Below are 60,948 nucleotides of genomic sequence, written 5' to 3'. Positions count from 1 at the left end.
GCACTTTACTTTAATGCTGCAGCTTTTAAAGGTCAAGCTAATTATGCCATGGATTGGTGGGGAGCCTATGAAATCACCCCAGGGATCAGTGGAGTCTAATTTTAAGATTCAAATGGCTATAGTTAATAAAAAGTACAATAGGACATTTTTTAGAATAAAGCAATCCACATAATAATTGTCCTTAAGTACAGTACTTTAATGAATGGACTATCACCATTAATTTTAACTGCTAATTTTAATTTGGCAGGGAGAGGGTGAGATGGGGCACGAGGGCTTGAATCTATCCCAGTTCTCACAGGGTGAGGACACCCTGGACAGGCTAATTTGTATTTTAGAACAAAAGAAATATGCAAATCCACTATGATTTTGTTTTTGTTTTTTTTGTTTTTTTTTGTTTGTTTTGTCTTCAAGTGGAAGGTGAAAACGACATCTGGAGTTTTGAGGTGTGGGGCAGTTGCTAAAGACCAAAAGAGAGTTTAAATAGAGGGTTGCATTGTTAAAATGTCTACTGTGTGCCCTTGGACTTGATTAAACCATGCGTTAAAAGCAATCAGCAAAATTTAAAACCAATTCCAAGTGGTCTCCGTGTGGAAATGACTAAATTTAAAAGTCATGATTCGGTCTGCAAATTGGGAACTGAAGTGGGATATGCAGGGAAAATAGAAATGAATGTCAACAAAACAAGTTACATTAGTGTGGCCCACATTATGAAATTAATAAATTAGCAATAGATTTTTTTCCCAAATACAAATTTCATTGTAAATTTAAACCATTCAGCTGCTGGTTCACATGCATATTTGATTTGTTGATATCCAGAGACTGTGTTTAACATGGAAGGTTGTAAACAAACACATGAATCATGTGAATTACAACACACATGGCTACCATTACACATTACACTGCTTTTATTTTAATGCACGTGCTTCCTTTATTATTAATAACTTATGAGCCGGTGTTAAAAATAAAAATGCTCAACTTTTCATTTTCACTTTCTTTCACTTTCGATTGTTTGTTTGTTTGTTTTTACTTTGTTCATGATACAATGAAAAACAAACAGCTGTCCAGTCACAGTCTGGGGGCGCAATGATGGAAAGAGCTTTCCACTGCTGACATGAAGTGTTGGCAGTCATGACAGACAGCTTTTCACATTGATACATCATCTGTGAGCCAGTCAGCTGGAAGACATTTAGTCACATTTGTGATTGACTGCCTGCAGTCAATCAGGGATGGATTGTGCTCCAGGAAACTTACCAAAAAAAAAAAAAAGCCCTTGAGAGGGTCTCACAAACAATTTTATCATTTATCTTTGACACAGACTTAGCACAGAAACTACAATCACAGCAAGATGGGAGCAAATAAATAATATAAAGGACAGCGAATAAGATCGAACCTTGATGAGCTCCACCTGGTAACATGTGCTGAGATTCTATTGTGGGTTAGACTGTTGCAGCACTAACAAAATGTCATTGCTGATCAGATTCTTTTTAGATGGTACTGCAGGTGGATCCGTCAGTTTTGACAAGATCCCCAACACCATCTTGACAAAGCGTCCACCATGTTTTGCAGATGGCTGTAGACACTCACTGCTGCACCTGTCTGATCTCCTCCATACATAATGAAAATGATTTGAATCAAAAATTTCAAATTTGAATTCATCACTCCATAAGAGTTGTTGCCACTGATTGTTCTTGTGGGATTTGACATACCTCAGACTTTTCTCCCCATTCTTCTTCCTTCATTCTCTCCACTGAGACCATTTCTGATGAGGCTTCAGCAAACAGTAGATGGATCAGCTGAAGGGCCAGCTGCATCTCTCAGCTGCGGTGTCAGGTCTGAATTATTTCCTATGACTTTCAGATGTAGATAGTTTTTCAAGCCTGCCACTGCTTTTTTTGTCCTCCACTTGTCGAGTTTACTCAAATTTTTTTCAAGGACACGCACAAGTTTTCAGCTAACAGCTCTTTGGGAATCAGTTTGTTTGTACAAAAATATTATTTTATGCCTGTCAAACTGTATTATCTTTGGTATTTTCCATAGATTCAGCTAAATAAATTGGAACAAATTATATTCTTTTGCAACAGGCTGCAAGTAACAAAGTGCCTAAAGATACAATTTAAAATTGGTTCTTTGCTAAGTTGTCTTTTACTATGTGTAGACAATAAATCACTTTTTCATTCCTTGTGTGACTTTTTTATGATTGAATGATTCAAAGGTCAGTGTTTGAAGTGGTTTTAAAAAAATCTCTCTGGACTGGACTGAAAACAAGTGAAAAAGCAGAAAATTTCCAAAGAAAAACTTTAAACTTTAAACCTGGAGAACCATTGTTCAAGATCACTATAAATATTACAAGAAGATCTGGCTCTAAAATATTAAGAAATGAAGGGTGACTCAAAACTTGCCATATAGCCAGGGTAATTCTAAATCAAAGTTTCCATCGACAAAGGAAAGGACTGCATATTTTTGCTACACCTGTGGGGAAGAAAATAAAATATTCCATTTCACACTCTCTATAAGAATGTATGAGCTTTCTGGATTTTGTTGGGTGCTATTCAATTTGTGAAATTTGTGCGATTATCACTTCTTACCTGTATGCAGTGCCACCCAAAGATGTTGGAATGACTCAGAGAAGTCGTGCTGGAGCTTAGGTTGATTATGATTTTTTTTTTCTTGTTTTTATGCTTCTAATGAGCTGTTTCATCTCAAGAGGCTTATCCAGCTATTGAAGTGAATAAACCTAGGGTAATATCTGTTTGGAATTCAAAATGAGTTTAAGTTTCTTTCACAGTTGTGTAATGTACCTCTGGTTGGGGGATCTAGGTCACAAAATCCAGCAGAATAAGAGTGAAGTAATCGTTCCTGCTTCTGTTACTCCACTTCACATTAAAAGTCACAACAGAAAAACAGCCAAATGGTGTGATAAGGCATGCATGCCCTGCTTTGCAGTGACATTCAGTGAATGTCACTGATTCATTTTAAAGATAATATACCAAATCAAACATCTGGAGCTACACATTGTGGTGACCTCTTGTGAATAAGGGAGCAGCCAAAAGTAGCTTCTTCTTATTATTATTATTATTATAGTACAAAGGGATCATTTCGTGGGTAATGGGTGAATTATCAGATTCCAAACTGAACGCTGATAAGAAAAAATGTAAAAGAAAAAAAAAAACGAAATCTGTTTAAGTTCCTGAAAAATATCCCAATCAAGATTATTGGTTTCTGTCAGGGGGGTCAATCTTATAGTAACAAATGTGAAAATGTCATTTTTGTTTAAAGCAGTTTGGTCCTTAAAGTGCGTCAGGATTCCTTTGGCAGTAGCAGAGGACATTAAGTCCTCTAATGACAGTCTGGCCTGGCTTGGCTCACATATTGCTGTGAGGAGGTAGTAGCTACAGCAGATCCTGTTAGTTTCAATTTGCTTACTGCTGCTGAGCCAGCAGACTGAACTGAATGATAAGGGACCAGATTCAAGCCTAATCCTTCTATCATGCTCCTTCCCTATCTCTCCCCCCCTCAAACGGACCACTACCAGTTGATCTCCCATCACCACTGGCTGTGGGAGGAAGCCAATAAATGTTCCCTTTGAGTGTGATGTAATATACATTTTATTGTCTCTCACACTGACTTGGTTCTTATTTCCAACTAAAAGCAAACAGGAAAAAAAAATGAGCTTAACACCTTGAACGCCCCACCCCCCCCTCCCCATTCTGCTTCTGGTTTTTCCTCTTTGCACAGGATTTAGAAAAGGTAGTCATCCTTTTGTGTATTTGAAATAATGTGTCAATGCAGAGATGGCAGTCTATAAGTAGCAAAATCCAGACCCCTTTGTGCCTGTCTGGGATATGCTCTCATCGTCTTGGTTTGAAGAAATATTGCACACAAAGATCCAGCTGTATATTTAAGGGTATTGTAAGTAAGTAAGTAAGTAAAAATTTATTTGTATAGCACATTTCAGCGGCAAGGCACTTCAAAGTGCTTTACATCATAAGAACATCAAACAAATGTGCAGTAAAATCATTAAACGCATTAAAAACATGTATGGTTTATTTTGGCACTCATGATTTTTTTTTTATACATATTCACCTCCTACTTTGTTATGTATACCTAACCAACTGCTTATTAATGCCAATATCTAATCAGCCAGTCACATGGCAGTAACTCAGTGCATGTACTCATGGTCACGATAACCTGCTAAAGTTCAGCTTTCGAACGTGGCATGGTTATTGGTGCAGGGGCTGGTTTGAGTACTTCAAAAACTGTGGGATTTTCCCACACAATCATCTCTAACCAGAGAATGGTCTGAAAAAGAGACTCTGCAACTCAGGTGAGGGGCAGTTTCTCTGGGTGAAACCCCCTTGTTGATGCCAGAGGTCAGAGGTCAGAGAAGAATGGCCAGATTACGTTGAAGCTCATGGGAAGGCAACACTAACTCAATTAACCTGTCGTTAGAACTAGCGTGAGTATCTCTGAACACATCGTTGAACCTTGAAGCAGATGTGCTACAGCAACAGAAGGCCACACCTGTCAGCTAAGAACAGGAGAGTGAGGCTACAGTTCACACACACCAAAACTGGACAACAGAAGACTGGAAAAACATTTCCATTTCCCAAAGTCACATGATCTCGGTCCCATAGAGCACCTTTGTGATGTGGTGGAAGAGGAGATTCAGATCATGGATGTCCAGCCGACAAATTTGTGTAAATGCAGCAACTATGTAACATTACCATAGCAATATGGACCAACATCTCTGGGGAATGTTTCCAGCACCTTGTTGAAACTATTCCATGAAGAATTGAGGCAGTTCTGAAGTCAAAAGGAGGTCCAACCTGGTGCTAGCAGGGTGTACCTAATAAAGCGCCTGGTGAGTGTATTTTGGTGCATCCACTTACAATAAACAGACACAACTGATAGGCTGTACTCTAATATAGCAGTATATTTTTGTACCTTCATACCATGCCACTGTCAAGTAAGGGAAACATTTTATGGGAGTGATTCACCTTGAATAAAAACAAGTCAAGCTCAGAGCTGAACCACTTCTGATAACATGTTGTTTTTCTTTCTCCTCTGAAAAAAGTTTTTTCCTCCTGTTTAGTGTGCTTCATTTGACTGCTGTCAGAAGTGTTTCGTGTGCATCAGCATTTGAATTTCAACTAAAAGGAAGCACCTCTGTCTGAACCAGAAACTCTGCAGGAAGCTCCACAGAGGAAGGCAAATGAACCAGAAACAGACCTGCACGTGTGGGTCTCAGTGGATGCATATGTTTGTGTTTTGCAGAGGAGTGGGTAACAACAAGCTGATGTATATCAGAAGAGCCATTTCTACGTATGTTATTTCTGTTTATGCAATATGTTTATATGATATGAAGTGCCCTAAATTTACCTAAGAAAGCGAGGCAGGGAGAGACAGCACGTGTAGTTTATTTGTTAAGGTGAAGGCAAAAGCATGTTTTTTATGCACTGGTCAGTTTTGAGCTTTTAGAGTATTTTTATTCCACTATCAATTACACAGTGGAATGAAAATGTTTTACTACACTATTAGACATTTATGCAAATTAGTGCATATTTAGTGAGAACCTAATTTCCATATTAAAACATGAAATTAAAAAAGATCTTGTAATACAAAAAGTTCCTTAATGCAAATAATTAATTGGTGATATCTCTTACATATGTTTTCATTTGTTTCTAGTTTCTTATTAAAAGAATTATACAATACACACATTTTAATCTCCCCCATCACCTCCACCTGCATCTGGTTTGATTCGTGTCCATATTCTATTCCAGTTTTTACAGATTTTCTCAAAGCCTTTCAGAGATTTTTTAGAACAATATTACATTCCTAAAAACAAAGCCCCAAAAAAGGATTTCTTTCTGGCTGTGTTTGACAGAATGACAGTATTTTCTGATTTATGAAGGGATAAAAAGAAATGTCCAAATTCCCCTCTCTTAAAAAAAAAAACAAAAAAAACAACAAAAACAAAAAACTTTGACTCTGATGTCCAGAAAAAATGTAAACATGATCAGATTTTTATTCTGGAAAAGTTTTAAGCTAAAAAAAATTTCTGAAAACTTGTTATTAAACATTTTATTGTAATGAATCTATTAGCTAAACTGTCTAACCTGTAGTGTCTCCCCTTTAGAACAACAGACCACTGTTACCAATAAAACTGTGAGATCAGCATTAAAGTCGCCCACCTACAGTGATATTATGGAGGTCGTCTCATGTTACCAACAAATGCAAATGTGAAGATGTTTTGCAGTCAGTTGTCAAATCTTGGATTTCTGAACTACGGTGCAGCATAAGAACAGCGCCGCATTGCCATGAGAAGGAAAGGTAATGCCAGCCATTAATATGGATTCTTTGGTAATAGGTTACCATAAATTTAAGCAAGTTCTACATCAGTGACATTAACAGAAATCACTGGAGAATGCACAGCTAAAAGAAACAGGAAAAGAACATTTACACCAACTAAAAATGTTATTTAACTTGAAAGAAGTTTGGCAAAAATATTGGAGGATTTGTGTTTTGTCAGACTAATAATAGGATGACTGTTTTTGTATGTCTCTCTGTACTCTACCTTTGTTTTTTTCTGATTAACTCCTGAATCCAAATAGCACAGTTTGGAAGAATACTGTGAAAATCATTATTTATATTTATATGTAGATTTTTATTGACTTCTATTTAAGAAATGCAATCAGTTGGAGCAAAAAATAGATGCATTTACCTTGGTGATATTTCTTTCTATTGCAGACTCTAAAGGATAACTGAACACATGAGTCATTCCATTAGCACAAAGTTAATTGACACAGAGGAAGTTAAGAAAAGCATTTCCATAATAGGTAATATTTATAAAGGCCATCATTTACATTATGGTAATACATGCATTATGTGAAAATGTTTCTGGCAATAACAGATAGATTAAAAATAAATAATAATAGCACCAGGTTTCACACTCACCTATATTTGTGTTATGTATTTGAATTATGAGAAGTAGCTGCATGTGTGCACTGTAGTTTGCTTTCAGAGGAGAAAAGCAGTACAAAACTACCTTCCCTTAGGCAGCCATTAAAAAAAAAAAATTAGATATTAACATTAAGACTCGGCTTAATATTAGAGGTAGGTTTTATGTTAAGTGTTTTTGTTAGACAAGAAAGCCTACAGTAAATTAATAGAAGTCGGTGTAATAACCTCTGAAGTAATGGAAAAACAGCCATACGTATGTATACGGGATAATGGTGTTAGAAGTGTGAGCTCTGAGAAGGGGCCTGGGGGGATCGGGCCATCTCATAAGGGATTCTGAGGCAGATGGTTGTCTGCCTGGTTGTGGTGGGCAGCAAATCCTCCTGCCCTTGTCTCTGACCTGGTGTCATCCTTTCCAGTATGAAGGGGAGCTGAAGGCCAGTGATTTGTCACACTGGAGTCTGCCCTTGAAAGGGGAACACAGTGGGGCTTTTTTGAACCGGGTTGTAAGGACACTTACTGAGCTGTAGTGTAAAATCTGGATTTTTCTCTCTTATGACCCTCATTAAGTGTTCTTAAGAGACATTACCCTCTGCGAGTTTGAGATCATCTGCCTCAGCTATTCTTATCAGCTATCTCAATTAATTCTTTGAACTCCAGATTTTACATCTTTATTGCATCACAAATTCAAGGCTTTGTTTTGTGGATACTGCTTAAGGTAAGAATTAGTGAGCTCGCTTCTCACACATTCATGCATTCTTTTATGAAGCAGTATTTCCCACCGTCGTCTAAGAGAAATGCTTCACTTATGACACACTACAGCAGTAAATGATGATGTCATGGCTTATGTGTGAAAAAAAAAAAATATATCAGGGCCAAATAAAATATTTATGCAGCATTCAGAACAAACCCCATCATGTATTCACCTGTGCCACTTCCCTTTAATGTGAAGCAGAGTGAAAGGCACAGAAGCTCTAAGCCTCTGTCTCTAGAGATGCCTGGAGACAAATGCTGGCAATATCAAAACCGCAGGGAGGGAGGTGACAATGATGTCTGCTTAATTGTAAAGGAGTGCAAACTGCAGGCAGGCAAACAGTGTTGGAGACTGGCTGGAGGTGAATTCTGGCTTAAGGTTGTCCTTTGTGAGGTTTCTATACTGACACCTAATGGCTAGTGATGTAAAATATTCAAATGACTGTAGATGTGGAACATAAATTTTTATCATAACTGCAGCATGGACTCCTTGAGTAAATCCACTTTGACAAGGTTTTGACCTAGCTATCTTTTTTCACTTTTTTTCCTGTAATAAGAAAATTCATAGACAATGAATAGTAGTATTTCCCAGTTCCTAGTTGTCATTATAAATTGTAAAACCAGGAACTTATCAAAATCTATGTGTTTACATTCTTTAGCCAGTCTTAATACGTTTAGCATATTAAAGTTACATTTAAAAGGTAGATTACAAATGTGATTATTGTTATAGATGACTGTTTATATGATATGTATTTGTGTATTTTGAATATTTCAATACTTCCATTGCACGGGCATATTTCTACTTTGGTTCAAACATATATAAAAAAATAAAATAAAATTTTATTTATATAGAACCAAATCAAGCAAACAGTTGCCTCAAGGCGCTTTACAGAGAAAACCCAACCATCAAAACGACCCCCTATGAGCAGCACTTGGCTACAGTGGGAAGGAAAAACTCCCTTTTAACAGGAAGAAACCTCCAGCAGAACCAGGCTCAGGGAGGGGCAGTCATCTGCTGAGACTGGTTGGGGCTGATGGGAGAGAGACAGGACAAAAGACATGCTGTGGGACAGAGACAGAGATTAATAATAAATGGTAAATGGACCAGTTCTTATATAGCGCTTTTCTACTCTATCTGAGCACTCAAAGTGCTGATACAACATGTTTACATTCACCCATTCACACAAACACATCCATGTTGAACTAAGCTAAGTGCTTTTATTGTCTAACATCCACACTCCAACACTTGCTTTGGAGAGCAACTTGGGGTTCAGCATCTTGCGCAAGGATATATTGGCATGCAGCCCGGAGCAGCCAGGAATCAAACTGCCAACCTTCCAATTAGTAGGTGACCTGCTCAACCTCCTGAGCTCCAGCCACCAACTATTAATAACTAAATGCAGAGTGGGATATAAACAGTACTCAACAAAAATATCAATAAACAAACCCAAAAGGTTAAGTTAAAATGACCTATCCCTTAACATTCACATGCACTCCAGGATGAATCGGCCAACATCTCACAGGCCACTATTGACAATCTGGTGATGTCCGCAGATCCGTGACACACTCGGTCCTTAGCAGCTAGCTGACCACACTACTTTCGCTTTGTGGTAGCACATGGACTGTTGCACAAAGAAACAGTGGTTGCTATTAAAGCCGGAAATGATACTGAGTGTATACACAAATTGTTGTGCTTATACATTGTTGATCAGTTATGAGATGAAATAGGAAAATGTTTTGTGCGTTTACATGTTTGTTGAGTATACATCAACCACACCACACTGACTCTGAGCTGGAACTAGTGCAGTGTTCAAAACCCAAAACAGAGCCAAGAAATAGAACATGGTGCCTGACTTTTCAAGTGCTTGAAGGTTAATTATTCAAGACTCCCCTCTCCTCACAACAAGCCAGGAACAGCAGGATAGCGCGGTGAGCTGCAGCTTCTTCTTTATTCCCTTGGAGAGTGTCAGAAGTTTAAAACCACTGTTCAACTATAATTGAAATGCACACATCTGAAGTCTGGTGCCTTCAAGCAAGGCAGAATAAAATATAGGACAAATATAACCTCAGACGCTTGGTAAGCAAAGCAATCAGTGAAATGATTCCAATCAGCAACAAGACTAATCTGTTCTTTGTTATTGTGATTATGCGTGCATTGTGAGCGTAAATTATATGCGATTAGTTCACTCATCTGTTTAAAGATAAAAACACATACAGGTACTCCATAATGAATATGTTGGGTATTTAAGCAACAACAAAATACGATTAAGGATTTTGATAATTGGGTTTTATAAATCAATTAAAGTCCACATACTGTCAGATTGTTGTGTAGGTGTAAAAAGTGGAAGCAAATCGCTCTCTAATGTTACACGTTGAAGTACCACAAAAAATGATTTAGTCTGGGAATAAAAGCCTCTTTTACTCTTCCTTCAGTGCCAATATCTGGTCTTTCCTCAACATTGTCAAAATCTGCAGCGAGAGGAAAAGAAAAATTGTGGCTCAGTGCAGACTGAATGACACTAAAGAATCCTAAAACTTACAATTCCAACAAAAGGCATCAAACTGTTAAATCAAAAGCACTGATTTCAATATCCATTGCAAAGTCCAATCTGTACAACAATGCATGTAAGCTCGTCATGCACCAGGCTAAACACCCCCTCAAATAAAGATGAATAAATGATAAATGAAGCAGCTGACCTGTTTACAGCAAGCAAGCGTAAACTGGGAAACGGCAACCCAGTGATGTTAGTTCAAGAGATGCTATCTCTTAAAGGCACTGCTAGAAAATCTCTTCCTTTGTCCATCAGGAATACAAGTTAGAAAGGCATTATCTCCTAACAGCGCGCCCACTGGGTTGCTTGGTTAATTGTAAACCGATTGTTCACAAACAAGCAATCTTAAAACTGCTGTAATAACACTGAAATACAATGCTCTGATAAGGTCAATGTAGGAGCACATAAAATGTGTTTGTCAATATTTCTCTGGCCAAAGAACTGACACAATGCCGAATGTGACTCCATTAGTTAAAAAGCAATAGTGGAATAGTAGTGGTTGCTATGGGCAACTGAACGTTCAAATGAAACCAGCTGCTGGTGGTGAATAGAGAGTATTATTAAGAACCCCGCTTTCCATTTCCCTTTTGTTTTTACACTTCATAAATGATCTTATTTCAAAAAAAGTAGCTCTGTCAGAATATAACTGGAAAACTTGATGACATTGTAGCTGTGAGCCTCGGGGCAGATGGGTGGGTGCGTGGAGAATTCCCGTGGTGCTGAACAAAAGGAAAGCACATTTCAGACTAAATAGAAAAAAGGATTTCAATCCAAATCAACACTGGTCTAATGATGTCTATGCACCGTCTTACTCACGTCCCTTCTGGGCAACCATGTCAGCAATAATTTCCCCGTATTTAAAATACAATAAAGCACCTTAAGAAATTTGAAGAAAAAAGACACAACTTTCTATTCAACTCAGAAATGGTTCTATCCCAACTGGTAGTAAGCCTGTGGTGTTCTTGAATTATGCAACTAGTATTGGTTCATTTTTTTTGCAGGAAAATCTGGCATCCTTGTTAACTGATTGTTCTAAGGATGTACCCTGACTCTCAGATGGGATAGCCTATGATGGATGGATGGATGGATGGATGGATGGATGGATGGATGGATGGATGGATGGATGGATGGATGGATGGATGGATGGATGGATGGATGGATGGATGGATAACCCAGTTAAAAATGGTTTTTAGTGCACATAATAGCAAAAAACAACTGTATGTATATGATTTGAGTCAGTTGTTGGAAGTCTCTTCTTTCAGATACATTTTTAGATACATATTTAGATACATGTTTATTCAGACTGTCCTGAATACACAAGCTGTCCGTAACAGCAATGAGAATGTTGAGCACACATTCTGGTTGAAAGCGTCTATGCCAGGTTTCATTTAAACAGCTTGGAAAGTAACTGGCATACAGACATTTTCACTATTTCAGATTATAATAACCCTCCTGTCAGCAATGCCAATATGTTGGGCAGGAGCAATACAAAACAAGCAAGGAACCAGAATCAAGATATCACTGAAATTCACCTGCTTATTTCCCAGGTCTCCACTAAGAGCCAACATTGAGCCAACAGCTATATTTTCTGAGGAATCTATTATTGCTGCCTACACAGAAGTCTCCTGGACTGTTTTGCTGAGGTACTGCTTAATCCAGTAATTAGGGCCAATATTAGGGTTTGCCCAGCAAACTGAAATCATGTCTTGAAACAGTTCTGGGCTTTTAGGCTGCTCTCACTATTTTTGGACTTTATGAATTTATTTTATACATTAGATGAACAAAATTCATAGAATAGAATAGACAGCTTTTATTGTCATCAAACATGGAGTATGAGAAAAATGTAGCAGCTGCCACAATTCAGTGCCTTTTCTTTATAAACCAAAACAAGAAGACTAAAAAACCCTGTAAGACCAGTATGTAAATACTACAAAGAGCAAGAGTATAAATATCAAATATACCAAATATTGTACAGAATGCCAGATATTGCACAGAGAAGAGTATGTACCAGATATTATATTGGATGTACTAAATATAGCACAGGGTTGAGGGAAATAGATAAATAAATATGCCAGATATTTACAATAAACAATGGTCTGTGAGTGGTCAAACACTGAGCAGTGTACTGTGTCTGATGGCCCAAGGGTAAAAACTGTTCCTCAGCCTGGTTGTCCTGCCGTTGTGGGACCCGAGTCTCTTCCCTGATGGCATCAGGTTGAGCAGGTGCTGACCAGGGTGAGAGGGGTCTGCCAAAATAAAATATCTTTAATAATCATAATTTTATCCCTGGTAGTGTGATGGCCTTGGGGCACAAATAAGGAAATAACAATAACAGTAAATCAATAAATGAAATCTGAAAGTGTTATATATATAGCACACCACAGAAAAGCCAAGATGGATTTCAACTGCAACAATTTGAAAGGTCACATTAAAAAGTTTTGTGTTCATAAATTTTACTCTATGGAAAAGTATTTTGTGATGCTTCTGTGTATATGTACAATACACTAATGTACAAACATAACCAAGAATAAATACCCTGAATCAGGCGTTATGTGCAAAAAGGATTCCACCCTGTTTTACTTTAGAAAAGACAAGTGAGTTCATGACAATGACAAAATACATTATCCCGTCTTTAAACTTTATTGTAATGAACACACGAGCGATAAAACTGCAATAGCCCTAACTCTGTTCATTCTCTCTAGATAGATAGATAGATAGATAGATAGATAGATAGATAGATAGATAGATAGATAGATAGATAGATAGATAGATAGATAGATAGATAGATAGATAGATAGATAGATAGATAGATAGATAGATAGATAGATAGATAGATAGATAGATAGATAGAGCGTTTTTAGGAAAAACTACAATCAGTCAGTAAATGAAATGTGAAAGTGTATTAATAATAGTATTCATTACAACTTGTGTATTTGTGTGTGTTCATATATGTGACTCCACGGAGAGTATTTTGTGATACCTTGGTGTACTTTCCTTGAACCAGGGTTTGTGGAAAGAGAAACCAACTCTACTTTTGTTCAGGCTAAGAACAAATGACAATGTCACCCTGTCTTTAAATAAATGTAAATTGATCTCTTGATATATGGTTCAAACTCTTTAATAAAATCAATAACATGAGGTTTAGCATTAGAGGTTTTTATATGTATGGATTCAAACTTTGAAATTAATATCACGGGTTACACCACCCTCCCGTTTTTTTTTTTTTTACATCTTTATTAATCACTCTCAAAGCATTAACATAACATAATAAAAACAAACAAAGAAACAAAAAACAGAACATGCCAGGGGGGATTTTAAGCATACAGTGATGAGAAATTAAATAAGTTACAGGACACCACCCTCCCGTTGCAGGAAGCACCGCTTGCAATGTTGCATCAGAATATCCGGGAAACGTCATCAGCCCTTACCGGCACCTTGCACCGCTGACAGTACATATACCTCAGACTTTACCGCTCAGATCAGAGTCGGGTAGCCTCAAACTTGTTATGGCTGAACAGACTGTCGTGGAGAAAATGAGCGAATTACAAGTGGACGAAGACAAGAAGGTGATGTTTTTGTCTATGTTTAAGTGCTTTGAGTCGGTTTACAGCTAGCCTAGCCTGTTGGCTCCATGCTGTCATTTAGCCGCATGTAATCTAGTAAGAACTTTTCGGCCGGATTTTATGAAGAGTTTTGTGTCTGCTTTACCTAAAATTGTTCATCTCCAAATAACGGGCAAAAGTTTCAGTGTTTCATGTCTATGGCGTGAACTGTGCCACGTTGCGTTTAGTTGAACCTGTTTGGCTAAGTTGGTTTGGCTAACGTAGCAAGGCATTAGAAGTACACGAAGCGGAACTAAATTTAAAATTCCGACCCTTTAATATTTCTTTTCCTATTGCTAGGATCACACACGTCAGACCAGCTTAAGGTATTGAATGACTCGCTTGGGTTTCTTTCGAAATCGGCACACCCAAGTGCATTAAATAGATCGTTTTAGCACAACATTTTGTGCAAGCTGTGGTTACATTCTGATGTTACTAAATATGCTAAAGCAGCTATAAGCAAACTATCTTTGAAGTAACAAATTTGTGTATATTTTTATTGTGTTTTAGTCTGTTATTTCCCTTTGTTACTGTTGTTAAATGAGAATTAGGTAGGCGTGTACCTTTTTACATCGGCATTGAAGCTGTGTCCATGAGACCTCACACCAAACATGGTTTTGGTTTCTTTGTGATGAAAGTTCACTAATCTCATGGTTTGATATGTGTACAGGGAGGAAGTGAAAGTGGTAAAGATGCTGGAAAGAAGAAGGCTAAAAATACTGCTGGGGACTCTGGAGGCAGGGCTGAGGTGAGCTGTTAAACTGTTTGGGGAAAAAATTAGTTATGCTATTATTAGATCTTGTTTTTCAAGAACTTGCATCATGGTGTGCACTTACAGTATGTAGATCTGTGTCATCTTGTGCCTACATTTCTAAGCAACCATCCATTGGCTTCATGATTAGTTTTTGATTAGATATTAATATGGCCAAAACATTTGATCTAAATCCACTGAACAAGCTGCCTAGATGATTATTACATATCTAAATAAAATGAAAGTGAATAGATAAAAATAACCGACACCTGTAAACCCTTATTAGTCAGATTGTTGTGCTCTCAAGGCTTGCTTATTTACTTTCACTTTTTCTTTCTTTTTTTTTCTCAGCTGTCACCACCCCCTCAGTACATTGAGGATCGTCTTACTTTGTACACAAAGCTAAAAGCAGAGCATGATGCTCTGATGGCAGAAAGGGCTGCAAAGGATAGCAAACCTATCAAGGTGACCCTGCCTGATGGAAAGGTTGTCGAGGCCGAGTCCTGGAAGACCACACCATATCAGTTGGCCTGTGGCATTAGGTCAGTGTAAATATGTGGTAGCTGGAAATTCTTCCTATGGTAATGTTACATGTTGCTTTTGTGGAGTCCATTTGGGTGCTACAGAAATTTAATTTCCACGGATGAGCTTTTTTGTAGTTTCTGTAATCATTTTTAGAGTTTCAAATTACTTTGCAACGCTCACATTTTTGAGTAAAGGTAACATCATTAGAAAGATGCCAGCATATGATCAGTTCTCAATGGGAAAACTAAATATTTAGGTTCTCTGTGGGGCAAATAAATGTCAGCATTTACTGGCAGTAGACCAACTTTCCTGTCATAGTGAAACCACCCAGTGAAATCTACACATAGTAAAACTTAAGTCTTTTAGTTTCACTTTGCATAATGTTGCAATGACATACACACTAATTTGATCATTGGAAGGTCTTATAAAATACTTAATTTAGTTATTCTCTACAAAGGTATTGATGCATGCCTCTTAATCTTTGCATTCGTGTGTTTTAAGTCTCATTGCCACAAGTGTATAATACGAAGGACCAAGCCAGGCACTCTGCCTTTACAAAGATTTGTGAAAAAAATGGGTCATTCTAAAGAGCACACTCAATTTGAGTGTGGTACTATTGCAACAAGATTGATCATGAAATTTCTAACCTCCTAGATATTCCACTATGAACTGTAAGGTTTTTTATTGCAAAGTGGAAGTGTTTAGGTATCACAGCAGCTCAGTTACTAAGTGGCAGACCATCTAAAGTTACAGAGTGGGGTCAGAGCGCATTGAGGTGCATAAAAGTCACAAACACTCAGAGATCAGCACAAAAACTGTGCACCAGGAGCTTCATGGTATGGATTTCCATGGTCAAACAGCTTCTGTAGGTGGCCCGGTACTTTTGTTCATAGTGTTTTTTGATTTGATATAAAGGAAACATTATTAAACTATATGTTTCAGCATTTTTGTTTGACAAAACAAATGATAAACTAAACTAACGATAAACTAAGCTATTTTCATTCGCTTGTTGGCTGTGGCTCAAAAAGTAGAGCAGGAATTCTGTAATTACAAGTGTATGGCAGGGTTATTCCCAGACTCCCTGTTCAGTGTGAGGAAATTAAAAAAAATTGTAATGTGCTAAAAAAAAAAAAAAAAAAATTTTTTTTCACCATTTTATTTCTGTATCTGAACATTATTGTGATGTGGAATATTCGTGTCTTATGGTTCAGTCAAGGCCTTGCTGACAACACAGTGATTGCCAAGGTGAACAACAGTGTGTGGGACCTGGACAGACCTTTAGAAGATGACTGCAGCCTTGAGTTGCTCAAGTTTGAAGATGAAGAAGCTCAAGCTGTAAGTCTGATTTTTGGATTTTTCCTCACTAAATAATATTTGGAAGCACAGTATTGTAATTTCATTTTCAACATCTGTACACAGTGTCATCCTCTTTTGAACATCAAAGCTTCAGTTACCCTTCACTTTCACTTTTTAAAAGCCATGTTGATATACTTGCAACATTGTTTTTGTTTTTTAAATACATGCTTTTGTTTTCAAAGTATACAGTTAAAACCTCAGTTCTTTGAGTGTATCAGCTTGTAATATTCATTGATCCTGCCCCCTCCTTTGCTTTTTCTTACAGTTCAGTGAAGGGGTGAATTTAATTAGGAGTGTAGCTAGTTCCCTTTTTAAGCTGATTTTGTAACATAACTTAATATCTTTTTATATTATCAGCATTTGTAAAAAAATGAGTCACTCTGGTTTAGCAGTATGAATGTTCTTAACCTTTAACAAAAAATCTGTTCAGTGATGTAACCTTGCAATTTCCCCTTAAAATGATACAGTCTTAGTAACACAGTTTGAATACTGCTGTTTTCCTTATTTGCCAAAACTTCTTTATATTCATTAGGTTTACTGGCACTCCAGTGCTCACATCATGGGTGAAGCAATGGAAAAGGTGTATGGGGGTTGCCTCTGCTACGGCCCCCCCATTGAGAGTGGCTTCTACTATGACATGTTCCTAGAAAACAATGAGTAAGTTGGATGGCTTTTGGGTTCAGATTTTGTCTATATAATTAGTGGTGTTAGTTAGCATTCAGTGATATTTTTGGGTGTGTGCTTCAGGGCTTAGCAGCTGTCAATCTGGTTTACTGTCTTAAGACCAGAAGCAAACACAAAACCGGCAGATTGTAACTACACTAATGCTTTCTAGCTGGGTCTTTGGGTGGGGACTGGGAAGAAAAAAAAATCTTTCTGCATCTATCCGAATATGGAAGAGCAAGTCTATTCAAATTAAAGGACACGAAACAACTTAAGTGGGATTGAGTCAACTTCAGAAATTTCCACAAGTTTTTCTCATAAACAACTTCTTCACTTGACCTTTCCAGATCCACGTTTCTCTGCTTTAGGCTGCAGGAGAGCTTGAGCAGTGCTGTCTAATTAATTCTACAACCTCCTTAATGAAGTCATTTTATGCTAATGGCATTCCTGGAGACTGTTTTCTTTTTTACAAGGATATTCTGACATTGCGTAAGCCCTAAAGCCGAGCACTTTAAAGTAGCTGCCTATCCTCGGATGAGGTTAACGGTATCACGAAGTCTTAAGAATTATTCTGATGGACAAAAAGTCTGTTCTCATGGTTAAATATCTGGTCACATCAGTGCTGCCCTTTGGAAAGTGTGGCAGACTATATTTAGCAGTGGAGACAGTTTGCATATTAATGCAGGTTTTTAAGTGAGAAAGTGTTCAGTGTGCAGTTCCTAGTGTGATTTCTTGATGTTTTGGACAGAGGTGTATCGAGCAATGACTTCCCCTGTCTGGAGAATTTATGCAAGAAAATCATCAAGGAGAAGCAGCCGTTTGAGAGGCTGGAGATAAAGAAGGAAACTCTCTTGGATATGTTCAAGGTAATTTAAACAGCAACACATGAATATAGAACAAAACTAAAACTGAATGATTTAAAGAACCCATCTTTTCTTCTTTACAGTACAACAAGTTTAAGTGCCGCATCCTGAATGAGAAAGTCACCACTCCCACCACCACGGTCTACAGGTGGGTCAGTGAATGGAATCGTTTTTATGTATCTTTAAGTACTTATTGTGGTGATTTATTCTCCTTTTATTGCCATATATGCACTTTATCAGTGTGGTGGTTAGCACTGCTGCCTCACAGTTAGAATACCATCTGGAAGGCCTGGGTTCAATTCCGCCTTGGCCCAGGCCCCTCCCTCTCCCTCTCTCTGTGGAGTTTGCATGTTCTCCCCGTGTCTGCGTGGGTTTTCTCCGGGTACTTCGGTTTCCTCCCGCAGTCCAAAGACATGCACTTACTGGTGTTAGGTTCATCGGAAACTCTAAATTGCCCGTAGGTGTGGATGTTGTCTGTCTCTCTGTGTTGGCCCTGCGACAGGCTGCCGACCTGTACAGGGTGTACCCTGCTGATTATCCTACTCAGTATTTCTTGCAAATATTCAACAAAACAGGTGAGTGAGGTAAACTTATAACATTCTCCATTTCAGATGTGGTCCCTTAATTGACTTATGCCGGGGACCCCATGTGAGACACACTGGAAAAATCAAGGCACTCAAGATACACAAGGTTAGTCTTTTTGTTATCACCTCTGGAATATATTGAACAAACTTGCAGCTACTGCAAATGTGGATATGAGAAATATTTAAACTACTGGAGTTTGTGCCCTGAATGTCTGGCAGTAAGCACATTTGTCCCTATTTTTAGAGCAGAGTTACCCTTTGTTTTATTCCCAAGGGATTTGATGGACCCAAAAGAATGATGAAAGCTAACATACTCCCTTTGTGGTGTGCTAGAATTCTTCTACGTACTGGGAGGGAAAGGCGGACATGGAAACCCTCCAGAGGATCTATGGAATCTCCTTTCCTGACCCCAAAATGCTCAAAGACTGGGAGAAGTTTCAGGAGGAGGCCAAGAACAGAGATCACCGTAAACTAGGCCGGGTAAGAATTGAAATGTAAATGAGATGTGAGCTAGTAAAAGATTTTAAAGCGGTCTGTTAGAGGTTACAGTGTTAGAAAGGAAGGTTATTTTCAGGATCTTGGTATTTGCTGGTTTGCGCTTGAAAGAAATTTGAAATGTACAGAAAACAGATATTTAAACCAGTTTCTGAAGAGTGTGAAAACATATTGCACTGGCACCATCATTGTTATGTTAATTAATACAAAATAAGCATCATACAACAAGACAAGCTTTTGTTTATGCTTCATAAAGTATCACTTAGCAAATTAATTAGTAAGCTGTTCACTTAAATGCACTGTTGATTTACATGTCAGTAGAAAACAATACTGATTATAGCATGACTGAAAAATATCCATGAGGCAGCTTTTAAGTACTTCACGTCACACTTTGGTGTTTATTGAAAAGAGTGTAGGGTGTGTTGTTGCCATTCCTTCATTGTTATAGCCCATTCCTAGACAAACCCTGTTTAGAGCTGAAGTTTGTCATGAGCTGTTTACCAAATTGAAACCAGTTTGACTTGAGTGATGGCCCTTTTTACATTTTTTTGTCTCACTAACAAACATTATTTTATTTTTAAATTCAGGAGCAGGACCTGTTCTTCTTCCATGAACTGAGCCCAGGGAGCTGCTTCTTCCTGCCTAAGGGAGCGTTCATCTACAACAACCTGATCGAGTTCATGAGAGTAAGTTGGAGGTGTTGGACCCATTGTGGATAATTACGATGATCTCCTACTAAGCTTGGAGATGTGTGGAAAAAAGGCAGACAGTTTAAATGTGCAGGAAGACCTGAAGTTGTCGCTTTATAATGCTTACAAGAAATATACTTTAATGCCGAGAAAGAGAATAGGATTGGTAATGTTTTGATAATAATCCAGTCTTAAGCAAAGGGCAGATGAATAAGAAAATAATTCATGTTTTCTTTCCACAACACTAATGCTACAAATGGAAGTTGACACATCCAATTTGTGCTTATTCAATAAGCATTTTGACCAGGTAATAGAAAAACATTGCTCAATGTGATGTTTACCTTTTTGACGCACAAATTCACTTATGACTCTCAAAAGAGCTTATTATTATCCAACATTTATTTAGAATATATTGAAAAACTGACAGCATCAAAGGAAGGCTTTATTGCACCTGCTCTATTATACAGACCTGCAAAAAAATCAATCTTTTTCAAAGCATTTATTTTCCTGGATTTTCAGTCAGTGCTGTCATAATAGAAAACACATTGGAAGCAATTTCACTTAAATAGATTTCTGACTGAGCAGATTGGAAGTAATGAGATTTGTTTTGTAAAGAAACGGCTCTGCATGTACAGACAAAACATCTCAAACAACCAGATATTGTAGCAGATATCAGGATTTAAAATAAATTGGAGTATTTTATAGTATCGTCTCTATTACCTCTCTAAATTGAACAAACTGATCAACCCGAGGTGAGTTAAAACAGTACAGAAATGAATACCTTCTTATTTCATTTTTGTCTCCAAACTCTTCATAATATATGAACAAACAGAAGAATGTAAATATGCAGCAGTTTGAACACGTCTCAGCACTTGCTCCCGGAGTTGTTTACCATTTTATTTATGCATATATTCCTTATTAGAGAGTCCCCAGGTGTTGACAGAAACCACTTCAGCCAGTTATTTGTAGTTGTGATGGGTACACAGAATTACGAAGCTGAGCTTTTTGTGTTTGTAAGAAAAGACTGTCATGTCTTTGCCAGAGTGAGTACAGGAAGAGGGGCTTCCAGGAGGTTGTGTCTCCAAATGTCTTCAACAGCAAGCTCTGGCACACCTCTGGGCATTGGCAGCACTACAGCGAGAACATGTTCTCCTTCGAGGTTGAGAAGGAGATCTTCGCTCTGAAGCCCATGAACTGCCCTGGACACTGGTGAGGCCTCTTTTTTTTTTTTTCCTCATAATCAGTAGTTTGTTTGGTTTTTTTTGTTTGTTTTAACAGGCAACAACAAACAAATGAGTAAAGAAACACATTCTTTTTGTTACAGTGTATCAAGTGTTGCCTGTGAATTTAATACCTGTAATCAGAAATGGCTGTTTGTTGGAGGAAGTGCTGTTTATGCCTTACCAGTGTGTAACATGTCTTTACCATTAAATGAACTGTGACCGCTGTAACAAAAGAAAATGTGTCCCAGTTCAGCTCAGTGTTTCCGCTGACGCTCTTGCAGTGTTTTCAGTTGTTGCGTAGCCTAGGACGCTTGCTGCTGCATTACCATGTAAAGAACCATACTGCACCTTTTTTACTGTTCAAATCTTTTGGCTGTCCACAAAGATGTCCCCTCAGAAAATCTCACTGTAATCAGAATTGATCTTCTGAGTGTTGAATAGTTAAATCAAATGTTGCATTCAGGCTCTCACAGTAGTAATAAAGCAGTAGTGCAATTTTCAGGTATTGTGATTACTGCAGGTAGAAGTTGGATGTTGTGGTTTTTGTGTGTATTTTATACATACTGTGTGTTTTGGCACCAGTCTGATGTTTGATCACCGGCCTCGCTCCTGGAGAGAGCTGCCTATTCGCATGGCCGACTTCGGCGTCCTGCACAGGAACGAGCTGTCAGGAGCGCTGACTGGCCTCACCCGTGTCCGCCGCTTCCAGCAGGATGATGCTCACATCTTCTGCTCCATGGACCAGGTGAGGTGTGCACCGACACATACATTTTGGACTCGTATGAGCCTGATGGGACCAGTAAGAACTGTTATGCACTTAAAATCCTTTTTACAGTCTTGGCATTTACCACTAGCTATGTGGGAGAAACATGTTTCATTTAAAGTGCTCTGCTAGTTAGTTCATATAATGATTATTAACCCAATACTGGGCCTTAATGCAGGCACTCAGTTTACCCACTCTCTGGAGAACAAGCTTGTTTTAGCTTCCTTAAGCCACATTTTTTTTCTGATTGGTTGCTCTTGATCGATCTACTTTAAAGCCATTTGTGACTGTGAAGTGGAATTGGTTGAGTGACATTGCTTATAGTGTAAGATGAGACTGAAGACTACAGAAAAAAATAAATGTAAGAGAAAAATAACGTAGTGTAAAGAATACCAAACCCCTGATTCTGCTGCATCAGCTTTTGTTCCCTCCTCTAAAACCTGTTACAGGAGTGAAAAGCAAAGCTATTTCATTATTTTTAGAAAAGGATACCATTCGTACCACTGTCATATTTCAAATTACATTTGATATTGAAATACTTTCTGAAAGAAACTTCCTACTTTTTACTACATTTCCAAAGCTCAGCACTACTATAACTGATGTACACAGACAAGATTTGTAAAGACCAAAAAATGTTTAATTTTTCAGTTCATGAGTCTTATTGCAGCAGTCATGATCCCACTGATTAATTTTCTCTTTACCCGTGAAGGCACTGAATTGGATATTTAATTATTTTGATTACACAAATTATTTCACGTTCAATTTTTCTTTCATTGCAGCAGCTAGGAAGTGGTGCTTGTTTTTGTTTTTTTTGTTCATTATTTACACTCCTGTAAAGCAGACTGTGGCTATGCCCCTTATATTAAAAGCATTTGGCATTAAATTGATAATCAGTGACTTCAGTACATGGCTTACATCTAGGGAAAAGAAAAGCAATTTTCTTTTTAGTTATGTTTTATGTCCTTTACCTCCAAAGCGCTTACTCAATTTTTTTTTTTTAATTAAATTATGATGATTTTGCTTTTAAACAGAAATTGAGCATTTTATCAAATAAAATTTGGGGACATCATTTGGCTTCATCCTAACACAAACATGAAATCAGCAGCAGAAGTTAAAACTTGCAGCCATGTCCAGATGGTTGATGCAAACACCTGCATTTTTTATCATTGACCACAGATTGAGGAGGAGATCAAGGGATGCCTGGACTTCCTTCGGACTGTTTATAATGTGTTTGGCTTCACTTTCAAACTCAACCTTTCCACGAGACCAGAGAAGTTCCTGGGAGAGCCAGAGGTCTGGAACCAAGCAGAAAAGGTAATCAGAAGTCCTTTTGCTTCTCTACGTATAGAAAATAAGAACACTGCTCAGTCAAAGTCTCACTGGAACATTAAGATTCTGATATGAGGTATTGTCAAGATGGAAATTCCAGAGCCACTCCACAGACGGCGAATGGAGGAGTGAGATTTGCAGCCGCAGAGAACATTTATATTTTAATGAGTTTTTTTTTTTTTTCCCTGTAGACTTGCAGTCACTTCTGAAGGGGAAAAAAATGCTTGTTTTATACCCTTAGAAACCATAAACATATTGTTACTTTAAGTGTCTGATTTTGCTGTCAAATCAAATTTAGAAGTTCTGTATTTTACATCTGTACTTCAGCTCTAATTTGCTCACCTTGTCTTTTAAACAAGCATAAACAAATAAGATTGAGTTGGACTGAGTCATAAGTTGGCTTTATTGCTTGGTGTTTTGGGTAACGGCATTGAAGCATTTTGTGAACAACGTCAAGCGTCTCTGCTGGGACACCTTGAAGTGAATCTGTAGAACCACTGTTAAATGACAGTTACTGAATGCCACATATACACTGCATTGTTTTGTTTTTTCTGCAGCATTAGTCTGTGGAAGGCACAAGAAGTGTTTGTCTGGCAAGCCTTCACAGGCTGGCTTTGAATGGATGAAAAGTCTTTGTTGGCTGATGTAAAGTAACTTTCACACAACCTTTAATCTCCTCTGATTGTAGAGCTATGCTGTTTCAATAGTTAACAATTTCATCTGCACATTGCCGCACTCTGTTTTTGCCACAAATATGTTTTCCTCTAAGTGTTTTTTACTCTGTTGGAAACACTCATCTTGTAGAATAAGCTGTTACATTTTTTTGTATCTTGTTGTCCCCACTTCATTGATTTTTATCATAATTGTTTTGTTTTTTGGCGGTGTTGGCAGGCTACTTGGTGGAGGCTCAAGATGCATCTTCTGTTTTTTTTTTTTTATAATAGAAACTGTTCAAATGTTCTTCACCTACGAACCACTAGAAAGAGTGTTTTGATTTTTGGTCTCAGGCACTGATAAATCACCAGGAACTGTAGCTGCACTCATTCTTGAATGGATACAACATAATAGCAGGGTAAAAGGAGAGAGAAGCATACTTACTCTTTATTACTGGCGCTATCTGCCCTTCTGTTTTTCAATTTATGGGTATTATATAAACCTGAAAGAGTTCATTTTCCTTTCTGCTCCCTTTTTACAGTCGGTGCTGTCATCATTCAGTCCTCAGTGCTTCCATTTTTAATTTAATTTTCAAGCATATCCTTTGTCCGCTTGGAGAAAAGCATTACTGATGGAAGTTATTTTTAGCATCTTATTTCATTATCAATAAATTGATTGGTTACAGTTACTATTAAAGTTTTAAAGACTGTAGTTTTCTGGTAAGAAGAACACTACAAACATAATTTAAATGCTACAGTATGAGAGATGAAATGTGCTGTATCTTAGTGACTGCACATGTTAATTATGGTCTGCCTCTATCTTTTTCTAATTAACAGTTAGTCACAGTTCTTAGAATAGAAATAAAAGCCATAAAAATATCAGCCTGTAAGTTGAACAGCTGTCTTACTTAACCTGTCATCTGAGGAAAGCACTTTTTAAATTCAGCGCTGACTTTTTATGATTAATGTGTGCACGCACAAAGGTGGAAAATTATACACACACAAAAGTGAATAACTTGGCAAAGTGTTTGGAAGAGAACTGGCTGCATATTTCCCTCAGCTCGTTAATTCCCACAAGCAACTGTAAAATATTATTGAGACTTTAACATTTCTCAGTTCAGTGATTTGTTCCCGACGAAGAAAAGGTCAGGCCTAAAGGAAGAGCCTTGCTTAACACCTCTGTTTACCTGCAGGTTTGTCAGCCGCTGATATTGATATACTGATATAACAAAGCATTCATTGTTTGTTTACAGCAACTGGAGAACAGCTTGAATGAGTTTGGAGAGAAATGGGTACTAAACCCAGGAGACGGAGCTTTCTACGGACCCAAGGTGAGCTGTGCACTGAACTAATGATGTCATTAAACTCTGAAACAGCGGGAGGGTCGCTGCTCATCACGAGCCTTTTGTCTGCAGATCGACATTCAGATCAAGGATGCCATTGGTCGATACCATCAGTGCGCCACAATTCAGCTCGATTTCCAGCTACCGATCCGCTTTAATCTCTCGTTTGTCAGGTAACTGCAAGTTTCATATTTTGGAGATAATAATGTTGTGGCACATGGGATAAGCCAAAGTGTCAATGAGAATGCAGAAAATGACTGGCTCGAAATAAGCTGTGTGATCTCCAGTAACCAAATGGGGATGGGCTAATGGCGTATACATAAATAAAACATCCTGTCTTAGAGACAGTTCATGTGTTTGTTTTTTCTTTATATACATTTAAGACAGAAGACTTTTTTTTTTTTTTTAACTGTAGTTTCTATATGATAAAACAGAAGCTTATATGTGCAAGACCAACAAAAGAAAAGCACCACTGTAGCAATTATCTGTTTATTTATTGTAAACACTGTAAGAGAAGGTCTGGGAGCGTCGCTGGCCCCAGTCTTTTTCTAACAGTAAATTATATTTCTAGCAATAACAAAATAGAAGTACTTTCACCTTGCCTCACTCTGAAAACACCTCTAAAGCTTCTCTCATTGTCTGGACAGCTGGAATGAACAGCCAACAGCTGTCACAGATGATGAGCTCAAACGTGGCAGAAAATTCAGAGCTCTGTGAGGACGGCAGTGTCAGTCTGAGACTGACAACTGTCAGTTTCACATATTACCAAATTTCATGTGTACAGTATGATCATACTTCGCTTATACAGTGATGAGGACTCTTTTCCATTAATGGTATCTTAGGGAAACTTTGCCAACTAGATAAGAGTCTCCTGTTTTTACATATCTCATCCTCAAGGCCATATTATAGTATATATTGCAACGATCTTTAATTGCTCACTTTGTCACTGCTGTTGCATCACTTCATATGCTGTTTGAATGACATTAGGTGGCAGTTAGAGTTGGGTGTTTTTTGGGGGGGTTTCTGTCTGGGGTGGGGGGTGGGGGGTGGGGGGGGTGACATCACAATATAGATATGAGAACTAGACAAAAAACCACTTTGTGGTTTTGTACTCTAATCATTTAATAACGTGTGTTATCCTCACCTGTTTGTTAATTTAGAGGCTGTGAGGGAAGGCCTCCATCCTTTTCTGTTGATTGCTTTGTTTAGGTCCCAGTAGCTTGCTGTTTTCACCTGGCTTAAAACAAACATTAACAAAAAAAAAATCAATCTGTCGGGAGCTCCATGCATGACTGCATTTGCTCACAATGGCTTGTAGAGTGGGGGATTTTTTTTTTTTTAAGGTCCTGTTTTTATTTTGAATTCTTCTCTTTGTGTAACTTTCTGTAATTTTATTTTTTTCTTTTTCTTCATATTTTGTAGCCAAGATGGTGATGACAAGAAGAGACCTGTAATCATCCACAGAGCCATCCTGGGATCAGTAGAGAGGATGATTGCTATTCTCACTGAAAACTATGGGGGCAAATGGTTTGTAAATGATTGATTTGTGAAGTAGGGGCAGACTGTTGACCTTGATATTTTATGTTATATTGTTGTTCCCTTTTAATTTTCACAATTTCTCAATTAATAGGATAGAAATAGAAGTACCTCTGCTTGGGGGGGGGGGTTGGAAGGGTTTCTGGTGGACTGGCAGCTCTCCGGCCTGTTTCTTTTTTAATAACAGCTAAATGCAGGTATGTCCTCCTCCGTTTCAGGCCTCTGTGGCTCTCTCCGCGTCAAGTGATGGTCGTACCTGTGGGACCAACCTGTGAGGAGTATGCTGAGAAAGTAAGAACTGACCTCAGCTACTTCAGTACATATTCACATTTCAAGGACATTTTGCTCAGGCAGGTCACCTGCTAATCGGAAGATTCGTGGTTCGATCCCTAGCCGCTCCAGTCTGCATGCCAAAGTATCCTTGTGCAACACACTGAATCCTGAGGTGCTCCCGATGTGTTCATCGGAGTGTGATTATGTGAATGTTAGAAAGCACTTAGATGTAGAAAGTGTGTGTGTGTGTGACGGGGTGGATGAGACATGCCGTAAATGCGCTTTGAGTGCTCGTGCACAAAAGCGATATAAGAACCAGTTCATTTACCAAACAACACCCGAAGCTGTTGAGAACTTTAAATCAAGACTACACTGATTTTAAAGCTTTTACTTGTGCTGAAATCTAGTGCTCATTCAGTAATGCAGCATTTAAGTGGTATTGTGTCTTTATAGTATGCTCTGACAAAATCCAGTCGAGTTTGTTGTCCCAGCTTGAAAGTTTGGAATATGATTTAAATTTCTGAACCGAGTCATGCAGGTTCTGATCAAGTGCTCAGATAGCCACACAATAAGCAGTAACGTGGGTTTGAATTTAATCAGTTGGTTCATAGTTTTGGTTACAGTTTAATTGTTTGGCTGCGATTTCTCCTCCAAACACATCTGATTTTTTTTTTTTTTTTTTTTTTTTTCCCTACCAGTGTCAAGTACAGTGTTACCACAACTAACAGAACTATAAAAATAAAATTCAATTTGTATTTTATATTTGTTTACAAATGAGTTTGGGACACTTTGATTTGATATCTTTGGTGCTGAACTTATTCGTAGAGAAGGTCCATTTGTATGAGTCTAGTCCTAATATTCATGTAACTGGTAAAGAGAGCAGGTCCATGGTCACTCAATAACCTGTGACGGTGATGATTTCTGTAATATAATCTTTATTCTGTTCCGACTAAAAATGGATCGAAAGTGTGACTGTTCAACATTTTTGAATGCACTGTTTTAACTGTTTGTTGTTTCTCTCTTAATGCGGCAGGTCAAGCAGGAATTCCACAACAGCGGCTTCATGTCTGATGTGGATCTCGACCCCGGCTGCACCCTCAACAAAAAGATCAGAAATGCACAGTTGGCGCAGTACAACTTCATCCTGGGTCAGCGGCAACACGCATTTCTTTCACTCCTGTCTGTTCCTGTCCTTCTCCTTTTCTCACTGTCCATCTACATATTGATTTTTTTCTCTCTTGTTTCCTTGTTTGGAAAGTGGTGGGAGAGAAGGAGAAGACGAGTAACACAGTGAATGTACGCACCCGAGACAACAAAGTCCACGGCGAGCGCTCTGTGGAGGAGTGCATCGAGCGTCTGAAACAGCTGAAGACGTCCAGGAGTCGGAACGCTGAAGAGGAATTCTGAGAAATCAAAAAAAGAAAACGGTTACTTGAGTAACAAAAGGTTGAAATATGTTTTTGATGGGATAGAACTGCCTTCATGTTTTGTCTTTGCTCCTCTCAAATCATTTTTACATTACAACAATTGCATTTTCTTGTATCTTCCTTTTGCATCACTGTTTTTTGGTTGTTTAAATCACATCATTAGTGTGATCGTAGATGAAATCCTGCTAGTAGGACTGTAACGTGCGGATGTCTCTTAACAGCTTTTCAGAGCACTGCTGTAAATGGACGAACTGCACCACAGCAGCTTTTCTAAATGTAACAAACTCAGAAGACCGAAAAGGCTTGTACCTCAACTGTCAGTTTGTGTCACTCATTATTTCTTCAGGGAATTGTACTTTAGTTACAATTTTGATAATTAAACAATCTATTCTTGATGGCTGTGCCCTGCTTTTCATAACCTATGATAAGCTGCACCTTCAGAAGTTTGTCTTCTTAATAATGGTTTTGCAACTGAGTCTGCAACGGTTGTTTATTAAATGTGTGCATTAAAATTATGAATACTGTTACATCAGTAGAATATTAAGTTTTGACAAAATCAACATTATTTAATTGGTGCTATAAAGAAGTGAGATTAAAAAAAGTCTAAAATAAAAATGTTTTTATTTTAGACTTTTCTAAGTCACAACTTGGCTTGAAAATTTAGGAATCTATATATTTAGGTCAAAGTTGAAATTATATAGTTGAAGGCAGGAGTGGAAGTGGGGAGTCTGAAAGGTGGTGGTGGTGGTGGTTGTGGGGGGTGTATCCATGTGTTAAAAGTGGATCTTTATCACGATCCTCCACAAATACATCATACTTTAAGATGGAAATCAGCAGGTGCACACTTGATGCTCATTACATGCTTACTGAACTTAGACCAGTTACTTTGCTGTCTGCAGAGTTTCATTTAAACACTGGGAAATGTTCCCCATAACTATTTGGCTAAAACATACCGAGGAGATTAAACAAATGTGTCACTTTTGCATTTTCACTGCATTTTGATTGTCTTTAGAATCTGTATTGCCCCCAATATAATTTTAGATGCGTTATTATTCCAACCACTAGTGGGTGCCATATCTGTGTTTAAATTACACAGCTGGAAGAGACAAAATTGACACAGATCTTTGTGCAGCTGAGGAAAGTGACCTAGCTTACATCAATCCCAAAGGAGTATTTGTGGAGGGGAAAACTGTCACCAAAAACTACATAAAGTCTAAAATACTTTCAACTGTTGCATTTATTCGTTCACTTGGTCTCAGTATTTATGAGGTACTTAACAGGCTAAGCGTTTGCCTTCTTTTCTGCCATATGACCATAACTGTTGCCTGTTTTAGCGGGGGGGGGGGGGGGGGGGGGGTACTTAAGTCATACAGACATTTTCATGGCACTAACATTAGAGTGAAAGATGGTCTCAGACTTGCAGAAGTGGTGACCAAACTCTGAATACAGGCCAATTAAAACATTTAATTTGGCTGCTCTACAAGATGAAGGTAATTAAAATATGAGCGAAGCCATAAGTTATTTTGGTTAATTTAGATTTTCAGCACCAAATAAAATATGTTCACAGGTTATGTTTCTTGTGTAGAGCTTTATTTCATACAGTGTTTAAATGTCTTTTCTATATATTTTCTCTAAATGCAAATGCATAAAAAATATATTTAAGTGTCCTCTGTGTGCACTTACTTGGCCATGACACAACAATCATGAATTTTCAGTATTCTCTAAGGTGAGATAGAAGAAGTATAATCAAATAGAACAAAGAAATCAGATGACAAGAAAAAAAAAAAAAAATACATTAGTGAAAAGACACCCTCCTATCAAATCTGACCACAAGGGGGAACAGCTGAACCAGGATCTTGGGGGGGGGGGGGGGGGGGGGGGGTTGAAAGGGAATGGGGCTTTTGTCGGTGGAGTGTGGGAGGGAAAAACATTTTGATAAGGGGTTAATGAAAAAGTCAATGGAGTAGAAGAGTGTCAACAGACAGAGCGAGACAGTCAGAAATCTCTGGGGATGCAGCTCGGCTGTTGACTCTCAGCCTGCCTGTGAATCCTCGCTCCCTCTTGGATCCTTCCTGTATGCTTCACTGATGACCTGGCCATGAAGGGTCACAATGCTTCACTGAACTGAGCAAACTTTTCTTTCTCATGCCACGCATGCATTGTAAGCTATTGATTCACGTACTTAAAAGGTCTCACTGCTGCTCTTTCCATAGATAATAAAGTCGTTCTATGAAAACCTTAAAAGGAGTGTCTTAGAATAAACTATAAATCATGATTGTAATGCTTTGTGTTTTTGGTTTCCTGAAGTATTTTGTGACTATACCGTTTCAAAATGGCTACATTTCTCAAATTAATTATTAAAAGCACATTTAAAAACGGGATACAAAATAATGTCAAAATCATAATGAAATATGAAATTGCACTGATGCTCAAACTTGGTTCTGCATAACAGATTGTGACACAATCAGAGTTAAGCTGGCCTCAACAACCTTCATAGGCCTCTATGTTCACACACATACACACACACATCCTCAGTTCTGTCCACTAACACTAGAGCAACACTGTGGCCACTCTGCCGTCGCCCATTCGACTGTAAAGTCCCCTTTTTGAAACGCAAACCTGAGGCTGGCCCATCATCATCTTAGGTTGTTGTAATCAGACGTCATGAGCGCAGCGTGGATCTGACACCAACAAGGAATTGTTAATCACAAGTGTAGACCAGCTCTAAAGCCGTGTTATATTGCACGGACACAAATGAGAGCCGTAATTTTCTAAATAAACATCACAATAGTTATGATTATACTCTGGCTCTCTTTCACAGCTTGTCTGTTGTCTCATCTCCCTCCCCTCACCCCCAATTGGTTGCAGCAGATGACTGCCCCTCCCCGAGCCTGGCTCTGCTGGAGGTTTCTTCCTGTTCAAAGGGAGTTTTTCCTTCCCACTGTTGCCAAGTGCTTGCTCATCTGATTGTTTCGGTTTTCTCTGTATCATTGTAGGGTCTTTACCTTACACTATAAAGCGCCTTGAGACGTCTGTTGTTGTGATTTGGTGCTATATAAATAAAACTGAATTGAACTGAATTGAATTGACCATAAACTCTGTGTTTACTGATGAAATTAAAAAAGGTAGCTGAGGGCCGTTTCACCCATAGATTTCACAGACCCCAAGGAATTCTTTATTCAATCAGAAGAGCCATCCTTCTGCTGGCAATTCAAATCAAGGAGTCCAGAAAAACTGGGGACATCAAGATGGCTATGTACATCTTTTATATACAGACTATTACAAATGATAGAGGTTTTGAAAATGCTGCTCTTTTAAAATAGCAACAAATTCATTAGTGAGCTACAAGGCACATTTTGCCATCTTTGGACAATATGTTTCCAGTCTGCATTCTAAGCTAAGATAAGTTAGGCGAAGATTAAACCCCATGCTCTAATGTAGCACTTTACATGGAAGCATAATTGCGGTATCAATTTTCTTATCGAAGAGCTAGAAAGAAAATGCCAAATCATGTAATTTATACTGAAACTTCTCATCATCCCATCTGGCTTTATTTTTTTTTTTAAAACAGTACCAAGTTGTCTTCCTTGTGTTTATGTTTATTCTTCCTTGTCACCATGACAACTGAAAGCAGTTGTATAGTCAGTCTGTATGATGCATGTCAAAGGTTTTTTTTTTTTCCCCTGTACTCCATCCCCTCCCCTCCTGCTCCCCCTCCCACTCTTAAAAGTGACAATCAAAAGCCAGAAAGCCTCCCCCGCACTCATGTTCCTACCTACTCTCTGCCCTTTCATCCTCAAGACATGTTGTTTCTGGGCCAAACGAATGCATATTTGAATGCTTACCAACCGTTTTCTTCTCCAGAATACTTCTCTGTCTCTGGAGCAACTCCTATCAACCCCGCCACACACACACACACACACACACACACACACACACACACACACACACACACACACACACACAGTCATGCACACAATCTTCTGCTGCACCATAACCCCTCTGCATAAATGCAACAGAACCCAAAATTATGGTCAGCCGCTCATGAAGTTAGTTTTGCTTGGGAAAACCAAGCTGCCAGCTTTAATATCATAATGTTACCAAATTATATGGTTCTAATTGGGAACTGTTTGATCACACTTTCTGGCAGCTGGAAAGCTAGCGTGTGACCATAGAAGGCTTTTTTTTCTCATCTCAAAAGTATGACCTCTGTTTCTGACCCAGCATAAATTAAGGAAACCACTTTACACCAAGGAGAGGCCTTTGGCACCAGTCACACCCTACATGCAGCCAAAAGCAACAGTTCACTCTGAATATCTGTGATGTAGGTCTGGAGGATGTGCAAACACAAGACAGCTGCATGTCAAGACAAACTAAGCAGCAGTAGCAGGGTCAGTGTTAAACAGCACAATAATACATTAAAGATTAGGCATGAAAAACAAAATTAAATAATATTATACTTGATTTAACAGCTCAGTCAACAGACTGCTGTTTTAGAGAATCTATGTGCCTTATTTATATTTATTACTTGCTATTTAAGTGTTTATTAATAGATTTTAGGTAATAATTTTAACTGCTCATCCATAGCTTTTAGCTAAAAGTTTAAATAATCTAACACCTCTGTAGTCCCCTCAGCCCCAACCCGTTGCAGCAGATGACTGCCCCTCCCTGAGCCTGGTTCTGCTGGAGGTTTCTTCCTGTTAAAAGGGAGATTTTCTTTGAATTGAATTGAATTGAATTGAATAGTTGTAATATGCAGTGCTCACAATTAAAGTAGATTTAATGCAGTCTGCTCTTACAACATGCACTGGCTTTAAGGAATTAGAGTTATGTCAGGTGTGTGAGACTGGGGGATGTTGTGCAGCCCATTGCAGTTTGTAGCGACTTATTGTGATAATAAATTAAGTAAAGGTCACAGGCATGTTTGCCCATCTCTGTGAATCACTTCGTTGTGCACTTTGCCAATATATTGTACATCTATAGGACCACAATGATTGGGAATCACTGATCTATACCACTACCCTATGTCTTATTTCCTTCAGATCTGCCTGATCTTTCCTGCAAACTCAGCCGGACAATTATTTTTTTAACAGGTGTTTAATAAAGTTTGACATTCTTGAGTTGCAACTGCGGTAAAAGCAATTAGCCCCTGACACGTTAAAGCCCCAGCGTCTTTACCACAAATCAGAATTTGAATCTTAACGGCAGCACCTTCAGCACATTAGCAGATGGATTTTTTTTTTTCCTGCTAATATGCTCCTCATGGTAAAGAATACTGTAAATTACCCACATGCACAGTCCACCTTCTTTTCATTCCTGTGTTTGTTGAAATTGGCTCAGAGCACTGGTCCAACGTGAATTTAGCAACCTCATTACAGCCAACCAAAACCCATTACTCTGCTCTGCCCACGGGGAATAACACCTTTTTCTTCATCAAGCAGCAAATAAGAGGTTTTACCCGCAGTTTCCATTACTTTGGACTGCAAAACCTGATGCAAAATATCTCCAGACTCACTCGACTAATTTTCAACACATTTTCCCCTAATTCGCCTCTTTTTAACTCGTGCAAATTAGCCTTGCATCAAGTGAGATGCTTATACACATATAAGAGCATTTCCTGATATGTCTTTTCACACAGCCTTTTCCTGGTAACTCTCGCCCTAAAAATCTTATGCAGCCCAAGTAGCTGACCTGTTAGTTGGCTGTTTCAACCATGAATTCCCCCTTTCTCTCCTAGCTTTAACCCAAACACAGTCTCTTCCTTATATGCAGCCAGCCAGATGTTTAGGCTGGACGTTCTCCATGGAGGAGGCCTCAGTGGTCTGCATGGTTTGTTATTTATCTACATTCTATTTTTCTCTTAAACAGTGTTTTTTTTTTCTTCCTTTCAGCTCTCAGGGGTGGTTTACTTTAGCCCCAAAGTAGGAGGTGCAGCAGAACTTTGGCAGCATACCCGTAATTCACCAGTGGCTGACAGTGCTGATGAAGCTGAAGCTACATAAATCACCAGCTCATGGTGCTAATAGGTGGCAGTATAAAATCAAACGCAGACCACCCATGCTGCAGTACAGGAATAGGAGCATCAAGTCATGTCTACTGTGCCGTACAGCACTGTACAGCCATCCGAACCCCCCCCGTTCCAGTTCAAGGGGCTCTCTTAGCAACACAGGAAAGGCGCGTCTGGCATCCGCACTGCAGTGATTCATATTTGGCACTTTCATAAAGGTTCCAAGCTGCTGGAGTTTTTCAGGCCTATTGTCAAATGTTTAACTCCTCAGTCGTCTTTTTGGAAAAACCTATAAACTTTCTGAGACCAATCACTGATTAGGAGCTGCGCGTTTTCCTCTTTTATATGAAGATCTCAGTACATCACCCAGTGCCCCCCCACCCCCCACCCCCTGATTCTTCACAGTGAGGAGAAAGGCCTGCACACTTACCATCACCCTGATTTTTTTGTGTGTAGTATATTTCCATGTATGAATGGAGAAGTGCTTGAGCTCATTCAGTGGAGCTGCTAAGAGGGGTGTGAAGGTGGCTGTTTGCGGGGCCTCTTTTTTTGTGAAAGGGGAGATAAAACACAAGCAGAGCATGAGGGGTGGGCCCTCATTGAAAAAAGCAGGGCATATTGCTCAATAACAAGGCTGGGATCCCCAGGTCAAGCACAACAAAACTTTATCTTGGCTGAAGGGCCCCTATGACCGTGTATAAAGCACACCCCCTCTATTCTCACGTTTGAACTTCTGTTGTGTTGAATGATTATCACATATGATGGGTGTGCTTTGCTTTTCTAGAGTATGCTTCATGGAGGACAAATAGTGTATCAATATACATAAATCATTGCAAGTGGAACAGGGTGTTTTTTTTTTGTCGATTATAGCACTATGAGGTGCTATTATTACGCTCTCAAGTCAAAGTTTAATATCTGCCATTAGTGTACATGCCTGCATCAGTGAATGAAGAAAAATATTTATGCTTATTACAAACACATATTTTGCTCATGAATTCATTCAAATCATATTCTGTTCTCTTATGGCTTATTTAACTGTGTAAACGGTTTCTACTTTTATACCAGTTACTAAATTTAAAAAAGATGAAACTAATATTTATTATTCATTAATAAACACATTGAATCTTGTACATGAATGCATGCACAGAAGCATGCAGTTGCAGGCCAGATTGATTTGCTCCCAGCCCTTGGGCCATGCCTTTGCTCATATTTGCTCTTAAACAAACCTTGGGCTGCATTCTTCTGAAGCCATTAAGCTCCATTTGACATGTCTTTTGTCTTTACTACCCATTCCCATCAGCCTCATCCTGAAATATCTGACTCTGATGGACTTTAGCTGCTACAGGGTGTCCTTTACAGCTTGCTAAATAGCTTGAGGTCATCTGTCATTAAACTAGAGCGTGCCACAAAATAAATCCCGGCCGTGCTTGCCCCAGACGATAAAGCCCGAGTGTTTATGGCATCTACCTGTATTCCACTCTAACTCTCTGTCCTGGTGGGCTGATGAATGGAAAATAAAATAAATGATGTCAGTGTTTGTAAGGTTGCGGGCTGGTTCTGTGGTTTATGTTACTGGTTAATGTCCAGCTTCTGTAAATATGTGCTTTGCTTAAACGATTAGTGTGAAGTTTGGTGTTTTAGAGGGAACCTGCAGTTTTGGATGATTTTATGAATAATGATCTGTGATGGTTTTGCTTGTGAATAGGGATTGAAATGTTATATGTTATAAACTTAAATGAGACTTATTTAAACATTTAGCGATGGCTGTTATGCTGACCAGTGACCACAGCGGAGCTGAAATGATAAAAGTTAGTGGTTATTGCAGACTCAGATTACCTATAATTTCTAAAAATGTAAAAACAATATGCATGTAATGCATTTTTTGTAGTCTACTGAATCGTGGAGTCAAAATGTTTTGTCATTTTTGTTTACAGGATTTTCAGTGGGCAAGAAATAGAGCTCCAGCATCAGAGATTCTTCCACTCAAACCTAAGCTGTTATTGCATTGCTGCAGTTTGCTTGGTAACTATGGTTTCATCTCACAAACACATCTTTTATACACTTGATGCCCATTTTCTGTCATGTTGATTCTGTTACAATAATGGATGCTAACATTAATTAGGGTCATAGTTTTAAATAATTAAGTCTGCAAATGTACGAGTAATCTTTGTGAGCCAAAGGCTCAGGCTTCACATTACTCTAAAAGCTGATTTAATTTCTACATTTGGCTCTATACAGGATGTCAGTCAAAGTATTACTACTCTGATATTCAGGATGTAGCTCTGGCTGTGAGAACTGCACCCCATCCACCTGATGTTCAAATCTATAGTTTGTGAGGGGCAGCCAATCAGAAGAAAGTTGGCTGTAGGGGTCTGGAGCGTATTGTGTCAGATAGTGAATGAACTGAGGGGCTGCACCAAATATTAGGTTCCCTTTAAAGAACCATTTGGTCATCCTCTGCATTGAATTGGATAAGTGAAATAAAACTGATGGATGCATGGGTGGATGGATGCTCCTCATTAACGACGAGTTGAGATCATGGGCAACACCCGCCTTCAAGGATAATCAGCTCTTACTGGTGAATGCCTAGAATCTGGGGTAGCAGTATATAACACTGTTATTACAGTGCACAGTCCACAGTAGATATACAAAAAAAATGTAGGAGGTGAAATCCTCAGATGTGATTTTATACCATGTAGCCTAACATCTTGTGTGGGTTTGGTATCTGCACCTTCAGCGGACACACAGCTTAATCAGCTGATTTACTGGCTAGAAAACAAATCAAACCGTTTCACCTGCTAATTTGCTCCTGCTGTTTCCGGACCAGTCTATCTAAATCCATACCCGTTTCCAGTGTTGGCATAATCTCAAGCAAATATTTGAGTTAAGTAATTTTCAGGATTTAAACAGATTAAATGCTGCTCATTACTTTGCCGTCAAAAAGACGCCTCGTTCTAATGGAGTCTGATGTGACGTCCCACCCGAGTGACATCATACCGTGAAGAAATGTCACCCAGTGCACTGAGAAGCGAATGTATCAGGCTGCCAATGACTTTGGGCCTATTTTTTTAATGTTGTCATGGGAGAGGTGACTGCATTTGCAAGAGCCAAACAAAGGGCCCCTTTGTCCCTCCACATACGTCTGTCCGAAACTGCCTCCCCTAATTACCAAGGTTAGTCTTTGGAATTGACAGCATAAATATTAAACTGTCAAAATTTGTCTGTTGGCTGCACATTCCAGCATGAGTCACTTACTGCCGAGGCTGAAGGAAAACAACATTCCCTTACTCTCTGCTGAGCAGGGCTGGTCAGTGAAGAAGAAGAAGGGAGCGCTTCATTTTCTCTTTACCTGTTAGAACACTCATCTGAGGTTTTTACACCATCCTGTGGTATGTTCACGATCAAACTCCAGTTGTTGGTGGGAAAAAAGCAACTAGTTTTCCCCCTGTTTTGTATTTAGCACATGAACAAGCTTTAGATGTGGTAGAAGGTGGATTTTGCTACAACTGGGCTTAGCCAAGCTAACCTGCTGGCTCCAGCTGCATATCTACTGTGGAGGTGTCCCACATTTTCATTTTATAATAGGTATGTTTTTCAAATTTGTCAAACTATTGCATTAATACAGATTTGCATATAACATGCATATGACCTGGAAATAATTACAGCACTAAAAATAGATGTTTGCTGCGGTGTCTAAACAAAACTCTAAACATCAATTAGGTCATTTGGACTCTGGCAGCAGTTCTGGTGTTTTTCTTTCCTGCCGTTTAGGATGAAACACATCGTTAGGCTTAATCATTTTCCAGTCAAAGCCTGGATATCGCATCTGGGGAAATGTTCTGTCTACAAATCTATCATCAATGATCTTTTCAGATGTGAGTGATACCCTGAGACAGAGGAATACAGCTGTATTGATGGCATAAAACCTAAACAAACTACGCTGACAAGAAAGAGAGCTGTGCAAACAGAAGATTAGAGAGGAGATGAAAGAAAGAGGAAGCCGGTTCAGTCAGTTGTTGCCAGCAGTCTGTGGCTTTTTGCTACTGTTAACAGTGGAGGGGTTGAAACCTGAACTCACTGGAATCTTAACAAAAAGGAGCTTTTTGATTTAACATTAATAAATATGCAGCCATGTGTTCTGTTGATAGTCAAGTGGAGACATACATTTTTTATTTCTTTTTAGAGCAGCACGAGAACAAGATTCTACACTTTAAACCCGGACAAGTTGAATCTACTTAAAAAAACCAAGGTAACTCGTTGCCTTAAATTTTTTAAGTAATGAAACAGTTCATTTAACTCAGCCTGTTAAGTAAGCACTACTCCATTTCCAATTGAACTAAATTGTATGTTCTAACTGACCAAACTTATCTTTTATAGTTCATGAAAAAATAAAATGTCTTTTGATCAATCAATCCCCCCTATCCTTTTCATGGTTGTGTGGGGGTGGTGAGGGCTGGAGCCTATCCCAGCTGACAAGGCAGTAAGATGCAGGGTACACCCCGTACAGGTCACCAGCCTGTTGCAGGGCTGACACAGACAACCATTCACACCTGTGGGCAATTTAGAGAGACCAATTAACCTAACCCCAGCAACTGCATGTCTTCAGATTGTGGGAGGAAACCCACACAGACACAGGGAGAACATACAAACTCCACACAGCAAGAGTCCCGGGCTAAGGTGGAATTGAACCCAGACTATCAGATAGCTATTCTAGCTGTGAGTCAGCAGTGCTAACCACCACGCCACCATGTTTGTCCATTTTGTTATAAATTGTCATTTTCTGGCGTGAGGGGAAACTGACGGAGTTATGAATTGCTAAGAACGAAGGTGTCAAAGTCAAAAAAAATTCAGCAACAAAACATGTTTATCCGTGCCCTCCACAATGACACATAGATGTGTTTCTGATGCCCACAGCAGCAGGACAACCTAAATTATCAGTGTCTTCCAAAACTGTTACAGAACAGTCTGCGTTATGATTTAAAGATGTGATAAAAGGTTTGTTTAGATGTAGGAAAGGGTCATGTTTTTGTGCAAATAAACACTGAAGCACATAAACATTTTATAGCCACAAAAATGTCAAATAGCCCATGATATTAGAAATAGCTGCTGCTGTCCTGCAGCAACTAAGTCATTACTTATGGAGGAATTTCTGTTTCAGTTTTATGAGGTTCTGACTGGACTCTGAATCTCTGTGTATGTAGACGCCAACAGACCGGAGCTGCTATAGTTTTATATTTTCTAATTAGTTTTTACTTTTTGTTGCGGTTTAGTTCCAATAAATTTTCAAAGTGGGTTTGCTGGTTTCAGTTTAGTTTTTATTGTTTGAAAATGTTTATTTTTAGTTCAGTTTTTATTAGTTTCAGTGTTTGCTTTAGTCTTTTTAATTAATATTGTATGCAGGTCATATGTCAAAGGCAGGATTTAGGAAAATGGGTATCACAACAGAAAGAAAAATAAAATAAAAAGTGTTTTGACGGCAGATGACTCGCCATCATGTGGACACCCAAAGTCTCCTCAGCCCAGTTGTGATAACAGATTTTACCAAACTAACAAAGACTAAAACTAAGGCTATTTCCTCTATATTTTTTATTTTTGTTTAGTTTTCCAAGTTCATAAATTTTTTCCAGTTTTTATTTATTTATTCACTCATTTATTTTACAAAAGTCTATTTTTATTTTTATTTAAAAAAATGTTTTTTTTTTCACATCAGGTTTTAGTTAACTATAAAACCTTACAACAGACGGCAACAAATTTGCAATTTTTCCAGATTTATCAGTTAATCTCTGTATTATCACAAACAGATTGCATATAATTACTAACCTGACCCTTTTCAATCACAAACTGATAACAGCAATAAAACTGAGTCCATCTGCTATCATCGTCTTGATGCACTGAAGTCGCTTTCAAGATGGCAACTAATTGCAAGAGGCTGCATTTCAAAGATCACAACTTCATTGGACACGATCCCAGTAATTTTAGTCCTTCCATGGTCTCCAACTACTGTTTTCCATAGTGTGACTGTAGCGTAAGCAACTTCCTTCTGAATGGCTGCAGAAGGTTTGAACAGCAGGTGAGTGGGGCTTCATCACACAGAGCCAATACTGGAACAATCTGCCTGACACTGAGTGTTTACAGTGGTCTGAGTGAGAGCAGTCTGCAGTCTGAGCTTTTGGATGATTTGTACATACCGCGAGGTCACTTTGTCATGGCCGGGGAGGAAATGGACGAGGAATGGCTGACACGAAGGACTCCAGAAGTCAGCGTAACATAAAAGGGATTTATTTCAACGGGGAAAAAACAAATACAAAAACCGTGGAAGGGAGACGACGGGCAGACCCAGGGAACACAGGAACACAAGAACACAGGAATACAGGAACACACGGACACACAACGTCAACGACGCAACAGAGAACAAAACAAAACTGAGGGCTTAAGTACACACTGGGTAATCAGGGCAAGAGGAAACAGCAGGGAACAACAGGTGAGGCAAATGAAACTAATTACACAGGGGAAGCAAAGCTGAACACAAAGCACAGGAAAACCAGACTGTCAAAATAAACAGGAAGTGACAAACCAAGGAACATACTGACTAAACACGGGGAACAGGCACAGACTCAGGACAGAGACGCAGACATATCACAACACTAGGAAATAAACTAACACAAAACGCTGGGCCAACGGCCCAGGACATGACAGTACCCCCCCCTCAAAGGCCGGCTCCCGACGGCCAAAACCAGAAAACAAAACCAGACAAGGGCGGGAGGCGGGGGACCAGGAGGGAGGGCCCGAAACAAAAACAAAGACAGGGAGCAAAACAGAAATCACAGGGCGTGAACAAAACAAATCAAACCCGTACAGGAAGAAAACAAAAACACAGGACCAGAACAAAAGGCGACGGCACAAGGCCGGAGACAGTCCAAAACAGGGGGTCGAAACAAGGAACAGTCCAGGAGCTATGACAAAACAAAAAACAGCAGGGGAAAAAAACAGTCCACAGTTCAGGGGAGTCAGTGGGAAATCCAAAAACAAAAAACACACAGTTCAGGAGGCCGCAGAGGCCAAGGGGCCACAAAGCAAAATCCCAACGAGGGAGGCCGACCGCGCTCCCAGCGGCGGCGGCGACGAGGACGAGAAGGAATCACTGGAGGCCGACCGCGCTCCCAGCGGCGGCGGCGACGACGAGGGGGAGTCACTGGAGGCCGACCGCGCTCCCAGCGGCGGCGGCGACGACGAGGGGGAGTCACTGGAGGCCGACCGCGCTCCCAGCGGCGGCGGCGACGACGAGGGGGAGTCACTGGAGGCCGACCGCGCTCCCAGCGGCGGCGGCGACGACGAGGAGGAGTCACTGGAGGCCGACCACGCTCCCAGCGGCGGCGGCGACGGGGAGCAGGCACCGGAGGCCGACCGCGGGGCGTGCGGCGGCGGAGAAGGGCGACCCCGGGCTCTGGTGGGGAACCCTCGGGTGACGTGGAGCGCTCGGACTGAGCGGGACCCCCTGGCTCGGAGTGCTCGGACTGAGCGGGACCCCCTGGCTCGGACTGAGCGGAGACCCCCATCGGCTCGGACTGAGCGGGACCCTCTGGCGCGGAGCGCTCGGACTGAGCGGAGACCCCCATCGGCTCGGACTGAGCGGGACCCTCTGGCGCGGAGCGCTCGGACTGAGCGGAGACCCCCATCGGCTCGGACTGAGCGGGACCCTCTGGCGCGGAGCGCTCGGACTGAGCGGAGACCCCCATCGGCTCGGACTGAGCGGGACCCCCTGGCTCGGACTGAGCGGAGACCCCCATCGGCTCGGACTGAGCGGGACCCTCTGGCGCGGAGCGCTCGGACTGAGCGGAGACCCCCATCGGCTCGGACTGAGCGGGACCCTCTGGCGCGGAGCGCTCGGACTGAGCGGAGACCCCCATCGGCTCGGACTGAGTGGGACCCCCTGGCTCGGACTGAGCGGAGACCCCCATCGGCTCGGACTGAGCGGGGCCCCCCATCGGCTCGGACTGAGCGGGGCCCATGGGCTGAACGGGGCCTACATAGTGAGGCACCGGATGCGTAGGCTGGGACCGCGGAACAGGGCACACTGCTACTTTATTGAGCAGCAGGGGCTGCTCGGGGACTAGCCGAGGTGCAGGGGACTGCGTGGAAGCAGGCCGGGAGACGACTGGCTGCGTGGAAGCAGGCCGGGAGACGACTGGCTGCGTGGAAGCAGGCCGGGAGACGACTGGCTGCGTGGAAGCAGGCCGGGAGACGACTGGCTGCGTGGAAGCAGGCCGGGAGACGACTGGCTGCGTGGAAGCAGGCCGGGAACTAGCTGACACTGGGGACCGAGGAAGAGCTACTGGAACTGACTGAGAGTGGAGTGGACAGGGAGCGACAGGGGCTGGGGCTGACTGAGTGCTAGGGGGAGCGACAGGAGCTGGGGCTGACTGAGTGCTAGGGGGAGCGACAGGGGCTGGGGCAGACTGAGTGCGAGGGAGAGCGACAGGGGCTGGAGCAGACTGAGTGCGAGGGAGAGCGACAGGGGCTGGAGCAGACTGAGTGCGAGGGAGAGCTACCGGGGCTGGAGCAGACTGAGTGCGAGGGAGAGCTACAGGGGCTGGAGCAGACTGAGTGCGAGGGAGAGCTACAGGGGCTGGAGCAGACTGAGTGCGAGGGAGAGCTACAGGCGCAGGAGCAGACTGAGTGCGAGACAGCGCTGCTGGCTGCGTGGGAGCAGCCTGAGGGCTAGGGAGATCTGGCTGCGTGGAAACAGAGAGGTGAGAGCTAGCTGACACTGGGGCCTGAGAGGGAGCTGACTGAGAGGGCACTAAAACAGCTGACACGGGGAACCGAGGGAGAGCGACTGGAGCTAGAGCTGACTGAAGGCGAGAGAGAGCGACTGGAGCTAGAGCTGACTGAAGGCGAGAGAGAGCGACTGGAGCTAGAGCTGACTGAAGGCGAGAGAGAGCGACTGGAGCTAGAGCTGACTGAGACCCTGCTGCTGCAGCTAACACAGAAGACCGATGCGAAGGCTTGGACCTGGTTGCCCCCACCCGCGGAACAGGTACGGGTGCAGAGGTCAGCCCGTCCGTGGCTGCCCCCACCCGCGGAACAGGTACGGGTGCAGAGGTCAGCCCGTCCGTGGCTGCCCCCACCCGCGGAACAGGTACGGGTGCAGAGGACAGCCCGTCCGTGGCTGCCCCCACCCGCGGAACAGGTACGGGTGCAGAGGTCAGCCCGTCCGTGGCTGCCCCCACCCGCGGAACAGGTACGGGTGCAGAGGTCAGCCCGTCCGTGGCTGCCCCCACCCGAGGAACAGGTACGGGTGCAGGGGAAGCTGGAGCTAAGGGAGCTGGAGCAGGGTGAGCAGAGGGAGCTGGAGCTAACTGAGGGGTCTGGGACTGCGACTGAGGGGGAGCTGGAGCTACAGCTGACTGGGAACACTGCAACTGAGGGGGAGCTGGAGCTACAGCTGACTGGGAACACTGCGACTGAGGGGGAGCTGGAGCTACAGCTGACTGGGAACACTGCGACTGAGGGGGAGCTGGAGCTACAGCTGACTGGGAACACTGCGACTGAGGGGGAGCTGGAGCTACAGCTGACTGGGAACACTGCGACTGAGGGGGAGCTGGAGCTACTGCTGACTGGGAACACTGCGACTGAGGGGGAGCTGGAGCTACAGCTGACTGGGAACACTGGGAAGAAGCTAAGGGAACTGACAGGAGTGGCTGAGAGGCTGCAGCAGTGGTCTGTGGTGCGGGCTGTAGGTGAAGGGTGGTGATTACAAAGTCTTTCACTAACCCGTGCAAGGAGTCCAACAGCCAAGGGAAACTGGCAATCAGGTCTTGAAGCCTGGTGGTGATGGCTTCCTGTTCCTCCTTACACGGGTCAGATAACAAGTCCAAGCATAATCGGTCCACTCTTCGGATCAGAATTTTCCTGCTCTCCTCTGAGAGGGAGGAAGCAGCAGAGTACATGACGGGCTGAAGTTGCTCTTTCTGCTCCCGCGGCGATTCTCTCTGATGCTGCCGGGAGCTTGGTCTTCCTCCGTCAGCAGCAGGCAGTGGTGACGCGGAAGTGGTGGGAGGCCAAGGACCCCTGTGACCCAGGAATCGGAAAAATGACTCCTCTGGAGTCATTCCGGGCGCCGGCTCCAGGAAAACGTCTCTCCGCTTCCTCCGGTATCTCGTCCTCCGTGGCTGCGGTGACTGCTGAGAAAAGGAGGGACCAGCAAGCGGAGTGACAGGTGAGGGAGCGGCCGGCGCCAAAAACAGTCCGCCCACGCGGCAGACCTGCGGTTTAGGCGGGGGCGGTGAGCGGCGTCGCCGGGGACCGTTCAAAAAAGCTGGTCCCCCAGCGCCAGGCGAGTGCCGTTGTAGCAGCCGGAGCTTGCAGGGTCTTTAGTTTGGTTGCGTCGTTCTGTCATGGCCGGGGAGGAAATGGACGAGGAATGGCTGACACGAAGGACTCCAGAAGTCAGCGTAACATAAAAGGGATTTATTTCAACGGGGAAAAAACAAATACAAAAACCGTGGAAGGGAGACGACGGGCAGACCCAGGGAACACAGGAACACAAGAACACAGGAATACAGGAACACACGGACACACAACGTCAACGACGCAACAGAGAACAAAACAAAACTGAGGGCTTAAGTACACACTGGGTAATCAGGGCAAGAGGAAACAGCAGGGAACAACAGGTGAGGCAAATGAAACTAATTACACAGGGGAAGCAAAGCTGAACACAAAGCACAGGAAAACCAGACTGTCAAAATAAACAGGAAGTGACAAACCAAGGAACATACTGACTAAACACGGGGAACAGGCACAGACTCAGGACAGAGACGCAGACATATCACAACACTAGGAAATAAACTAACACAAAACGCTGGGCCAACGGCCCAGGACATGACACACTTGAAACTTTGACCATGTTTAATATGATAATCCACCATTGTAACAGTTGATATACAGACAGAAAATAATAAAGGCACGATAGGCCCACTTAAATCACTGAATCACAACTCTCACATAACACTCCCCGCACTGACACTAGGGCAGCATCATGTCACCACATGACAGGCCTGCAAGTTACAGCTACACTCGTCTGTCATAAATCCAGGAGGATGTTAGAATTTTATTTTGAGGCTCTGGCAGAAACCTGCTGCTATAGTTCTCCTGGGGAGGATAGGTTAGAGCAGTCACATCAGAAAATTTATTACCCTGCCCCCAGAGGGGGGGAACGCGATATTGTTTTTGGTATCTTTGTCTGTTTGTTTGTTAACAATATTCCAGCAAAACCACCAGTCTGATTCATACCAAATTTACATGACAGATGTCCAGTGACCCCGAGATCACCTGATTACATTTTTGCCATAATTGGGCCAAGGTAAGAGAAAATTCTGGATTTGCATGCTACTTGAATTTAACATGGGAAACTCCATTTAATGCATATTTTTGGCCATATCTCAGCTGAAAAAAAAAAGACATCATCCTCATTTGCTGCAGTAAGAAGCATATCACTATTGTCCATGGACATGGAACATATGACTGGGATATGATATGAACACACGCCCTCCCAACAAATTGCATATTTTCTCATTATAAGAGATAGAGTTTTTACAAGAAATGAAAATTAGCATAAAATTAAGGTTATTTTAGACCAGGGATCCTCAAATCCAGGCATCGAGGTCCGGAGTCCTGCAGGTTTTAGATGTGTCCCTGATCCAACACACCTGAGTCGAATATAGAAGTCATTAGCAGGACTCTGGAGAACTTGACTGCATACTGAGGAGGTAATTCAGCCATTTGAATCAGGTGTGTTGGATCAGGGACACATCTAAAACCTGCAGGACACCGGACCTCGAGGCCTGGATTTGAGGATCCCTGTTTTAGACCTTAAACCTTGGAAAACAATAGTACCTATGTGTTACCTCGGGGATTCAGTGTTTGGAAAATAACATGATTGTGAGACGAACAAAGTTGAAATCAGCTACAGTGTCTGCCAGGGACGTGGCTTGGTGTGCCACTTGTTTACAATTGCTTTGATAATTAACCAAGTAATCAAAAGTATCCAAATATGAAACTTCTGACTCCTCAAATTCACATTTACTGCTGTTACTTAGTGCTTTAAGAGAAGTCACTGGACCCAAGCACTATCGGATCTGATTAAAAAAATATCAAAACTTTATAAGGCGTTAAAGCCAATTCTGCTTCAATGACTGTGCAGCCTTTTCCACCATCATTCTTTGCTGTGACTCCAAACCAAAGAGTAATATGAATATTTAAAAAAAAATGCCTTCTGAGATAAATTTCATTTTGAAATGCACTATGTATATATATATATATATATATATATATATATATATATATCCTAAAAGCTTTTGTGTACAGTTCTACATTGTATATTGTGCTTGTGTGCATGTGTACACACTTGCTCTGCTCGTGACAAGGAGGCACGAAAGGTCGCATTGTGGGATCTCCTGATAGCTCCTCCTCTTTAGTGAGGCAACAAAAGCACCCATCGTGTTGTTTGGTTAGTTTTGCTGTAACCCCCACATCCAGCGCTCCATCACTCAGCAGCAAAACACAAATGAACAAACACCGTCACCCAGAACTGGTTGCTAAACAACCAAGGTAGGCATCCTCGGAGAAGAGCTCTACCCTCGGTCTGAAGGACCCCTAGCTGTGCCGTGGGCTGGCCATGCCCTGCCTGCAGAGAAGTGTGACAGGGAGACCTGACAGTTCTGCTGCCTTGCCCAAGGACACGCTGTCACCGTGGCATAATAGAAGAGGACTGAGCGGCCCCCGGCCGTCAACAACAGCACAGCCCCCGCTGGACGATTAGAAAGAACTTTTCAACAATGAGAAGGCCAACAAAAGGCCCATGTTAAATTAGGCATTTAATTCAAGATTCGGTCACAAGGGCAAAGTAATCAGAGGCAAATCTCAGGACATGTTAAGCGGACAAGAATAGCCAGAGTGTCACATAAGCCCAAAGAAATTATTTTGGATACATCAAGAAATACTGACCACTACACCTGGTTTACTAAAACAAGAGCTTTTTGTTCTCTCTTTTATCAAATATTAAAGGCAATTCTGCACATTAGAAAACACAACAGAGGAGGACAAGCTGCAGTTATCATGGGCTTAAAACTATCCTCATCACATCAGAGAGTGAGGCTGGATTATACATTTAAAGACTTCTGTTCTTATTATTCTCAGGGTCTGGGCCAAACCTGGTTGTGAAATTAAAATTGCAGTTTAAAACAACAATATGAAACAGACAGGCCTGTGTCAGGGTGGGTTAATCCAAGCTTTTCTGTGAGGTTCATCATTTTCGTCCGGGCCAGTGAGGCTCTAACAACACTGGGAGAGTTCTGTATCTGTTAACCTGTTGAAACCTGCATTATCCCGAAGTGTGTCACATTACCCAGTGACGGTCAGGATGCTAGTACTACTTCAATGCCTGTGCAATAGAAGAATGATATATGACATAAGTTTGAAAACCGACATCAATAAAATAATCCGGCATGCGCTTGTTTCCTCAAATCACAGTCTCATAGCTCTCGTTCTGAAAACTCGGATTTTGCAGTTGTTGTTATTTTATGATTTAATTGCACGTGTGGAGTTCTGAGGTTAAAGGAGAGCTGCTCTCTCAGCCCTTGTTGAGCGGAGGATAATTATATGGAGGGCAAACCTTGTCAGAGTCGGAGGAATCCACTCTGATTTGCGAGAAAGGATTTCTTGTAATCCTTAAATAAAATTTAATTGCAGTAAGCTGTCTAACACAAGAGACCTCCCCAATCCCCCCTCTGGGAACTTTGATTACATTACAAAAAGAGAAAAAAAAGGAGCATTAAAGAGCCCTGGTGGCCCCTATACTCACATGAATAACTTCATTTATATTTAAGGAGTTTTGCTTAAATACAAAACACGCCACTCTTACACAAACTCCCACACTCGAGCATGGCAGCTTACTAATTTAGCACTTGGAAAGTGATGTGATATTTCAGCAAATGTTTTATAGGTATGACAGAAATTAAATACCTGATTTTATGTGTCATACATGTTGAGTTTAAAGACAAAAGTAAATTAGAAAGAAGGTGAAACCTAATTGCCCTACTTTGGAATGCATGTTTCTGATATCCTTTAGCCTCCTGCCCTCATGTCTCACTTGTCAAGTCATGTTGTGGTATTTATAGATTCGATTTTCCAGCTTTGCTCCTGCATTCTGCCCTCTTTAAACCTTTAACGTCTGTGCCTACATCCTGCTTTCATGTTGTGTGTCTTTGTTGTGGCTTTTTTATTGTCAGGGATTCCTGTTCAAATCACTTTTTTTTTTCATATCAGTCCATAAGCACCGCATTGTTGTGACAGTTACAAGAAACAAGCAATGATGGTCAAAGTTCCTTTAATATCCAAACTGTAGCAATCATTGTGGAAGAGAGACAGACTGGGAGCAATGGTACGTACATCACCGGGGTCAGAAAGTACACCGAATGCCCCCGTCTGTCTGTGCTGGAGAACGTGGCCAGTAAAAGTGCTAAATGAGCACTAGACAGTTGTCAGCAGCCCTTTAAGAAAGATAAATCTGGCCAGAGCGTCCGATACTTAAACTTCTTCCTTTTGCTTGCCTGATTTCCATTTTTTTGTAGCATGTTTACATGTTTTGTTTTTTTAAATAGATAGTTCATACGTTAGTTTGGTCAGTATTACTTTTCTGTGTTGCACCTAAAAAAAATGAGTGTTTTATTGCCATAACCTGTTTACACTGAAATAACTTGGCAAAGCACCTATAATATTAGGTGTCTGAGCTCACTGAATGAACAGGGTGGAGAGTTTGAAACTTTATGACTTAAAGAGTCACCGCTTTTTCCACTTTTTTTTTCAGCGTTCCAAGACCCCTGCACAAGTTGAAGCTTGCCGCCTGGTTTCCAAAACCCCAGAAGAGGGAAAAGAGACGATAATTGACCTGGAAGGAAATGAAGGTAGGAGTGACATTCTTGCACTGAGTCCAAAGCAAAACTACTTTCCGTATTTTCTAACTGGATCTTTGAGGATTCAATCCAAGAGAACTTTGAGGGAATATCATCCAACTTTAGTGCTCACTTTAAGGCCTTCTTCATGAAGAAAAGGATAAAGAAAGCAGCATAACATACTTGGTTTGCATGATCACCATTCAGATCCAGATATTCCTCCTTCCATCATCTATGTTTAGCTGCTTTTGACATACAGTACCAGTCAAAGGTTTGGACACACCCACCCAGTCACATGAATGGGCGAGTGTGTCCAAACCTTTGACTGGTACTGTACACAGCACAGCAGCAGTCTAAATGCTTACATTAAAGTGAGGGTGATAAACTATGTTGTTTAGCAGTTATTTTTCATTTAATGGCAACGAGGTAGGACCACTGTCATTTTAAGGCTTGCACCTTTCCAACAAATTCCTCTCAGTAAGCAAGGTATTCAATACAGCACAGAAATAAAAAATTTAAACTGTGACTCTTGCTGGTCAAAAATGAGAGGGTCTCAGTGGAGATGGCCCTCGAGCCTGTCAAAAGTCTCGAGACCGCTTCTTCCTGTCTTCAGCAGCTCTGCTGATTCAGGAGTTTCTCTCAACAGAACGATCATTCTTCAGCTGCTGCTCCATTCTGCAGGGTCACAACCTTCCCCGGACAGAAAAGCCCCGCGGGCTCGAAGTCACTTAAGTGGCAATTCCAGCTTCTGACTGAAAGTAATCTCTCTCTGCAACTCTTCCATCTATGTGGATTTAAATACTGGTGTGTTGCATAGCAAATACATTTCTGCTTTTGAAATGACAACAACAAACTCGCGTCTGGAAATATCTGTCTATATAAGGTAACTTTGCTAAATTCCTGGTCAAAGAAAAGTTCGCCCTTCTGATGAGATGCTCATGTAGGCAGCAGTGGAAGGAAAGAGAGAAAGAGAAAGAGCAAACCACGGGCGTCTCTGCAGAAAGCCTTAGATTTCCTCTTTCTTGATCCCCTCCACAAAAGAGAGCTTTGATGGGCTGATGCACTGGCTTAGAATATCACTGACAACATCTTTGCACCTCCTATACAACACTGAAATTATACAGAGGCTGTGCCAGCAGATGCTCTATAGTATGATAGCAATTCTGAAAGAATTATATATATACTACAGTGGGAAATAATTATTTGATTAGTTACATAGAAATGAACAGACTCTAATTTTTAACGGTAGTTTCATTTTAATGGAGAGAGACAGAATATCAACCAAAAATCCAGAAAAAAAAATCACAATACATAAAAGCTATAAATTGATGTGCATGTCATTGGCCATTCACTGAGTTTCTTGCTGATGGTCTTTGTAGCCCAGGCTCCTGCAGGCCTATAATCTTGTCCCTGATGGCCTAAGACAGCTCTTTGCCTGATGGTGGTGGAGAGGTTGGAATTTCAGCAGGGGATCAAATAATTATTTCCCCACTGTATATGCTTTAGCTCTAATACTGATATTAATCAGTATTATACACCCTTTATTCATTTACAAACAAATATATTTAGAAATCAAAGGGATATTTTAATTCCAACTGGCCTGACATGTGCTGCTCTTAAATCCAAAACCTTTGAAACCACAATATTTCTTCAGTTTTAGGAAAGCTTGACAAAACTGCTGATTGAGATAAAACTTTGATATGAGATAACAAAGAATAGCAATGAAATACCAAAGTAATAATCATACACTAGCTTAGTATGTACAAAGTAAATATATGGAGAGGCTGAAATCTGTGTATAAGGGGCAAAAACAAAGATTAGTAGTTGAAGAATATTTAAAAGTAGCAGTAATAATTTGCTAATAACAAGGAAACCTGTTAACAACAAAGTTATCCTCTTCACTCCTGTAATTGTGAATGCTGATTTTAATTCACTTAATTTTGTACTAACGTAACACCACATTCATGTTTCACTCTCTTCCCCCACTCATCATGAGAGGCTTCCTAATGGCTATGCTATTTTTCCACCCGATGAGCGAGTGTGTCCAAACTTTTGGCTGGTACTGTATAAATACATATGCGCAGTATCTTTCTCACCACTACGAAAACCGCAAACCGTAAAACCGTCTATGGAGGAGGGTGACCTTCCAATGAAGACTTCAAGCTTCAAAGGTGCTGCCTTTGCTGACAGGTGAGTGAGACGTGGGGTTATCCCCTGCAGAAGAGAAACAGCACTCTTCCCATCACGACTGAGTGGAAAAATAGCATTAAGAAGCCTCTCATGAGGGGTGGGGGAAGAGGGTGAAATGGGTGAGTGTGTCCAAATGTTTGACTGATATACTGTATATATATTTATTTATTTTTATGTTGGTCTCTTTGCTTTCAGTATTTCTAGATGTGTGAATTTTTAGTGGTTTATTTAACAATTAAAATTTCCACCAATAACCACCAATTTTGTAACTCTTGAAAACCACTAATACAACATCTTTGTCCACATTGACACTTTAAAATCTTCACAATATTTTTCCATTGTAAGAGTAACATAAAGCATTATTTTTGCAATTTAAGTATTCAGTTATTGAGTTTTCATTAAAAGCTATCTCTTAAAATTTGGGGTATTTCCTGGTTTCATTTTTTTCTCACAAAGCAAAAATGAAAAGGAGGGTAACAGATGGCTGATTTTCTTTCTTTTTTTTGCACAGTATCTATCTCCTTCTCCCTTGTAGGTAGCTGTATAGTGGAATGTATCCAGTCACACTGTTGTGTCAGTGACCATGTTCAAGTCAGCTAGTGAGATGACAGAAAGGACAGGCTGTCCATTGTGGAAGTATAAGCCTTATTTTGCAAGACTGATCCGTGGTGTCTGTGTCTGTTCGCTGCAAAGAGCTCTACTTCAAATTCTGCAGAAACAACTGTAAGCCCAGCAGTGCCACAGCACCGGTGATGCCGGTGTTACAGCTCTGAAACAGCAGTGGCTAAAGCTCCCGCACCAAGGTTAATTAACAAGCTTGTTTACTGTTAATGTGGTGGAGGAAAAGCTACCTTAAACACCGTCAACTCATCTGAAGGAAGAGAAAATGTGTCAGAACTCCGTTTGTACCATTCATTAATACCTTCCCCTTACTGTGGTCTCAAACTTTTTTAGCCACCTTTGTATGTACACTCAGAACAGGTATTTGCTTTTAGCAGTGGTTAGCCTGCAATGTTCTTACCATTGATTGTCACTATACTAATTAAAGCAAAAACACACAAAAGTAGATCAGCAGGACCCCAGGCAATCGCATCTTTTAACAAAAGCAACTTGTTTCGTGAGAGGCACAATTAAAGAGTGGGAGGCAGGAAGATTACACACAGACTTTATAGGCACCTCCAAATGACTCAGGAGCAGATTATTCACCAGCTGGTAAAATTGTCCAGCATTGTCATGAAACATTCAAAGTCAATCATGACCATTATGTACCCATCTCTTCCTCTTCCCACGAGGATAGGCTACCTCTGCGGGGGTTTCAAAAGTCAAAGGAAGATTGAAAATAGTTCTGACATTTCTGCAAAGTGATAAAAAAAAAGGTCAGAATAGATAGTCCCAACAAAACGTCTTTAAAAACTCAGGCACATCAAGCACAGTAGATTAGCGCTAAGGAATTAGGTAATAACTTTAACACATGACATCTACTACTTTCCATCACATATGATACTTCAAAGGGGGGGAATATGGTATTTATTGATGGGCCCATAATTCAATTCTCCTCTAAAGCGGCTCCAATTTCATTGGACAGGGCAGAGAGAATAGAAACCAGATGATATGAGCTCTGGGCCCCAGCTTTCACTTTAGGCCTGCAGATTGCCAGGTCGAATCTCGATACGGGAGAGTCCCATCTTCCCAGAACTGGGGGGTAAAGATATGTAACCCACCAAATGTTCCCAACCTTTTTTGTCTGATGCATCACATCCCATTCATATGAGACTAACCAACACCAACAATGTGTTCCTTTTCAATTAGTTTTAAAGTGGGTGTCAAGTTTCCCTAAAAACAGTAAAAGTGGTTGTTGAAACAATATTATTTTTCATACAATGGTCGTCCGGATTTTGTCAAGTTGAATTTCTTACTACATGTGCCCTTGGAATGACTTTACTTACTATCTTGTTTTCATGGCTATTCCATGTCTGTTACAACCTGAGCTTGGAGGTATGTGAAGCCCAGTCAGTGTAGTCAGCACCTTACTCAATATACAGTTTTTCCTTAAAAAAAATAGCATCACACACCAAAACTTTAATTCTACTCCAAACTTGGATTTAAACCTATTTCACTTGCACTAGAAAAATCATCCCTGCTTTTATTTTGCACACTGTTTAGCAGTGTTTAGCAATTCTATATGAGAACACAGATTTATTGAGATGTGTACAGCTTAATGTTTACTTTTCAGCACCAGCCAAGTAGCTGCATATTTCTGCTGAACACACGCAGCCTCTAATGCACGACATGCAACACGTCACTTAGAGGAGGGCAACTGGCTTGTGTGAGCCATCTGTCCCATCTCACTCTGCAAACGCCAAAGGGATTTCCACAAAGCAAACACTGGTTAGCCTCGCTATTTAGTGTGGAGAGCCACCGCAGCCAGCAACTTCACTTTCAGAAAATAGCTCAGTCTGCCCCTGAAACATCATCAGTGTGAGTGTAGGAGTGTGTAATCCATATGATTCTGCACTGGCCCAGATAGCTGAAGCAATGAATAATTGTCTGGCACAGATCCAAACTGGATGTGGTTTTGACTCTTTGCAGTAGATTTTCTCCCAAAAGGGGGGGGGGTGGTGGTTTGACTATCAATTACAGTGGCTGGAGCCCTGCAATCTGAGATCCTCTGTGATTCAACCATGTTACGCCTGCATGTTTGACTGGCATTCGTGTTCCCTTGCAGTAATCACTATACAGATAAAAAAACAGAAAAAAAATCTGTTGTCATTTTACTGCCTGCTGTTTCCTTTTTCACATTACTGATGGCAGCAACAAACTTTTAAGGACATATGAAGAATGAAGCATTTAAAGCACAACTGGTTTCTCAAATATTTTAAGTCTTTTTGTCTGCAATTGTTTAAATACAGCTGCTTGTAATGTACTCTGCTTTTACAGTGTTGCATGTTTCCCACAGATAAGTTTGATGATGTAATGTTATTTGAACATACTGTATGCCCAGTGCAATTTTAATGGAGCTTGATTGGAGAGCATTTTTTGTAGAGTCACCTAAAAGATCTGTATTAAGTCCTAATTTTGTCCTTCAAAAATCAAAAAATAGAACATTTGTAGAGACTCAATACATTGTAGTGAACAAGAAACATACAGTAACAGACACGCTGCCTTTTGAATGATAGACATGTCACCCTAAAAAGGCCAACAAAACCAATGTTGCCTTGGTTGAAAGTGAGAAATGCAACTTTTTTGAAAAGGGTGGAAGAAGCACTGGATCTGATGCACTCCAAAACAGATTCAAGCAGCAGGCCGTGGTTCTACACATACCATACTGACTGTCACTTTGCATGGATCAGTTTCACACATGCATCCTAAAATTCAAAAACAGTGTTCTGCCTGTAAACCCGGGGTTCCTGACATTCATGTGTCACTTTGACATGTAGAAATGGTTGCAGACCAAGCACAACCTGTACTCTATTAACATTTGCCACTGGCAGCAGCTAGAGAATAGAACTGGCTGCACCACAAAAACCACTCAGAAACAGTTTGAGGAACAGGACAAAGACCCTAAGGTGCCTTCAAGTTCCAGAAATCCCAATCCCACCGAGCATGAGCTGGAACAAGTCCAATCCTTGGAGACTCCGCAGAACCTAAAGGATCGGTGCCAGAGACCACAGGATACCCCCAGAGGCCTCATGTCCATCTCTTGACAGGTCAAAAACTGCTTAGGTGGCATAAGACAGACCAGAACAACATTGTGGCCGATATTACAAACTTTAAGTCAAAATGCATGTTTTATTACTGCTTAAAAATATATATATTTCTGACATTCTTTATTGTGAAGCCATGAAAGAAAATCCTGAAGCTATGTAGATGTGCAAGCAGCTCCATTAACATCACTCATTAGAGAGCAGGGAGTGAGTAACCCACTAAGAAATGTCAGTAGATGTTCTGTGAAACAGTCATTCGGGGGAACATTCTTTGATTGCTCATTAGAGAAATCGACATACAGCAAATAAAAGAGGGTCTTTCGTGCAGACATTAATGCGCGCACACACAGAGAGCTTCCCGTTAGTCTGCGGGCCTCTTATTGTGCAGCTCAGCCATCTGTCTCCCAGCAGTAGGTCCTTGTTACCTGTTGTACTCTTTCTTACCACGCTCATTCACCAATCCATGCTTGGTGCCAGCAGTCCCCTTTCACCATCTCGTTTAGTAAAGAGGTCTCAACCAAAATTCCTTACAGAAAGAAGGATCCAAGTGTCTTACACTTTGACAAAGACCAGAAAAAGAAGCCTATCTGTGCTGCTTGTTCAAACTCTTAAGTATTAGTTATTAAAGCTTCTGACCTTTCTGATTATTTCGGATGATTTTGATCTGCACGGAACAAAAATAAATGAACAAACAAAGTTCTTCAAGCCGTGTAACATTTCAAGTTTGTCACATCACATCACTGTCAGAGCCTTTGGCAACTGGTGAGGTGGATATTGAGAGCGATGGGGTACAGATGCTTCTCCTGAGAGCATATGAGGGGAGGGGGGTTTGCCTGTGGCCCCCACTCAATGAGATACTAAGTTTATGCTGAACTAGTCTGCAGTAGTCTTAGAAGTCAGTTGGATGTCCAGACCTGTACCATATGGAGTTACTTAGAAGCAAGCCTTGGGCCCTTTTTGTCTCTGTACGGGACCAATCATTGTTGGCAGCATGAAGCTTTAAAGATTACAGTCAAAGTTTATGTTTTTTGGACTCAAGAACAAAAAGCTGGCATCTAATAGTGATTCCTGAGAATGCAATGAAACTTGGATGGCGTGTAACTAATATTACGTTTTAATTTGATTGCTGTTTACCTTGCACATGCATGGTCCTTGATGCTTTACATGTATATGTTTTTTTTAGGGGACTTTGTACACTTTGTCAAATTCTGGCTGCATCAAAATGTCAAACCATTTTTATAGGCAACAAATCAAAATGCTCTAGTTCAGCTTTAGAGATGCAAATTCCAAAGAGGCTTAGTATAACCTCTGACTAACGACATGCTTAATCAGTGCATGTCATTACTCAGAGCTGTTTTCCATTAAAAGAAAAGAAAAGATAAATATATACACATCAATAAACATTTTTCTTAAAAATCCCAGCAGCTGTTTGTGTGACATTCCTTCTAATGACCTTCAGTTAACTTTGCACCTAATGTGGTCATTATCATTGAATAACAGGAAGTTAATTTTCCTGTTTCTAAACTACCCAACCTTTTCTGACCAATGACCTCTCAGAATAAGAGGCCAAGGCCAATTATAAGCAAGCTACTAATAGTGCTTTAGTGAGTCCAGATGTTGTTGGCCTTCTTAGTTGAAGTCACAGCACCGAGTAAATGACCACAACGATTCAGATCCAAACTCAAAATAACCTGAAAACAAAGAGAGACACTGTTTAGAGGAAACACCAAATGTGTTTCATCTGCTGCTTTTAGATTTGTTCCTTACACGCTATAATATGCAGTCTTCAATTTCATCGCACTGTCTGACAAATATTAGCAACTGAAATTGATAAACATTGTCTTAATTGCTGATATAAAAATGTCAGTCAACAAAACTTCACCAGCTTTGTTCTATGCAAGTCAGTTTGTGACTGATACAAGGTAATTAAACTTGCACACAAATATTACTTATATTAAAAACCCACTCAATTCTTTCAAACCTTTGGCCAAAATTAGGATGTGTTTTCTTCACAAAATGTCAATACAAGTGATCAGAGTGTAGTAACAATGGCTGTCATTTAAGGCTTTCTCACTAAAAACATCTGGCTCCTAGGGCTTCATACCATCCACAATATATACAAGGGGGTGCTGATAAGTTCCTGGCTTTGCCCCCTTCCAGACGAAAATGAGTGTGGGGTCATTTGACAGCCTAATATCTTAGTATTAACTGTGCAAATATCAGGTGTTTGCGATTCTTATAATTGTTTTTCATTTTAGTGAGTTTTGTTTTGTTTCTCCAGGGAAAGTCAGCAAAGGACATTCACACTGAGATGTCACAAACACTGGTGAGAAGTGTCCTTGATCTGGCCCCTTCGGACTATTATCTGTTCCCTATCTTGAAGAAACATTTGCAAAGTTGCAACAACGCTGTACCAAGTGCATCAGTCTCAGGGGGGAATATGTTTAAAAAATGTGTTATTTCATAACTCTGGCTCTCCACTTTCTGGGAAAAGCGGGTAACTTATCAGCACACCCTCATATATATATATATATATATATATATATATATATATATATATATATATATTTATTTTTATTTTTTTACATGATAAAAAGTGCCATCTCACGATATTAGTGATATAGCAATGCTATAACTTTACATTCCCTAGCACGCAAAACGACAAGCCCAAACATGTCCGAGAGTGAGAGCAGTGTGTCAGCCTCCGGTGACTGATTTAGTATCTAAATGGGGAGCTACTTCAGCAACCTCCAACAAAGCAACACTTTGCAAAATATGAAAGAAAACTGTTCTTGCTAAAGGTGGAAATAACAACACACCTTTGAGTACAACCAGGGTATGAAGGCATGCAAGGAGGCAGGGCCGGCCCAAACCTTGAAGGGGCCCTGAACAAAATTTGATTTGCCCCCCTGGTAATTTGAGTCCTCTGTCAGTGTTCCTTCCTCTTGTGTCTTGTTGTAGTCCCTAAGTGTACACTACTGAAGCTATCTTTGTACTTATATTTGACTTATGCTGTCCCATTATATATAATGCTGCGTACTATCGCACTATAATCCTGCTGCTGCTGGCACCTCATTTCAATGGATTCACACTGCAAACATCAAAGGTTCACTGGAAAAAAGGATTAAAAATGCACTTCATTTTGTTAGCATTAACAAATGCTACTGGCTGCAAGCTGCAATCACTGTTAAAACATTGCTCAGTATTGTTTTTTATCATAAATATAATTATTACAAATTTCCTTGAAAAATCATGAGATAATTTAAGGCTTTATTACCCACTTACTACCTGCTGTGGCTAAAAACAGAGACGGCTCATTATTAATACTGCAGCCTTGATAAGTGCACTGTTTTGCTGATGCTGTGCTAGCGTTAGAGGATTTTTTTTAAAAAATCAACAGCTTGTCTTCTTCACATCTAAACAAACGTCACATTTTCAAGCTGGTGTGTTTTTAACATTTCAAAAAAGTGGCGCTGCTGCAGACACGTTCACACTGGGATGTAAAGTTGACATTTTAATCATCATTTAGAGACACTTCACAGTGAGTACACAGTGCAGTAAGTCATGGAAAGACTCCTGCTGAGTGTCTGGCTCCCGTCAACGCACACACCAGACATGCAATCAGGATTATGTATTACTGAGTTTTTAAAAATTTAATATGCATAACCTGCAAATATGCTGTGGTTTAATAAAGAAAAAAATTTTAAAAAGAGTCAACTAAAATCACTCACTGCATGAGGTTTGCTTCTTGCTACAAAGCTGCTTCTAGGGTTTGGGGTTTCAGAGGGTAGTCCATGAACAATTTATGTGCTTTGTTTGTTTGTTTACTGTGGTTTTCTGGCCATAAAAATAAAGTCAGCTGAAGGAATCTCTCTCGCTTGCGTTCCTTCTCTCGCTGTGTTTTTCACTCACTAAGTCACTCTCTCTCACTCTTGGCCGACTGTCAAACCCTCCGAGCCATTTGGACCGCCACACCCACCATTGGCCAGGACTGAAATTAATTGCTGACTAAAAAAGCGCCTAGCAACTCCATCGCCATGCAGCAAAACACATCAACAGGTTGTCACTTGTGATATCAGGCATGTTGGCTCCTCTGAATTATAAGAGCTGACACTAGTAAATGATACACCAACAAAGGAATTTACATGACCTCACCGAGCCCAACATCTTATAGGAAAGAACATAAAGTACAATGGCTCTCACACTCGTCTTTGGAGACTGGAAAAGTAGCCTTGAGCTATGTTTTGTTCCTGGTGCAAAGTACAGAAATACTAGTCGTGTGAACACTGAAGTACAAGAAGGAATTAACTGCGTGGTCATCCAGTGATGAATGCTCTCGGCAGGATATTAACTCTTTATAGCAAGAGTGACTATTTTTGGTAGTTTCCACAAACTATATACGACGCCCTTCCCACACCTCAGTGAGTTTAAGAAGCATGTGGTCATGAAGAAGGTGTGCATGAAGAAATGGCCTGATGTTTTTTAAAGATGTAAAGTAATGTTGTAATGAATCTGTTATAATGGTCTAAAACACATGTTCCTTTCACCATGTATGTGTTTTTCTTGTACACTTCCTGGATTTTTTTTTTTACCAGTTACGAGCAAGGAACCAAATATGGTAACTTCACTGACCTTGATTTTATACATGAAAATGAAACATTTTGAAAAATGTCACAAAAGTAATTAAGTCTTGTTATTTCCTCCAATAACACTCTAAGGCTGCAATTTTGTATGCCAAAGAGTGCCCTATAAAGGGCTGAGGGATTTACTATGTGGGGCCAGCCCAGCCGCAATCCTGATTGGATAAGCGGAATAACATGGATGGATGGATGGATGGATGGAACAGCAAAAAAAAATGTGTATGGAAAGTTTCAGAGCTGATTTATGTACAGTGCACCAATTTATAACACAGACTCCATTAATACATTTCAGAAATGACCAGCTTTTGGGTCACTACCCAAAACAAAGCAATGTGTTACAGAATACTCATTTAAAAAGGAATCACCTTTTCTTTTCGTTTTTTTAACTCCCTGGACAAAGTAATTTGTTACGCTACTCGTTACATTACTCTTGAATTACTCCACAGTATTGCCTGAGATGCATTGTCACATACTGCAAGTACCAGTTTACAACATAAACCTTAAGCTAAATGCTCACACACTGGCACAAAACCTTATTCTAATCTTTTTTTGTGTGTGTTTAATCATTCACACAAGCTTTACAGAAAAGTTGAAAACAAGCACAAAGAGCATTCACAGTAAAATGTGGCCACAGTGATTCTACTGTAGAAACCGGCACATGTAGAAATGAAGGCAACAGGCCTGACTGCTCATCGCTCCTTTTGTTACCAGCTGAAAATCAAATTTTGATTTTGATTGCTGGGGGTCATCATGCACGGCTTTAACCACATTCGAGGTTCTTTGCCGCTAACTTTGTGCCAGCATGCTGTCTTTGCAAATGCTTGCAAAGAGTAGTTTCTGGCCTGGACACAATTCACACTTTACAATTGCATTCTTCTCCTTTTTTGCAATAAAAATGAATGTTCATATTTCCACTGCTCAAAGGTTGCAGGTCACTCTGATGTTGCATTGATGAATGTTGTACAAGTAACAACATAACTTGCTCAGTTTAAAGGTGAGGTGGATGGTGTTGATCTTAAACATATCAAGTGTAGGACACAGTTCACATATGTGTCCTATGTTTGGTTTAAATGTACTTCATGGACTTAAAGCAGGGGCTTTTGGGATGTTTAAACTGAG

At 40.6% G+C, this 60,948-nt stretch overlaps 1 protein-coding gene across 1 annotated transcript; it reads left to right on the top strand.

Moving 5' to 3' along the window:
* The first annotated feature begins 13,664 nt into the window (after positions 1 to 13,664).
* On the top strand, positions 13,665 to 28,732 carry tars1 (threonyl-tRNA synthetase 1). The gene is made up of 19 exons (XM_030738011.1): positions 13,665 to 13,828; positions 14,535 to 14,612; positions 14,967 to 15,157; positions 16,352 to 16,475; positions 17,029 to 17,153; positions 17,908 to 18,025; positions 18,106 to 18,170; positions 18,634 to 18,712; positions 18,940 to 19,086; positions 19,689 to 19,787; positions 20,833 to 20,999; positions 21,596 to 21,758; positions 22,953 to 23,090; positions 25,012 to 25,089; positions 25,174 to 25,274; positions 26,524 to 26,628; positions 26,856 to 26,928; positions 27,944 to 28,058; positions 28,169 to 28,732. Exons 1-19 carry the CDS (start codon positions 13,769 to 13,771, stop codon positions 28,315 to 28,317), a joined length of 2,175 nt encoding a protein of 724 aa, XP_030593871.1. The 5' UTR covers positions 13,665 to 13,768; the 3' UTR covers positions 28,318 to 28,732.
* The last annotated feature ends 32,216 nt before the right edge of the window (positions 28,733 to 60,948 follow it).

The sequence above is a fragment of the Archocentrus centrarchus genome, chromosome 9 (assembly GCF_007364275.1).
Source record: "Archocentrus centrarchus isolate MPI-CPG fArcCen1 chromosome 9, fArcCen1, whole genome shotgun sequence".
Classification (NCBI taxonomy): Eukaryota; Metazoa; Chordata; class Actinopteri; order Cichliformes; family Cichlidae; genus Archocentrus; species Archocentrus centrarchus.
Note: the sequence above shows the minus strand (reverse complement) of the source record. Positions and strands in the feature narration are given on the sequence as shown.

Excerpts from the sequence above, each read along its gene's own strand:
- tars1 (XM_030738011.1), top strand. The coding sequence starts at position 13,769 with ATGGCTGAACAGACTGTCGTGGAGAAAATGAGCGAATTACAAGTGGAC. Across the intron at positions 13,829-14,534 it reads AAGTGGACGAAGACAAGAAG|GGAGGAAGTGAAAGTGGTAA; the intron begins GTGATGTTTTTG and ends ATATGTGTACAG. Across the intron at positions 18,026-18,105 it reads CTCTCTTGGATATGTTCAAG|TACAACAAGTTTAAGTGCCG; the intron begins GTAATTTAAACA and ends TCTTCTTTACAG.